The sequence below is a fragment of the Camelus dromedarius genome, chromosome 1, assembly GCF_036321535.1.
Source record: "Camelus dromedarius isolate mCamDro1 chromosome 1, mCamDro1.pat, whole genome shotgun sequence".
NCBI classification, from domain to species: Eukaryota; Metazoa; Chordata; class Mammalia; order Artiodactyla; family Camelidae; genus Camelus; species Camelus dromedarius.
Genome location: NC_087436.1, coordinates 46,921,089 through 46,993,177, shown reverse-complemented (window position 1 = coordinate 46,993,177; position 72,089 = coordinate 46,921,089). Strand labels below are relative to the sequence as shown.

The 72,089-nt window shown below is 40.0% G+C and overlaps 1 protein-coding gene across 1 annotated transcript; it reads right to left on the bottom strand.

The window, feature by feature from the left end:
• Positions 1–32,208: 32,208 nt before the first annotated feature.
• On the bottom strand, positions 32,209–32,442 carry LOC135322047 (cytochrome c oxidase subunit 6C-like). The gene has a single exon (XM_064489215.1). The coding sequence runs from the start codon at positions 32,440–32,442 to the stop codon at positions 32,209–32,211; it is 234 nt and encodes a 77-aa protein (XP_064345285.1).
• Between the last annotated feature and the right edge of the window lie 39,647 nt (positions 32,443–72,089).

Genomic DNA, 72,089 nt, shown 5'->3' with positions numbered 1-72,089 from the left:
CACTAGGGGCCTACTATGCACTTAGTGCTGGGGACATAAAGATAAATATCAGGTACAATTTCTTTCTTGAGAGGCCCTCAGCACAGAAAAGATCAGTATACCCCCTTTAGGTAATTCAAAGTAACAATAATGCTAAACCCTGAAGAAGTATGGAAGTTAAACAAAGGAGGTTGTCAACAGCACAAAGTGCACAAATCCAAGTGCTTGAAGACTGAAGAATACACATCCAAGCAATTCTTAGATACTGACGGGGTGTCCTACAGTTCAGCTCCATTCTGACACTATCTGCCTGGAGATAGCATCTGATTCCACAGGTTAAGGGCTCAGTTCCAAAAGACTGCCCTGCACTTCAGGTGCCAGTCACAAGTCCAGGTTGCTACCTATGCTTCTGACCGACTGGCTACAAGTCAGAGGTTCCCACCATCCCCTCCTTGGGTTTGATTAATTTGCTAGAGTGGCTCACAGAACTCAGATAAACATATTACTTACTAGATTACTGGTTTATTAAACAGGATATACGTAACTCAGGAACAGTCAGACAGAAGAGACAAACGGCAAGTTATGGGGAAGGGGTGTGGAGCTTGGCACTCTCTCTGAGCATGTCACTCGTCCTGAATCTCCACCTGTTCAACAACTCAGAAGCTCTTGTCCTTTGGGTTTTTATGGAGGCTTCATTACATAGTCATGATTGAGTAAATCAATGGTCATGGGTGACTGATCCAACCTCTAGCCCCTTTCACCTCCCCAGAGGTAGGTAGGTGGGACTGAAAGTTCCAACCTTCTAATTACTTGGTTGGTTCTCTTGGCAATCAGCACCCATCCTTAGGTGCAGTCCAAAAGTCACCTCATTAACATAGCCAAAGACACTTTTCTTGCCCTGTCCCTTAGGAAATTCCAAGGTTTTAGAAGCTCTGTGCCAGAAATGGAGATGAAGCCCTAATGTATATTTCTTATTATATATCACAATATCACTATTGATGCTAAACTCATCATTAGCCTGATCTATGACATGTGGTATTCTGCTTAAAATAAACTTGTTTTTATCTCAAAAAAATAGTGTCTATATTGGAATATAGATTCTATTAAAGCCATAAATGAATGAACTCGGTTCTTTTAAGTGCAACGAAACAGAATTCCATGCATAAAGGGAAGAAACCAGCCCAATGATTTCATATCCTCTGTTCTTTTCAAAAGTAATATCCAAACAACATTCAGACACAACCCGTGCTGTATTGACCCCTGTGCCTGAAGATAAGAATCTGCAGCTATCTGGGGAAAATCCCTGATCTCAGAGTGGGCACTGGTCTCTCAGCATTGGGGGTGGATGGCCGAGGGTTGACATGGCCCATAGCAGGGTCACTGAAGCTTGTCCAGAATGTCTTTCTTATAAATAGTAAAAGGTCTCTATTTTTGCCTCATGTTTGTGTATATTGTTAAATAATTACCACAATAAGTCTAGTTAATATCCATCATCATCCACTGTTACAAGAAATTTTTTCTTGTGATGAAAACTTAAGATCTACTCTCAAAGCAACTTTCAAATATACAGTATAGTATTATTAACTATAGTCACAGTGCTGTGCATTACATCCCCATCAGTTATTTATTTTATAGCTGGACATTTGTACTTTTTAACCCCTTTTACCCATAAACACCCTGTCCACCCACCTCCTCCTCTTGCAACCACCAATCTGTTCTGTTTGGAATTTTTTTTCTTGCTTTTGAGTTGTATAAGTTCTTTATATATTTTGGATTTTACCCCTTATCAGATACCCGATTTGCTGTGCAAAAGCTTTTTAGTTTGATGTAGTCTCACTTTTAAAATTTTTTTTCTTTTGTTGCCTTTGCTTTTGGTGTCAAATCCAAAAAAAAAAAAAAAAAAAAATCATTACCAAGACAAGTGTCAAGGAACTTATCACCTGTTTTCTTCTAGAAGTTTCCAATCTTTTAAAGTGCTTTTCAAAGAAGTAGCTGTGGGCCCACATTTTGAAAGCTACTTATAATTAACTTCCCTTTGCTTTACTTGGGACACAAAAAGACAAATTTCTCTCTAATCTGTTTATGGAGGGACACATAACAAAAAAGGAAGCAAATGGGATTTTAAAACCAAAATGGTTCTAACTACAGTTCCCTTCAATGCAGACAGAAAATGGCCACCTTTCTTGAGTACTGTGGTCACAATCTATTTGTTTCATTTGAGTCATATATAGGGAAAGCCATTCCATTTCCAGCTCAAATGTCTTGCCCAAATTGGAGGTTTTCCTGATCATCCTCTATAATACTAGATACTTAGGTTTGGAACAAGACAGGAGGGTCTGTCTGGCTTCTCCATTCCTATCCACTTGGTGCCACAAATGGAGTTTCTAGCCCAGCTGCTCCATCCAACAGCTATGCTGCTCCAGGTTTCTTACATCTGTGATGAAATCTGGGCCCATGTTTCCATGATTTTCACATCCTGCTTTCCTTGCCTGAAAATCCCCTTCCCTTCCCCCCAACCTGGCTACTACTATTTCTTTTTTCAGTTTTTAGCTCAGATACCAGCCACTACGGGAAGCTATCCTAGGGTCAGCCTTGGCTAGTATCTGTCTTTGCATTTATTATAGCAAGAATCCTGTTGTTGGTTTACTGATCTGAATCCTCCATGAGGCTAGAGCTGTTTGAGGACAGGTTGGCACCCAGCGCAGGGTATCACATGTGGTCAGTCAACCAGCATTCAATAAATACTTCCTGGGTTGCTCTGTAAATGATCAGGTGAGCAGGGATACCTCTTTTCCTGAGACAGGACTGAAGTGAGAGAGGCAGTGTGACAGTAGAGCTGATTGGGGAGGTTGGGGCAGACACGGAAGTTGTACTCGCTCACAGGCACCTGCTTTCTCAGTGAAGGAGGAGCTTAGGGCCCCTGCCGAGAGCAGGGAAGGCAGGAAGCTGGTAGGACCCTTAAGGAAAATAGGAAAGATTTGGACCAGCTGTTTTAGAGAACGGAAATGGAGTAGATGAGAAACCCTTGAGGGCCCAACTGAGGATGGAGCTCATAAATTTATAATGGAGACCAGCAACATGAATATGCAATTTTCTCCAGAGAGGCTTAGCAGACCTGAACTAGAAATAGACAAAATAATGCTAGCTTCTATTTATTCATGCCTTCTATGTGCCTGGACCTATGCTATATGGTTAAGATGCCCATTCTCTATTCCTTGTGACAAAGCCTGTAATGTAGGTATCATTATTTTCATCATATGGATGGAAAAACTGAGGCTTATGGGGGTTAATAACTTAATAAAGCCACACAGCTGGCATTTGGCAGAAGCAGATACAAACCACAGACTGGTTCTAAAGGCGAGGACCATGTCTGGGCTGTGTCATTCCACTGATCTTTCTATGGGTCCAGTTAGGTTGAGCTGAGCTGGGGTTGGTCACGGTGAAGGCAGTGAAAGGACAAGGGAGACTAGGAGGAAGGGTGCTGGGTAGCGTGCTGTTGGAATGACTAACTGTGGGCTCTAGGTAAGCTGGTATCTGAATCCAGGCATGTCTGGAGATCTCTAAGTGGTGGAAAACTAAAGGCGTCAGTGTTATCAAAGAATAGATTTTAAAATGGTAAAGGAATAGCAGGAGGGCATAGGTAGCAGGATGTGGTTTGTGCTTATGAGTTCAAAATGACCCAAGTCCAGGTGGTGATAAAGCTAAGGTGTGGCCATGGGAATGGACATGAGGGAACCAGAATGAAGGAGATGGTAGAAGTACAGACCCTTCTGTATTGTTTCTTGGAAGGTTAATGCCTGGCACAATTTAGATTTTCACTATTTACAGAATGTATGAATAAATAAAAGGATAAACACCAAGAGAAACCATGAAGTAGTGGGGCTTCTTTACTTGTGTGGTTTGCGAGCAAGTATCACTCTTCTGTAATCCCGGTATACCCATCATCTAATAAAACAGATGAAGAGAGGAAAGGGAAGTTTGCCATCTAAAATGATAACAAAGTGCTCCCTTGAAGCAACTGTCTGGTTTTGGAAAGTGGAGTAATAGAGGCTTAAATATTTAGAAGAGAGGCCTGTTTGATGGGGAGAGAAAAGAAAGTTCAGTGAAAGCAAAGTTATTGTTATTATGGGTGGGAATATGCTGATGCAGTTATGAAGTGAGGATCTTCTATTACTCTGTGCTTTGTTCCTGTGCGGTACATGAATTAACACCCATGAGGCCCTTCAGAAAAGATAGTGTGAAAAAAAAAAAAGAATTTCATTTTCGAAGGGAACATTTAGACGTAGTTTACAATCTTGAATTAAGCAGCTTTAAAAAAAACTTGTATTTTCCTATTTACTTATCACTTATGAAGCAACTGACAATTTCCCCTAGTTATTTTAAACAAGACTTATATTAAGAAGTTTAAATAAAATCATTAGGTTTTGGTTAAAAAAAAAAAGATAGTGTGAACGTTCTGTGTTTTGTGTGTTGTATCAGGGATCCAGGCTTGGTCAACACTTTCATGCTTTGGAACATGTAATCAAAGCATGGAGTCTTGTTTAAGCTAGGTCATGATTATCCTTCACAAACGGAATATGAAACAGAATCCTGATTCATGCATTAGTTTATTGTTTTCTTCTGCTGGTGTCTGATTGTTAGGTATAATATATATGCATGCCAAGTGATGAGAGATGAAACAGCTTGATGTAATATTGTTGTGTTTCCAAGAGCGAAGCCTCCAGGGTATTGGTAAACACACCGCTAAACAGAGCCTCACAATACACTTCTGTGTTTTATAGTTTCGTCAAAATCAAAGGAAATGTATTTACTTTGGAACAGATAATTGTGGGAAATTTCTATAGTGTCCCTGTGGCTTGTTTTTCATGGTAACCAGCATTCCCTTTGGTGTGTGAATAACGTTGTATAAGTAAGCAGCGTTGGACAAAGGACAAGATGTATTCCAGTCTTAATTGTAGTGTGGAGTTTTACCCTAGGTTTCTCACTTCTCTTGTCAGGAAATGGCTGTGGAAAGGTGCGTTACTATTCCACAGTTAACAGATTTAAGGTTCTTAGTTGAATATACTCTTGGTGAAATATAAGAAAAAAGCAATTTCTCAACCCTGAATTCTTAGATCATTAAAACTGAAAGACAACCCTGGCTGTCTGTATTTTGCTACTTTGTGATTTTTGTAATAGAGAGGGTAACTTCCCTGCATCTTGGCTGTTTGGCTCTGGCATTTTCTACGTACTTGCAAACAGCATTCAGTTCTTTTCTGCTTAACTGTGTGATGGTGAATATTCTTTTTAATGTAGTCTTAAGTCCTTCTACTTAAGAGTACACCCATAAAAGGAACACTCTAAGAAAGAAAATCTAGGAGCCAAGGATTTTTATCACTCTCCAAACCGTACTTTCCTCCCATTTTTCTTCTAAAATAATTAAACCTTAAATTAACACTTTTTTGTTTCAAATGACAGAAACACTAGATACTCTCAGATATTACCCTGCATAGCATGAAGTGTAAAACAAAAGGCAGAAATAGAAATAACCTTAATTGTCTAAACCTGGGGAGATCAGACAGAGGCCACACCCTCAGTTTTCTGAAGGCTCAGTTGATTCTTATACTATGATTGAATGTCATTATACTAATTATAAGGCATTTATATTGTGAAATTGGCAAGTATGGAGTTAACTGATTAAACTAATACAGATATGTCAAAACAGAAGTAATGCAATTCTTTACAAGGCAAGAATGCATTAGATTGTCAATAGAATACCAGTGAAAGGGAATCACAGTAAAGGCGTGGATAGAACCAGTAACATGAAAAAACCTTCTAAGACTGACAAAAACATACTGTTAATATTGAATTTTATTCCTCCATAGTTAGAAGGGTGTGTATCATGGTGCTTGATTGCAAGGACTAGAGATTATAGACATATCTTCATTCTAGATGCTTTCCCCAAATTTTTATTCCTGTTTTCAGATAATGGAAGAAACAGTTAAATTGATTCACTGCTATTCCTAGGAACTACTTTTACAAATAAAGATCACTGTATCAACCATATGACCCAGTATGATTCATTTCATCAAAATGGAAAAGTTATTTATTATAAATCAAGATGGTTCTATGAAGCACCATACATTGTCATCATGCTGTAAAAATTAGAGTATTTTAGGGAAGAGGAAAAAAGCCCACATGGTTTGTAATTTACATCCTGAAGTTTCTTCCTCTTTCAGAAAACAATTAAGAACATTTTTTTCCTTTTAAATCAACAATACACAACCGTGAGAAATGGGTGGTGTTTAATTCTTGTGAGAATTTCACTGAGAAGGCCTAAGTCTATTCTATTTTAACCTTGGTTTCAAGTGATTCCTCTAGGATCCTGTATTTTACTTGGTGATCTGTGTTAAAGCACTGTTATTAGAGCCACATGGCTGGAAGCCAGATTGCACAGACATAGGATATGAGTGGGTGGTCAGGAAGTGGGAATCAGTGAGCGTGTTTCTTTTAAGAAGTTGGCAGTGAAGAGAAGGAAAGAGAATGAACGGGAGCTGGAGGGGTAGTACGACAAGGGGATGCTCTTTGGGGTCAGGAAGAGAGATTTTAGCTTCTTGTAGGTATAGGCTGAGGGGGAAAGACCAGTGGAGAGGAGGAAAGGGAAGAATCAAGCGAGCTGACAATTGACGTGGGCACTCGAGGAGGATGAAGTGGGTAAGATCAAGGTCACAAGTATAGCAGTTAACTCTGGAGAGCAGGAAACCCTTCTCTGTGCTGGGAAAGGAGGAGGAGAGAATGCACGGGCATTTCAAGATGTTTTGAGGAAGAATGGGGGAAGTTGAAAGAGCTAGCCCATGGCCTCAGCTGAGGCAAAGTGGCAGGAGAATTTGAAGAAAGGGAATGATGTGAGATGGGTTTTGTAGAGAATGTGATTGGGTTTCAACGAATAAAAGTACTGTAGAGTAAGAAAAGGTGCCAGGTGAGATTGTATATATAAATTACAGTGATACCATTCCATTTAAAAATTATTTTTAATGTCTCCAGTTTGTACCTTGGGAGGAGAAAATGTAAATAGGGAGTTTGAAGACTTAGGTTAGGGATTCTTTTTTTTTTCTTTTTTTTGGTCCTTTTTGTTGTTGTTGTTGAAGTATAGTCAGTTTACAATGTTGTGTCAGTTTCTGGTGTACAGCACAATGCTTTAGTCATACATATACATACATTTATTCCTTTTCATATTCTTTTTCATTATAGGTTACTACAAGGTATTGAATATGGTTCCCTGTGCTGTACAGTATAAACTTTATTGTTTAGCTATCTTATATATGTTAGTGTCTGCAAATCTCAAACTCCCAATTTATCTCTTCCCACCCCCTTTCCCCTTGGTAACCATAAATTTGTTTTCTATGTCTGTGAGTCTGTTTCTGTCTTGTAAATAAGTTCATTTGTGTCTTTTTTTTTTTTTTTAGATTCCACATATAAGTGATACCATATGGTATTTTTCTTTCTTTTTCTGGCTTATTTCCCTTAGAATGATGATCTCTGGATCCATCCATGTTGCTGCAAGTAGCATTTTATTCTTTTTTATGACTGGGTAGTATTCCATTGTATAAATATACCACAATTTCTTTATCCAGTTACCTGTCAATGGACATTTATGTTGTTTCCATGTCTTGGCTATTGTAAATAGTGCTGCTATGAACATTAAGGTGCATGTATTTTTTTGAATGAGTTCCCTCTGGATATATGCCCGGGAGTGGGATTGCTGGATCAGATGGTAAGTCTATTTTTAGTTTTTGGAGAAATCTCCATACTGTTTTCCACCATGGCTACACCAAACTACATTCCCACCAACAGTGCAAGAGGGTTCCATTTTCTCCAAACTCTCTCCAGCATTTATCATTTATGAACTTTTTAGTGATGGCCATTTTGACTAGTGTGAGGTGATACTGCATTGTAGTTTTTTTTTATTTGCATTTCTCTGATAATTAGTGATATTGAGCATTTTTTCATGTACCTATTGGCTGTTTGTATGTCTTCATTGGAGAATTGCAACGTTTAGGTCTTCTGTCCATTTTGGGATTGGGTTGTTTGTTTTTTTGTTGTATGAGCTGTTTATTCTGGAAATTAAGCCCTTGTCAATCGCATCATTTGTAAATATTTTCTCCCATTCCATAGGTTGTCTCCTTGTTTTGTTTATGGTTTCCTTTGCTGTGCAAAAGCTTGTAAGTTTAATTAGGTCCCACTTGTTTATTTTTGCTTTTATTTCTATTGCCTGTGTAGGCTGCCCTAGGAGAACATTACTAAGATTTATGTCAGATAATGTTTTGCCAATGTTTTCTTGTAGGAGGTTTATAGTGTCTTGTCTTATGTTTAAGTCTTTAAGCCATTTTGAGTTTATTTTTGTGTATGGTGAGGGAGTGCTCTAAGTTCATTGATTTACGTTTGGCTGTCTAGTTTTCCCATAGGTTAGGGATTCTTAAAGTAAGTAAGACTTGAGAACATGGGCTGATAGAATTCATGGTATGGATAGAGGTTGTAGAAAGGTCTAAAAAGGACCAATGAGTTGTGAGAACAGGTAATGTCTTAGGAATTGAAGGAAAATGAGGGCAGAGAGCAGGTTAAGCAGAGATTAGAGGTGATCATTAAAGAAGGGAATTTAAGAGTTTAAGATCTTGCAGGTGAGCAATTCTAAATTATGAATAACCAGATCTAAAGTGAGGGTCTGTCTCTGGGCAGGGCAAGTAGGAGACTGGAGGGGATTGAGGACATGTAAGATACAGGGCTTGGAAGGGTTGACACCATCGACATTGAGTTGCCTACAGAGTTTGGGCTTTCACTGCACCAGTACTGATCTCTGTGATGGCACTGTTCTCTCATTATTACATGTCTGCCTCCGTATTAGACTGCTAATCCATACAGCCTGAATAAGGTCTTATTTACCTTTATATTCCTAGTACCTGATGCAGGGTTTCATACACTGGTTAATGGACCATAATTGTTAAGTACAGGAGTAAGAACAAAATTTGAACCAGGTATAATTTATGAAAAAACTAGGAGGTATAGGTGCATCAAAAAGGAAAAAGGTGATACACATGATGGCTTTGATTTCAGAGGTAAGCCGAGGTTGGGAGATGACTGAAGAACTAGGTTTGTGGTTAGAGTCTGCTCATCTCAAAGGTGATGGCTTGTAGAATGAGTGGTCACTATTAGAAAGGCTTGTAAGGGAAATGAGATCTTCAGGGACAAGCCAATATTGAAGAGAAAGGACAAAAGGGTGTGTGTTTATATTAAGACAGAGGTTCCGCAGGACACAGTGGAAGAGCCTAGTTGGGGTGCAGGGATTTATGATGTGGGGACTAAGCCAAACTGGAATGAGGATGGGCAAAGTGAGGACAGAGGGCAATAATTTCCATTTAGGGCAATATTCCAGTAATAGGAAGGAGAAGGGAAATTGGGAGGCAGGCTGAATATGCAATGGTGATACTGACAGAGTTTGCTGAAGTAATAATAGCTAATACTTCCTGAGGCCTTATGATGGGGTAGGTACTGTGCTACGGTAATGTTCCATGGTTCCATGAATTAACTCATTAAGCAATGTGAGATAAAGATATCATTTCTGTTTTCCAGAAGGCGAGGTCACCTCCTCAAGGTCGTACTGCTGGCTGGGAGCAGGCCTAGGAGTCACACCTCCAGAGCCTGTTCTCTACTCGTTCCAGATCCAGCCTCCTAAATAAACCCCCAATTTCCAACAAGTAGTGTTGCTTTTTCACAGACACTTCCCACATGCCACCCAGGGGTGAAAGTTCTAAGAACTCAGGAGATGTCAGGCCCTGTGTTCTTTTAGGGTAGTCCTCAGGAGAAGGACATCCATTTTTGTTTGGCCCGGGGTGGGTGATCTTCAAAGCTCCACGGCCTCGAACAGACCGCAAAGCTGGAGACAGTTGCAGAGTGTGTAGATTACTGATTTGGGTTTTTTTTTCTTTCTTAAGAAAAGCCTAGGTAATTATGGAAAATATTTAACTCTGACAGAAGAAAAGAATGCCTTGTTTAATAAGAGACTGAAAAAGACAAAGGCATTGATTAACTTCCATGAAGAGATTGTTGTGTGGGGTGTGTGTACATGCGTGCGTGCTGAAGGATGGGAGAATTAACAGTTGTGTGTGGAGGCACATTGTCCTGATAGCATGCAAGGCAGCTCTGAATGTTTCCCTATGGTCGCACAACTGTAGGAAGCACAGACCATATGTGCTTAAATTGTAAATGCAGCCACCTGCGTGACCCAAGGTGGAACAAACAGAAGACCTGCCCAGCTGAGCCAGAGCCAAAATGCTGACACAACAAATTGTGAGCAAATAAAATGGTGGTTGTTTTAAACAACTAAGTTTGGGGGTGGTTTTGTATACAATAAAGATAACCAATACAGTATATGATTTTATTTATATGAAGTTCAAAAACAGGCTAGTGTATGGTGATAGAGGTCAAAGTAGCAGTTATCTTTGGTGAAGACTGACTGGAAGGGGATATAAGGAGGACTTCTGGAAATATTTTATTTATTGAGCTGGTTGATGGTCACACAATTCATCAAATTGTATACTTGAGCACTTGAGATTGGTGCACCTTATTATATGCAAGTTATACCTTAGTTAAAACACACACAGAGTGCATATGATCCAGAATCTTTGCGAGATACAGGCACCACACTACGTGGGTGAGATCCAAGCTGGCATACAGGGACTGGTAGAGTCAGCAAAATACTAGACTGACAGTCAGACTGTTGAAGATGGAGGCCATTCACTTAAAATATACTTACTACTTACCTACTTTGGATCAAGCACTGTGCTTGAATAAAACGCAATACAACCTTGCAAAATTATATGTGCTAAGCCAGACCAATGTAGAGACAAAGGCCAGAACGAAATGCTATTATTTTACCATGACAAATGGGCAACTGAGGACATAAAATGTAATTAAAAACTGGATTATAAATCCCGTCATGGTCTTTGAAAGATAAGCTGAATAAGTACTACTTATTAAGGTTCAGATCCATCGATAGACCTACAGAACTGTGTGTCTTTCCTTTTGTATAACATAGACTGTATTTATGAGACTTGAAGGTACCATTAAATTTAGGAACTGCCAAAATAGAGGATGCTACCCTACTCTTGGTTAGATCGTATTTAATACTTTTGTCAGTGAGCTTGACATTACAGCATACCAAAGCAGAGAGGAGCTAAACAACTTAATTCATCCTTTATTTACTATAAATACAACATTAAGTTTCTAGAAAATATGTCACTACAATCAGCTTCTACCAGAGGTAGAATTGTTCTCAAATGAGCTGAATGAATGCTGAGAATGAAGCCAATATGGAGACAGCAGGACCACAAGGTAGACAGATGGGGTTCTGATGACATTGCTTGATCTAGCTGTACCTGAAGCATAAACACTTATCCTTTATTATTTATTTATTGTTGTAGCAGTCTGAGTCTGATTTTTTGTCACTTTGGAGGACCTAACCAATAGAATCAGCTGGGCTGCCCCTTCCACCTCCTGCCCCTCCTTGGCTACTAGCTAAACCCTTACTACCTCCTCTTAACAAAACTATCTGTGGTTATCTTCTTTCTTTCAGACAACTTTATACAGAATATAGGTGTGGGAGATGAAAGTAGAGGCCAAATGACTAAAAAAATGGCAACAGTGTCAGGATCTAGAGCTTTTCTTGTTTGAAAACATGAATTCCTACTGCCATCTTGGCAGTCACCCAAATGCTTGGGGCCAGCAGTGCCACAGTTGCTTACGTGTAGATATAGCCTTACTACACACACATATCAAAGATAAAGTGTGGGTAAGGTGAACAGTGAAAACCTTCTCTATTAACCTTTTAACCATTTAGTTAATTAACCTATTAACATTGTGAATTGTAACTATCTGTATTTTCTTTAATAATTAGAATGATCCCTATCAAGAGGTGTGCTTTAGTTTATTACATGTTGCTTGCATAATTATTACTTTATAGTAGACCATTATATATCTGATCTGCATATAGTTTAACTTAAGGAAAATTTATGTTGTTTACTAGGAGTGACAAGAGACAAATAAAGACATGGCCCCTGTCCTTAAGGAATTGATAATTTAGTCTGAGAGACAGACATATAAACTGTTTGTGGAAATCAGTCTGGACATGGTGTCAGTGTCATCTAGCAGTAATAGATACAGTCTGTTGTTTGAAAATATATGTAAATAAAAGTAGAGAGTTCAAAACTAGACAGGCCCGGAGAAGCTCACATACTGTATCACAACTTTTCTTGCCTGTCTCCCAGACTGGAAGGTGAGCCCCCAACATCTTACTCAGCTTGTTTTCCAGACCATTGCACAGTGCCTGGATTAAGAAGTGTTTTGCTGAATTGCATTAATTAGTAGCTGCATCCCTGGTTCATTTAACTCTATAAATATGTACCACATCCATCTCTCTTGACCGCTGGCTGCCTTTCCATAGCTCAGAGGAAACAAGTAGATTCCTATATCCTGTCTTTTGCTTTTAACATATACTGGGCATCCGGCCAAGCAATGGCCAGGTGGACAGGCAGACAGGAGCCTAGAAAGTTTATCCCAAAGGTCAAGGAAAGGTGGATGGCCTTCGGTTTAGCTAGGCATGAGAAACAAGGTGGGCCCTAATTTGACAAGTCAAGGGCCTGGGCAGGCAGCCAGGGCAGCTCTAGGAACAGAGTTGGAGGAGAGGATGGTGGGGAGGCAGGTGAATTGGTGATTAATTCTCATACAAGGCTTTAGCTCCGTCAAAAGCTTACTCCTTTTAGAGTAAGATCCAATCTTAGGCTATGGGAAATGCAGAGGGCTATGAGTGAAATTTTTTGACTGTACAGTGAATTTCCAAGGTGGTTCCCTAGCGGGACCTCACTCTATATTTTTCATACTGACAGCCGGATCTCATTCATGTGAACAAAGGATTATCCTTCACAATACTTCTATAAACAGGATTTTAATTAATGAATTCACAAGTAGCTATTTCCTGTTTGTGTGCATTAAACAAAGTTTGCTCATAAATTTTATTTTAAGCCTAAATCCAGTTACACAGCTGGGTGCAAAATATATATGCATGTGTTTTTACAGGAACACCCTCCCACCCCCACCCCCCCACACACGTGCACAGAGCTAGAGGGAAAATACCTCCAGATCTTTGAGTTACAATATGAAAATGTGGAGCAATACACAGAAACACTTTGAATCTTAACTTATGGAAATAAAAATAGGTTTCCTATCAGGAACACTTAGTCCACTTGGTTCACATGTGTGTTGTGGCTCTGGGTCAGACTGAGAAATTTGTAGGAAGTGTTTGACATTAACCCTTGGAATTTATAGTTCAAATCTCTGAACCTGATATTAAATCCCCTGAATCTGACTTTCACATTGTGCTGTGGTGGATTGGGTTTACCTTTCTGCCTTAAACAACTCAAAAAAGGGGGGGGAGGGCAGAAATAAGTGAAGCGATTGTGTTTAGTTATTTTAAAGTAAATGGTACAGGACAATGATCTCTGAGAGAAGGGAAACAAATGAAGTGAACCCTGTCAATGGCCCGGAGCATTGCCTGGTGAATGTTTCCAGCCTGTAGTGCAATCCTTCTGAGTTGAGAAGAAACACTTTGTAGCTTGAGGAAGCCAAGGTCACTAGAATTTGCAGGGCAGAGTACCAGTGAGTAGAGAGCTAGACAGAGAATGAGAGAGAGAGAGAAAGAATATGCTCTGGAGAAATGCAGAGGGTACCCTCAAATCTTTAGTTGAGCACTAATCAGTTCATGTATGTGAGGAAGATTCTGAGGCCAGAGAAAGAATCAGTGGGGAGAAGTAGGTAGAACGATCCCCGGAGCTCACACAGAGCAATGAATAGTTCATCTTCCCATCATTCAAAGTAGAAGGACCTCTTAACACGTAAGATATTCAGTAGAGTACTCAGAAAGATATTTCCTCAGTTGTGGGGTCAAGCTGTAAACTAAATGTTATTGTAGACCTGCCTAACAAACATTAAAAGCAAGCCTTGAAAGGATCAACCCATTTCTAAGTAGCTTAACTTCCCCAGAACAATGTTCAAGGATATTTAAAAGAATACAAAAACAAAGATCCATCACTCCACAATCAAAATTCACAATGTCTGGCATCTAATAAAAAATGAGTGGGCATGCAAACAAATGGGCAGAATATATAATATAATGAGGAGAAGAGTCAATCAGTAGACACAGACCCAGAAATGACATGGATCATAAGATTAATAGATAAGGATGTTAAAAAAGCTATTAGAGATATGCTCCACGTGTTCAAGAAGATAGAGGGGAGAATGAGCATGACAAAGTGAGATGTGGAAAGATAAAAGGGGCCCAAATCAAACTTCTAGAGATGAAAAACCAATGCTTCAGATAAAAAATACACCAGATGGGATTAATATGTTAAATGCTACAGAAGAAAAGATTAGTGAATTTGAAGGCACAGCAATATAAACTATCCAAAATGAAACACAGAAAGAAAAAAGATTACAAAAAAAAAAGAAGAAGAAGAAGAAAGAGGTAAAAAATATCAAAGCAGAGCATCAGTGAGCCTTGGGACAAAATTAAGTTAATCTATACCTATTAAAGATATTGAATTAGTAGTTAAAAAGCTTCCCACAAAGAAAACCCCAGGCCCAGGCAGCTTTGTGAATTCTACCAAACATTTAAGGAAAAAATAATACCAAATGTACACAAACAATTTGGCAATTTCTTAAAAAGTTAAACATATACCTGCCATACGCCCTGGTCATTTTACTTCTAGGTATTTAACCAAAAGAAGAGAAAAGCATATTTCTGCACGAATACTTGTACACAAATGTTCATAGCAGCTTTACTTATAACACCGGGAATAACCCATGGACTCATCAATAGGTAAATAGTTAAACAAATGGTATATCCAGATAATAGAATACTGCTACAAAAGAACAGAGTACTGACATACAGAACGACATGAATGATCTTAAAATCGCTATGCTTTAGGCTAGACAAAAAGGAATACGCATTGCCTGATTCCTTTCTAGATAAAATTCCAGAAAGTACAAACAAATCTGCAGTGAGAGAAGGCAGATCAGTGGTTGTCTGGGGGTGGGGATGCAGGGAGGGATGGATGACAAAGGGCCACAAGGAGATGTCTGTTCCTTGATTGTAGTGAAGGTTTTGTGGGTATATACATATGTCCAAGCTGGCTCCATCTTTGATGTGCCTGCACACAAACGGGCAAATTTTGCCACTGACCTGCTCAACTGATGGGCTTTCCCATTTACCAGGGTAGGTTTGGACCCAGATTGAATTCTGTGAAGTGTTCTGCTTGGTTTGTTGTGGTTCTTGGGACATTGGCAACTAGCAACGGCTCTGAGTTGGCCATCAGCCATGAAGAGGCTGTGACTGTCTTGGATTTGTGCCTTGGGCTTCTTCTAGAGAAGCTCTGTAAGACTGGCCTCCCGAAATCTGAATCCAGCTGTCATTACTGCAGATTTCTTTGGGAAAAATGAAATGGGCAGCAGCCCTTGAATTTTGGATAACTCTCTTTTTTTGGAACAAAAGTTTTCACTCAGTTAAAAATTAACTGCATAGAGATAGACAGAAACATTTTGCTATGCAACTTTCTAAAGTGAGTGTAAAATTTTGGAAATGTTTAAACATAGATGGATGTTAATGACCTCAAATTATCCTTAGAAGAAGTCAGCCTTAATCATAAGTGATCAGGAACAGCTAGAAAAGAGGTGACTGGTGAGTTAATTCCATTTAACTAATTCTTGTACTTCAGAGTGAAATAGACTTTATAGTAGGAGAACAAAGCAAAGACATCTAAGCAGTTGGATATAGACACATCAAAGACTGAAATTTTTGGAAATGTAGTGTCACTGGGACAAAAATTGAGTATGTGAACCTTCCAGTGGCTTGCCCATTAGAGCACTCAGCTGAGAATCGTTCAGCATGGTCCTCCTCAAAGGGTCAGCCCTCCTCAGAGAGAAGACTTTCCCTTCCCTCCTAAGCCTGGGTGCTTAGGTTTTGCTCTTCCACCTCTAAACCCAGTAAGTTTCTGTGATGCTGATGGATCCAAGGGGACATGCATGACACCAGGACCTTATCCTGTTGCTTTCCCAGAAAACTGTTAAGGACCACCATTAGGATCTTTTGTACCAAGCAGTTTTTCTGGCCTGCAACATCCTTCTATCAAAATCAGTATCTCTCCACAGAGGATTCTCCTCATTTTCCTCTCCGTGGGATGGACTTCCTGCCATTGCTGAGCTCCCAGCAAGAAACCTAAGACTCTTTTGTCTCTCTTCCAAAGAAAATTTGAATTATCTATCATTATCTAAGTGATTATGTATTTTTTCAAATGGAAATTTTGTTGAATTATAATTCCTAGGTTAGTGTTTGGAAAATAAAGTTGATTAAAATATTTTTTAAATAGAAAAAATACTTGAAAGTGTGAAATATAATCACCCGAGTCTCTAATGTAAATTTCTGGGGTTTGTTTTGGAAAAAAGAGTAACTTGGGGGGAAGAAAACCCAGGAAAATAACATCTGAGACAGTGCTTGGATTTAAGAAATGTAGATGATTACTCTTATTTTAACCACCTTTAAAACTAGTGTGTTAATTGGCCCTGCTCCTGGGGATGAAAAACTCTAAAATATTTGTAAATATGAAATCAGACTTTTTAAAAAAAATTTCACACTTTCAGTTAAAGTCAAAATGAGCTTTTAATGGGCAAATCCTCTTCCATCTTTCTTTCTGCAGCCTGTGATGGAGGGACCACTTCCTTCTTAAAACTTCTTCACTTCTCAAGTGAAAATTCCCATCATTCTGAAAGATTGAATCACTTCTGACTCTTCTTTCCCCACATAACCCTATATGCTATTCTGTGGTCTTTCCTTGGGAGATCTCATGATTTCTAACTCTCTAGCTGCAGCTCTAACCTTCATCTTAACTAAACATCTTCATTTTCAATTGCCTTTCAATATCTCTTACACTATGTCACCAGCACTTCAAACCCCAAAAGTACAAAATGTGCCTTCATTTCCAACTGTGTTCCTCTACTTGAATTTCCTAGTATTATTATCAACTTCCCAGTCATTCTGTCGGGAAGTACTGGTGCCTCCCTTTATTTCCCACATCCAGTTTTTTATCAAGAAATATTTTTAGTTTATATGCAAAGGTCTCTAAAATATCTTTCTTCATTCTCATGCCCACTGGCACTTGCATAATCCAGATTGTAATATTCCCTTACGGGATAAAGGACAGTACTCCCTACTTTTTGTGCTTGCCAACACACTTTCTTCTATTCAAGAAATCCTTTGCACTCAAGCTTGCATTTTCTTTTTAACTTTTAGCTTGGTTTTTGTAGCTCATTTATTTAGAAACTTTAATGACTCATTATTGTCTACAAAGTAAAGTCCAACTACTTTCCTAGTGTTTAAAGCCCTCCCCAATCTGACAAACCCTTCATTCATAGTTCATTCCCCAACTCCAACCTTTCATGGATGCCTGATGCATTTTCACTACTCAGTGCCTTTCCAGATATCGTCCCCTTTTCTTGTGTGGCCTCTTCCATAGCACCTGTTAAAACCCAAGCCATTTTCGAAATTGTGTGGAAATGCCCATTTTTGATGGTTAATTTAATCACCTTTTGCTTGCCATTGAGATAACCATTTGCTCGCTCATCTGTTCTAGCACTTATGCTGTACTTGGTGGAAGATATGTTTGGCTCTACAGCTGGCTCTGTATTCTTGGAAAGCAGAGACTGTCTTACACACCTTTGTAACTCTGGCAGTGCTTAGCATACTGCCTTGCATAGAAAAGCAAGTTCACTGTGCCACCCGTAGAAAGCACAGGTCACAAAGCAGAGGACGTCCCTGCTGTTTATCCTCTTGTCGTAAGGTGCTTGGACCCTTGGGTAAGTCTGTCTCAGATACATAGATAGGGAATTTGTGGATGCTTAGCGCACCAGGTTTTCTTTTAAGTGTGCGAATTCTGTCAATAAACATAGCAATATTATTAGTATGTAGATGAAAATGATAGTTGACAGCTCATTCATAGAGCCCAAGGAGCACTTAAAGTCCACCGTCTCCACTGACTCTCATGAGGAAGCAATGAGGCAGAGCACCCTCGTTTTCTAGATGGAGAGACTGGCGCTAACACACTGGGTTGCCCACATGGCAGGTACCAGAGGTGGGAACCACAGCCAGTGTAGGGCTCCTCTTTCCACACCTTTACGTTCCCTTTTGATTCCATAATACAGTATTTAGGATGATAAATTGTTTTGAAATCGTTTTCTTAAAATTCTCCTTTGAAGAGGAGAGTTTTGAGAGGCATTCCATGAATTCTAGAAGAATGGTAGTTTTCTAGGTTTTTCATTTTGTGAATCTATGTACTTTTGGCCACCCTAACACCATATTTCTAGATCCCTGTCTTGGGTGGTGATGTGTATTGTTTAACCAGTACACAAAGTCCCGTGTGGAGAAAGGACTTTTTGAACCGCAGGCTTCCAAGATTTGAGTTACTTACTGTCTTAACTTCTTGAGATTATCAGAGTTTACAGAAAAACCTTTTCTTCATAGATTCTGTTAAAGCTCAGCGCTTAGCTTTCTGAATTACTGAAGTCCTTAATTAAAATGTTTGGAACTGTTAGCAACATTTAAAATTTTGCATATTGTCAGCTGAAGAAACCTATGTACTTTTCACTGGGATTTTAAAATATGACAAGGAGAACATGCTTTGAAAATAGCATAGAGAAAACTTGTAGAATAGACTCGTCTGGTTGTTAGTGACAGAAACCCATCCCCATTACAGGCTTATGAAGTTGGAACGTCCAAGATTAGAGCAGCATTTAGTCACTGCGCAGACATGCAGATAGTGTCATCCATCGAGAGTCTGTCCTTCCCTATCTCTCAGCTTCGTGTTCTCCTGCGCTGGCCTCATTCCTGGTCTGGTTCTCTCCTTAAGATTAATGTGGCTACTGTCAACACCAGGCTTACCCTACCAGATTAGCACACTAACAGAAGGAGAGTATCTCTCTCATAACAGGCCCAGCAAAAGTCTTGGGAGTATATCTTATTGGTCCAGAGTGGGTCACATGCCCACCCCCAAATCATTTACTGTGGACAGCAGGATGGACTGCTCTGACTGGCCAGGTTTGGAGCATATGCCCATCTGTGGACTGAGGTTGGGGTCAACTTCAGTGTATCCTGATGGACTGTGAGAAGGGGAGAGGCGGTCTCCCAAGAGAAAATCAGGGAAATGGCAAAAAGGGAAATGGATCCTGAACAGGAAAAAACAACAAAAGAGTACAGTAACTTTTTAGTTACCAATTCCCATAATCTAAAATATGATAATTTAGCAAAGCCCTAAATTTTAATAGTGTTAATAGAGAAAATGTTATTTAAAAAATCAGTACCATAAGTAAATTTACAAACTTATTTTTAGCCTACAGAACAAGCTTTTAAAATAATGGTAATAAATTGTCTTTAGTCATTAAGACATTAATTAACTCATTCATTCTTGAAACTCCTTTTGAATGTTTAGCCAGACGTTGTGCTAAATCCTGCAGGTACAGATCCTTTAAGATTAGGTACAGGTTCTAGTTGGCATCAATCTCCCACATGTTAAAGCTGTTGAAGTAAGAGCTCTTACTTGGTAACTGGATAGAAATTTCAGTTGTGCCTTATACTGGAGGGTAGTGTAACTAAATTTTTTAAAAATGTATGTGGTAAAAAGTATTTTGTTAACTTAGCATTTTTAATTGATTCATCTTGGCCTTGCTTTTAGTTAAGCCAAATTAGTAATTTGACCAAATGGTGTATTTCTTAAGCTTCTTATGTCTCAGGAGTTCAAGATGACCATATAAAAAGGCAAAAATTCTTATATCATTTATGCTTCTTTCATGGTGATTAAGCTATGATAGGCGATCGCACCTCCTAGCATAACTGATCTTTTTGATGATCGATCTCTACTCTGTGGCGAGTCCTTTTATTTTTGAACCAGTTATGCCCAAACAAAGGCTGTCTTTCTTGTTTCAATTATAGTAAATACTCACATTATTTATTAGGGGAGGATTATGTAACATTTAAATGAAGGCCCCAATCCATAAAATACCTGTCACAGATGAAAAACATGTACGTGGGTAAGCATAATGCATTCATTTGTAGGCTATGGATCGGCTCTCCCTCAAGGAATGTTATAAATCCACGCGGTGTCCCTGGGCGACGGGGCTAGCCGCAGCATCTGAAGCTGTAGCAGCCAACGTGGCCCAGGAGCTCCCCGCTGGCTGCACATCTGAACAGCTTCAAAAGTACAAGTTTCCCCATCAAAGGTTTGGAATAAATTACACTAAAAAATTGGCTCCAGAAAGAGTTATTTTGGATAGGACAAGGTGAAGCTCTCATGAGGTGTGTTAAATGAATCCCTTCTGTGCTGTGGGTGTCTGCGGGATGGTTGGTGAGGGTGGTTAGAGGCTGTGGGGGAAGTGGGGGAATCTAACCCCACACACGCTTGGGCACAAATGCCAAATCTACTGACTGGACAAGGGTTTTGAACATTCAGTTTCTTAATAAACAGCTTTATGACTTAATATGAACATGTATCTTATGAAAGACTGATCTTTTTCCTGAGACTTTGTTTTCCAAAGAATGTCTTTTCCCGTCAGCAGAGTGCTGGAGCCAGCTAGTACCAGCTGACGAGAGCTGATTGTTAAGTCTGTAGGAATTTTGTGAGCGAGTTGTTACACACGGATGCTATTAAAAATTAAATTATATAAACTTACAATTTTATAAGGTATGTTAAAAACAGAGGTAGAAAATACCCCAGACTTACCACTTCCCCATTATTTTACTACTTTTCAATATGACTTCGACTCTTGAGGTCACTTTCATCTGTCACACTATACGGTGGACATGGCATGTAGTGGTGGGCACAGTGGACGCGTCATACAGGCTTGTGCTGCTGCGTTCTCTTTACAGCCCCACCTTCAGTGACATCACGGAGGGATTATTTACATCATGGAAACTGACTACAAATCAGGGTTTGATTTATCATTCTATTGATTACCTAGACCTAGGAAAGTGATGGAAAAGATGTGATTAATGCATATTAAATTCAGTCATGTGTCATGCCTGTAGCCATTACATTGTGAGTAGCCCCCAAATTGAAGAAATATTCTTCCAGTATTCAAACACTATTATCTAATTCAACAAAGAAGTTGCTTACATCATCAATGAACAAGTGTTATTCTGATATATGTCTTTGTTATTTATTACTCCTTAATACATATGAAAATATTAATTAGCCTACTGTGGGAATTACACCTGTGTGGTAATTGCAACCATAAGTTGTCTAAGAACACGAGAGTTAGATAAAAATCAAGGAAAGCATTCTGTAAGAAATCAATTGACTACACAGAATTTATAATAGAGATTTGTATATTTTACTTTTTTATAAATTGTAGCCACACATTCTTTATACTGGTAAAATTTATACTAAACTTATGCATACATTTTTTTTCCCTGGAGAGCTGATTGTTAAACTTTTTCTAGCATGCCACTGCCCACAAATAAAGTTGTTTCCTACTTCTGTTTGGAATTTTCCTCTGTTTTCCCAGAGCCAAAGTTTCTTCTGTGTTAGATCCTGCAGGAGGTGCTAGGGCACAAGTGAGGGACAAAGGTATCTGACCTGCTTGAGATGGCTCTCGGGACCCCCACAAAATGAACTACAGCTCTGCCAGAAGAGATGAAAAAACAGGCAGTCTTTCTAGCCATCCCTCTGCAGGCCTTAAGTGTGGATCTTATTCATCAGAAGACTACATAAAACTGTCTTCTTATTGCATTGTTTTTCTCTGTTACTCGGAACCATGGAGCCATATTCAATCTCCCAATACATGCTTCAGACCCTTTGCAGTTTGATGACCTCTTATCCCTCCTTTTTTGTGCATCCCACCCCCAGCTTAACAGTCTGGTATCTGCTGATGCCACCAGCTCTGGCCCACCTCATGTGAGCCGGGCTACTGCACCACTCCCCACTCCCACCACCCAGGGAGGGTAATCTCGAAGCCTGCTGGTGGGTAGTGATGATTTCAGAGGTAGGGGCTCTTTGGACCCCATTTTATCAGTGGCTTCTCCAGGGACAGTAACCCCAGGGACAATGGCAGGAAAGGAGAAACATGGTGGTGGCCACATGGTAGCTGACATGCTGGTTTGTGACCCATTTGAGGTGCCCTTTGGGTTAGTCTAAGTATCAGGGTGGACCTTGGTGTTTAGAGGGAAAATGGACAAGATTTTATACTTTCAGGGCATGTTCCAGCATTCACAGATGTTTCAAAATGGTCTCGCCGTGATAACAACTCCTGAACAGAGGCGAGATTGTCTGGGCCACTGGGAAAAGACCTGGAGTCCGGGGACCTTGTTCTACTCCCTGCTACTGATGAGCCCTTTGGCCTGAGACAGGTTATTTTACTTCCCTGGGACTTAGATTTCTATAAAATGATCCATGGTTTCCAGTAGTAAAGGTCTCTTCAAACTCTGTCATCCTATGACTCTCTGTCTCTTGTTCGACAGAGAAAATGAAGCACACATCTTTGGTCAAAAAGTCAAGGGTAGAGTCTCACATATTGGTCATATCAATTCTTTGATTTCTAGGCCTCAAATCTTTTATGGCAGTAGGCATAAATCATAAATAATTCCAGGCTACTACTCCCAGATTTCTTAGAAGGATCAGAGCACTGACATTCTTTGGCAGATGAAAAAAGAAATTCAATTATCTGGAATTTAAAGAAAAAAGAATATTCTCTCTTGTTGAAAATCTTTCTGAAGGGCAGTAGCAGTTTTTCTTGCTTTAGTAAGAACAGAGAACATAGCAGTATTTCTTCCATCATCACAGCTCTGTTCTGCTTCAGGATTAAGATTCTGAATACGAATGCATTCGGTATTGTATGCTCTGCCTGCAGAAGATTTAAGAGATTGGCCTGAGTATGTACTGTCTTAAGTGTACATGGAGATATTTTTATCAATCATATCTGTGGTTTCTGTGAGTCACTTCAAGTTTATATGTTTCTCATATAATTGGGATCACCAAAGATGTCTAAGCATTTGTTCCATTTCATTGAGTTCATTAAGGCTCTAGATGTTTAAAGAATTTAGAAGCATAAAACGTTTTGTACATGATCCTGGGTATTGGGGGCTTTTTGTGCGTTCTTAGGTAGGAAATGGAACTGACAATCATCATTCCCAAGCAGCCAACTACCGGACCAACCAAAGAAACCAAATCTCTCTCCCCGCCTCCACAGTTACATTCCTGTCAAATGCAAGACATTTCTTTTTCCGTCTAGTGTTGCTCTCTTGATACAGGCAAGTCCTGATTGTCTCTGTGTCGTTTGCTCATTTCATCAATTATCCGAATAACTTACTACTTCTCTTGCCTACCTGTTAGCACCTTTGTCCATAATGAGAAAAGGTGTCAAACTAGTTCACTTGGCTATACGTTAGCAGTTCTTGCATTAGTTTTAATAGAGAGAAGGTTGAAACGAATGGATAAAATGAAGACTTTGCATTATTCCTGAATTTCAGTTATTTTGTGTCGGCCCTAACCCATGTTTCTACAGGTATTTGAAAAGTTATTTTCACGTCTGTACTTTCAGATTTTTAAGATCACTTTGTTAAATGTCAGAGACCCAGCCTTGCGAGATGGTGGCAGGACTGTTAGTTTGCTCTGCCTCCTGGCTTCATTGTAGGTAATAAATCAATAGTAACTCTTTTGAGTCTTTCACCTTTTTTTTTTTTCTAAATAATTTTCACTGTGGAAAAGTTTAGATAGAAATATATCTCTCCATCTATATCATGTGTATTTTTTTTGTGAAAAGGGTAATGGAATACAGAATTGCCATACATGGGTTATTCCCGCTATGAATTAGTCTCTTTTATCTGTCTCTGACCAAAACAGATGTTGGCAGCCTTTCTATCCCAGCTCTCTAAGTCAGACTAAGACTATCAGTTCCGCTTAGGAAAGCTGTAGGGAAATGATTTAACTCTTTCAATAAACCCTTACTAGTTTTTCCCTTGGTTCCTTTTTATTATAAACTACAAACAAAATTAGAATGCATCTTTATGCAGCAATAAAAGAAAAATAGTAATATTAAAAATACATCAGTACAGCTCTAGAGGGAAGTGAATTTTTATTCAAGGACTTTCAAGAATTCTGACATTGGAAAGACGTCTTTGCTTGAGGAGGCAGCTAAATGTGTTTCCAACTTAGAGTCAAGTTCATTTGCATAGAATACCAAAAGAGCCTTTTTTTTTTTTTTAATTCAGAAAAACAAGTATCTATTAGTATGGCAGGATGCATCTTGCTAGGATTCTACTCTTTTCTGTAGAAACTGACAATTTAAAAAAGTCATTCTGTGATTGGTGCCACAGTAAAGCTCTTGTACCAGGATTCTGTGACAAAATGTAAATTAAAGGAATGTGAGAAATGGAGAGACTAGAAGGGAAAGAAAGGATCAAAGGGTGAGGAAGGAAGGGGAGATTATTAGAAAACAATGTTTGAAAAACACATAGCAGTCCAAGAATTCATCATGGAAGGAAACAATCTCTTTAGGTTTTAAGTTAAAAAATACTCTGTAAGTTACCAAATAAAGACATTAAACATTTTCCAGACCGTGCAAACGAAAGAGGAAAAAAAGAAAATGATTTCTTAGACTCTAGGTAGTTTCAAAGAATTGATCTCACTTAATTCTCACAATTATCCTATGCAGTGGGTAATTCTGTCATTACGCTTTCATAGAGTTCCCATGCCAGGGCAGCTGTGCGTTAGACTCCCAGGTCACTGGTTTTGTGGAATAATGCTTCTGTTGGCCCATTCCCTCCCCTCTAACCCTTCTAGGAATATTGGAAATACAGGGCAGGAAGAGCCTTGAGCTTTCTTGCCTGAACCCTTCCAACAAAGTCATCAAACTCTAAGCATAACTAAAGATGCAGTTAGTCACCATTCACCAGTAAATGGCATCAGGAAATTGGGATTCTCCAGACTGCTAAAGTAAAAGCTAAGATTTATTGACACACTTACCATACGCCAGGCGCTATGTTAAACCCTTCACATACATTACCTGATTTAATCCTTTCAGCAGCCTACAAGGTGGGTGCTATATATTTTTTCCTTCTTTTCAGAAACTGAGAGTATAGAGGTTGTTAGTCATCTGATATCACACAGCCAGTAAGTGGCAAAATCTGGCCTTTTTTATTCCAGAACTGGAATTCCTAACACTCTCATCTCAAAACTTAGCTCTGTTGGATGTTGTCCTTCGTTTCCCTCTCAGTCCCTCTCCCCTTCTCCAGGAACCTCAACACAGAACTCGGAGGTGGCTCTCCTCCACCACAGCCCCTGTCTCTAGCAGGTGTGCTGTGTGACATGAGAAACTTCACAGAGAAGCACTTCCTGCTTGTGGTAGGTGATGGCCAAACCGTGACTTGCTGATCGTGAAAGGGCCTCCAAACATCAGAGAAGTCATGGATGGCAGAAGAACACTGACTTGTCCAGGTCACACAGTGCTTCCTCCGCACCATCTAAACTGAAGGACTTGGGGGAGGGCGTAGCTTAGTAGTAAGAGTGCATGTTTAGCATGTACGAGGTCATGGGTTCGATCCTCAGTACCTCCATTAGATTAAAAATAAACAAACCTCATTGCCTCCTCCCCCAAAACAAAACAAAACAAAGACAAACAAACAAACAAGAAAACAAGTAAAATGAAGGACTTAACCAGAAACAGGAGAAGCACTTCTGATTCCCCTGGAGATGACGAGAAAGCAAAAAATTAGGTATCTTTAGATGAGGTGGTTGGTGACAGAGGGAGAGAGTAGTGAGTCTTCTAGGTTCTCGACTAAGAGTACATCACGTGCTTCTAAGAGTACAGAGGAGGCTGGATCAGTCTGTAAGGAGTTATGGCCACGTTAATTGTATGGTTAGCACCATGCTGGTGGCTCTGATCACTCTACAACGATGAGCAGTTATCACATGTTCATCACACAGATTATATTATATTTTGTATTGGACATGAAAATGGCCAAAAGTAATGAAATTCATTTCAGGATGGCCTCTAGAGTATTTTTGGCATATGAACACCATTTTAGCTGTGTCACAAAGGGCTTGGGATTGTGTATCAGGAGGTCATAATTAGAGAAACCAGAGGTAAATACAGGTACCTGAAGTGGGTGCTAATTAATCACAGGGACCTGGATTTGACTCAGGGTAGACTGATTTCTACCTGATTTCTAAAACAGATCAATTCAGCCTCTTCCCATCGTACTGAAAGGTCGGGCTGTTTCTCTGGCACGGCATGTTTTGAGCCTGCTACAGAGCTGTCGGTCAGCAAGACTCTCCTGCGGGGTGAGTCCTGCCCACTGTCCTTTGAGCAGGCCACGTGTCCAGCACAGCTGTGCTGGCCCTTCAGGCAATTTGGATAACATCTGTTCTGCCAGCACACTGACTAACTTCCATGCTGGGGACGTCATCACAGAGCATACTGTTGCACATTTGTCACTAGATTGTTCTTTGTGTGTAGTCCTCTCATATTCCCGTAGCTGACGACAAAGCGTCATGTGTGTACAGAACAGCCGCTTCCTGATGACGGTACTAAAATTCAAATTCTCATTGACATCATGGGGTTTTGTTTTCCTAGAATTCCTCCCTCTTCTTTCCACAAGTAAGCCCCTGTTCTATTCTAGGGGCTGGGGATACAGCAGTGAATGAGACAGGAGATTGCACTCTGGTGGGGGAGATGGACAATGAACAAAATAGTTTTCAAAGCAGACAAAATAGGGAATGTTTTAGAGAGCACTTGGAGCTTTACCTTAGAGGGCTGATTGGGGGTGGCCTCTCTGAGGAGCCAGTGAGCCTGGAATGAGCACTCGGAGCCGGCCAGGAGGAGACCTGGCAGTGCACTGGGGGCAAAGAGAAGAAATGCACAGTCCTGGGAGGAGAAGAGCCTGGCAGGTTCCTGGAACAGAAATGGGTGTGGACTCCGTGAATCTGGTGCAGAAGTAGGAAGTGAGACCAGAGAGGCAGGCAGGGCACAGATTATGTTGAACATCGGAGTCCCTGAGAAGGAGTTTAGATTTTGTTTTAAGTATCTTGAGAAACCACTGGCGACTTCTGAGTGGAGGGATAACGTGATGTGATGGCTATTTCAAGAAGAGCACCAAGGCTGTTGCTGTGTGAGGGGGACAAGGATGGGAACAGGGCGACTAGATGGAAGTGGTTCTGGTGAGATGACAACGGCTTGGACCAGGGTGACAGCAGTGGTCGGATTTGAGACTGAAGATACAAGATCCATAGTGAAGATACTGAGATGGGAAGAGTGAGGAGGCTCACTTTCAGAGGTGGGGGGAGGGTGGAAGCCAGAGCTTTGTTTTGGCCATGACAGTATTGAGATGTCTACGGTAGGCAAGAGGAGAATTGGCTTGGAAGTCACTTCTGTGTGCCAGAAATTAAATTCAAATTCCTTTAAAAATAGGAAGCTACCTCAGTTACAGTAAAAATAAAAATATTAAAAAATCTCGGTGGAGTCTAGAAAATAAAAACTTGGGAAATGGCACTTTTAGAAGAGGAGAGTGGTTACACTATGTTATTACAGTTTATTGTATGAACATACATTTACGTATGAGGCACATAAAATCTGTGCTATATAAGCACAGATTACAAAAAGTAAGTCCTAAGACCTGGGCTCAGAGAACTCACAGCCTAGTGGACAGCACGCGCGCACACACACACACACACACACACACACACAAACAGACATTTATTTGCGAGCTACTTCTCTGCCTTGTACTGGACGGAAGCTTTCCACTAAGTGTACATGTCATTTTCTTAGATGTCGAATGAGGAACAGATCCCGTGTCTAATCCTCCAGGTCACTAGAATCAGCCCCGGGGTCGGTGGGATGACATGCTGGAGGCAGTCTACTCTCGAATGCTCACATGGTGTGCTAGAGCGTGGGAAAGGTATGTGCCTGTACCAGGGACCAAAGGATCTCGCCAAGAGATCACAAACCTTTGCCTTGGGGCTGGGGAAGGCTTCACAGCAGAGGTGACACTTGAGATGCATCTGAAATGATGAGCATGAGTTTGTCAGTGGGCATGGGAAGAGTGGGAAGGTTGTTTCTACCAAAGGAGTTTCCAGACTGAGGGTGTGTCCTGGAGAAAGTCAGCCCAAAACATTTTTTTCATCTTTGAACACACTACCCAGCTGGACACATAGATCCAAGCGATCTTTACTAAGTCTGTTAAGCTACTCTTTTTACTTTCGAAATCTGCCACTGTCAGACTTCCAGTGTTTCATATATGCATTAAAAATCCCAGATCATTGTTATTTATCTGACTTGTGGGGACACAAAACATATTTTCATTCAAAGCTTTGATTGAAGAATATTCTTCACACCCTCCCATCTCCTATCATAGACGAGATTAATGAAAATGGTGTATAAGTGGATTACTGTAGCATAACTATAACCTATTTCCTTTTATGTAAAACTCCAAAATGATAATTATAGGTAATTACTACAGTGTAAACTTCAGTCTGTTCACCTTCTAACCTAAAGCAAGTTCATCTGGGAGTCACATACTGCAGATTGGTGCCTAGTTGCCTAGTTTTTAAACAGATGGGTGCTCTCCACACTTCTTTATCATTGCATTTGTAACAAAATACTTTTCAATCACTTCTTGGCTGCAGTTTGGAGTCACTGTCTCTTCCCATTACACCCCTTAATGCCAGTTTCTTCCTCTTCATTTTAATGACTCAGCACAGATGTTGGATTGAAGACTAGGAAAGAGATTACTAAAAACGGGGCTTTCCTAGTATTGATAGTAAAATATTTGCAAACCACTGCCCTGTTTATGTCACTTAGGCTGCCCCAGAATTCCTCCAGATATCTTGAAAATTGCACGGAGCAACATCATCACAGCCAACAAGGAGACAGGTTAGTTTGTAGGAAAGCACTGATCTTAGTCTAATTAGTCTCTAGAATTTCGTCAGTGCATGATAGATTGAATAGTAGTGGTTTCTCGGAGGCAGCAAATAATTTCTTTTCCTCTTCCCAGGTGAAAGGAAGATGAAAGTTGATTTTCTGCTGCCAACTTTAAGCATGCCTCCTGACCAGGATTGTGTAAAAATGTTTACTGAAAATATAAATGACTTTCCTTCAGCAAGTTACTCAAACTTTTCTGATTTCTCAAGCAGCTAAGTGAGGATATCTCTTTTATAGAGTTGGGGAGATTAAATTAGAGCACGTAGATGAAGAGTCAGGCAAACATCCTGGCACCATGAATGTACAGCACATGTTAATTATTGGCCTGATTCCTCTTACCCAGAAGCCTCAGTAGGGCTGTTTTTATATGATGCTTCTGATTCCAAAATTCCCAAGTTAAATGATCCGATCCTTACAAGACATTAATATCGCCAGTGACCCACTTGATCATTTACTTCTGTGATCTGAGTAACCTTGTGATGTTGTTTGGAATTGTGCTCATGTGGTCATCTTGTTATTTAAATGTCTGGACCAGTTTAATAGAAATTAGGTTAGGACATACAATCTTCAGGTTTATGCTCTGTTTGAAAATTCAGTAAATTCTTGGGAGACTCACAGAGTTCCTCTAGCTCAAGATTATGATGAATCTCTGAAATGGACGTGTTTCTATAGCCCCTTGCTTTCCTATAGTTATCTGTTTTGTCTGCAAAACTTGATGCAAGTAAGCCAAACTGAATTAAACATTTATTTCTCATTCTATTGCTATTTTAAATAAGGATTTATTTTTAAAAAGTACTTAATCAGTGATGCATCTTACACTAATAAGGAATCCTAAAGCTGGACATTGAGTGGGGTGACGATGTGTTTCTACTTGCCCAGGACAGGCTCAGTTTATGCCTGTTGTCCTGTTGTAGTTATTGAGAGCACCTATTTTAAACTCAAAGTGGTCCCAGTATGTACAGTGAGTCGTTTGCCCCGGTTTTAACAATAGGTGGACTGCCCTGCAGTGGTCCACAGTGTCCCATCACTAGCTATGCGGTCTCTCAGGAGCTCCAGCCTTGCAGCTGAATTAGAATGATTACATGGCATAGACCACTGAGGTTGCTCCCCAGTGGTCCACTATGAATAGTTGAATCCACAGATGTCAAGGATCTCCAGGATTTAAACACCCAAGGAGCCACATCTGTCCACCACTAAGCCCCCCATCTCGGATAGGATCCTGCAGTCTTTCAGCGGGCAGACCCCCACTTCGTTCAGAAGATTTCACCAGTGTTTGAGGTTACTTCCTATCACCAAGTTTTTATGGCATCAGATCCCAGCCCAGGTAGTTCTTTTTTCTGCCCACAAGCTGTATTGTGACTCGAGTGTGTTTCTTAAAGCAATGAATATGTAACTCATTAAATGCCTTCAAGGAAAGGGAGACATAAGGATCTAATTTTATTGACTGACATGGACAGCAGAGACACACAGAGCCTGCTCACAATCCTTTGTAAACTTTGGATTCAGAGACACTTCTTCACCCCCTCCTGCCGTAGAGAGAGACGCCATCACACATGTTTATTGACTGGCAGACGGCAGAGGTCTGTGGGCCATATGCATGCAAGGAGAACAACACGGACCTTGACAGGAGATGTTTCTTTTGAGCTCCATTTAGGAAAAATTTCTCTATCCAGGGCTGGTGTGGTCACATTGTTGATGCCAAATCAGCTGATGAGAAGAACGCAGTGGGCCATCCTGTGTACAGCTTACCCTCTGGAAAGGACTGTGTTCACACCAACTCAGAAATGCTGTCTCAAACAGCAACAAAAATTCCCGTTCCTGCTTAATAACACATTATGTTCTACGCAACATCTCACCTCAGTTTCATGCACTTTAATTTAATCCCCAAACTTCTTAATCTGGATGGGAATAGAGCAGGTGCTTATAGTTAATATAATACTAATGAAACAAGAACAACAGCAAACATGTGGCCCTTACTCTGTGCCAGATGCTGGGTGCTAGCCTCTTACATATAGTAACAAATATAATCCTCACAAAAATCTAGTGAGGTCGGCACTGTTACTGTTGTTATTTTACAGGCAAGGAAACTGAGGCTCAGAGTCTGGCTCCAGAGTCTGTGCCTACCCTTTCCTGCCCTGCCTCTCGTACTCCCACGGTGTTCTAGGAGGCAGTCAGGGAATCTCAGCTTGTAAGAAGCATCTCCTGTCAAGTTCAGTGTGGCTCCGCTTGCATGCATGAGGTCGACACTTCCTTGTCATCTGCCTGTCAATAACCATCCCTTTCCCTGAGGAATAGGGTCCCATCTCTGCCCTCAGCCTTCTCCTCTTAAGGCACAATATATCTAAATTCTTTTACTTCCTTCATTGTGAGGACTGCTTCCTAAACATTTAGTCATCTCGGTTGTCCCCTCCAAGTGCCCTGGAGCATGCTTCATCTGGACACACAGACCTGTCCCACATCAGCCTCACCGACTGCATGAAGGAGAAGAGGGTTTTCGTATGGTTTCAGGATAAACAGGGCAATAGAAACAGACTCAGTCCAAACCCCCAAAACCATAGCCATTTAACCAGGAGGGTAAGGCAACCATGAGCCTCTGATTCCTTTCTGTGACTAATGGGAGATAAGTCATTTAGTTTTCCATGAAGAGAGATCTATACTGATAAAGTTATAATCTACTTAAAAATCTTCCTTGGTCTCCCAGAAAGCTGTGCTGGTAAGAGACATGAATACATGTACCTTAAAGGAGATAAAGGAGAAGCCACACCATGGCTCCAGCCAGCTGGCACACTACTTTGAAACCTCTCCTCCTTTAGTCAATGTTGGAATATAATTGATGATTATTTTTTTTTTCTTGTTTCTTGTGGTATTGTGGTCTTTCTCCTTAGAGGATAGTCATCCTTTTAAGTGGGATCCAACAACCTTTCTCAAAGGTTGGAAGTAAAAACGGAGCCCAAACTACTTTCAAATGATATTTAATATCAGGTTGTCAGGGTTTTGGAATAGGAAGGTTTTTGCATTAGGAGGTTACTTGCTTGGTTACATTATTTGATTTTGTGAAAAAAGATTTTTCTTTAGTGTCCACAGTATTTGTTAATTATTTATCAAGAGAAACTATTCCTTTGCCCTGATATTCATAGTTCATAGTTTCATAGTTTAGGAACGCAGGTAAGTGACAAACTTCCATGGAGCTCACATTCCAAAATCACTCTGAAAGATACCAGCCTTCCTCATCTCTTCAGAACCTTTTATGGAATCATAATTTCTGTAGAAATCTGCATATACTTTCTTTCCTGGTTCAGCCACAGCAAATTTAGAGAGAGCTGCAGCTTGCAGGGATACAGCGAACGCTCCAATAATACAAAATTGTGGGCACTTGGCCAAAAGGCCTCGCATGGGAGGTTTCGTCAAAGAACTGGAAGTCATGGTACGTATTCTCCTTGACAGCTCAACAAGGCCCTTCCAGACTGATGGAGAAATGGACCTGATTTTTGTGAAAATTTTATGTCCATTCCTAGGATATTTTCAATAACCAACACACATGCACAATAGTTGCCCTCAACATACTAGTTTCTCTTTCGCCTGTAATGTGTTAAGTTATGCTGCAACATGGTTTAAAAATGCCATCTGGGTATATTCAGTTTCACAGTTTATGTTTGGTCTAGGTTGTCATTTGTGATGTAAACATGAACAAATGACAGCTTTCACCTTGCTCAGTTTGAAGGGGCTATCTCTGAAGACCTGCGTTTCTCAAGGTGAGACACGTGTCCCTTTGCTGGTTCACAGTGTGATATGAGGTGGTATACAATGAACTTTTTAAAAGCATTTTATTAGTTATATATTTACTTAACATGTATTGGAAGAACTATTTCTAACATGCCAAATCTGTTATTTCGTAGGTATTATTCTTTAAGATGAACTAAAGAGAAAAGGAACGGACTTAAAGGGAAAATTTTAGAGTAAATATAAATATGCCTATTGGCCAATGCAACAAAAATTTTGAGGGAGATATGTGTGTAAATGTGTAAAAGGCTGTGTCATAAATGTGTAAAGTTTAGGACACACCAACATAGGATACCTTGAGACCCAGGAGCTTTGTTTTCCTTGGTCTATTGGTGGTTGTAGATAAGTGCCAAGAATCTTACTGCTCTTGTTCTGGTATGTTCTAGATTTGTCTTTTAAACCTCAAAATTTCCTGCCCACCCCTGGCTCCTGTTCTGGCTCTTCCCTGTCCTTGGAATGCCCTTTCCAATCCTCTGCAGCTCTCCTGTTTCTCCATTGTTCAAGGCCCATTTCAGGTAATATTCTTCTGTGAAGCCATTCCCACCCATGCAGTCTCATAGCGTTTGCTTTTTCTGTTACCCTGTCTCGCACTGAACTCTCCCCTCCTTGGCCCCTGGGACAGAGCTTGCTAACCTGTGTGATATGCTGGGTGTTGAGTGGCCTTGGTTTGTATGGGATGATCAGTCTGGGGGAAGGCAAAGGCAAAACCAATTCAAGCAAGCTACAGATCAAAGTAGGCTGAGAATTTATTAGCTCTGCTCATAAATATTCTTCCAAGTTGACCTACTATCCATCAGGCCAGCCAAGAAAGCTCACATTCTCTCGTATTATAAATTACATCATCAATCACCTAGGAACAATACTGTTCATTTTCAGGTGGCTTGCTTCTTCATTAGTCAAAATCCTAATTTCATTAATTATTCTGAATTCTGGATTTCAAATTGTGAAGTCAAAGGATAGATGCATTTTTTAAATTTTGATGTTTTGCCAAGTTGTCCTTGAGGAAAGTTGCATAATTTATCTCTCACTACACACTTGCCGACATGCTTGCTTTAACTTTAGGTGTGCAGGTTAAAATAAGGGTATTTCATTGTTGTGTAAATCTGCTTTTTAAAAATTATAAGTCATGCTTATATTTTTAAATTATGAGTCATGTCTATAAAATTATAAGAAGCTTTTCATGTTTGTCCTTTGCTTATTTTTCTTTTTGCTTTTCTTACTTCTTCCTTCCCTACTTCTCTCCCTCTTTCTTTCCATCTTTCTTGCTTTTCTCTTTTCTTTTCTTTTTTTCCTACTGATTTATGAGATCCTTTTGTACCAAGCAGCATGTATTGGAAAAGTTTTACTCAAGTTTGTCTTTTTACTTTATTTGTAATGTTTTTTTCCTGCAGAATTTAAAAATTTTGAGACAAATTCAATAGGTCAATCTTTTTTTTCATTTATGGTTTCTGGGTTTTATGGTTTTCTTAAAAATAGCTTCCCCATAGAATTTTTTTTAATCTGCACATTTTGAAACTCAGATTTCTAATTTTCCAAAGGATGGCCTATATTTGTTCTGTCTCAGCGGCGCGCAGCGGCACCAGCAGCCCACGCAGCTCCCGGGCGCGGGGCGGGGCCTCTCCTGGCCTCCGGGCGGCCTCACGTCTCCCCCGCGCTTTCCTTCTGTGCAGCTTGGCTTTGGCTTCAGCTCCTGAGCCCTGACTCAGTCCTTACTTGTTTGGATGTCTCTTGGAACCCACTTATTGAGCCCGTAGGCCTCAGTCTGGTATGTTACTGTTTGTTGACTGAATGTATCAGAGGACCTGTATTCAACAGAGCGGCGTCTGGAACAAAGTAAAGTTCGGTACTATTTCCACCTCCAACTGCTGCATTGAAATACCTTTTCACAGTTCAAAATGGTTAAATAGTTGAGGCTACTGATGGTGAAGACAAAATCAATTTTTCAAATTCTATCAGGATACTATTAAAAAAAACCCTGAGAAATATATATTTAGCTACATTCTATTTTACAATATTTGAAAAGATTGAATTATGGGTAATTCCTTTTAAATAATGGCATTGTCTAGCTGGGATGTGTAGGATGCTTGAAGCTTGAACTGAAGCCTTTTGGGAGGAAACATAGTAAGAAACTCTGCTAGAGCTGTTTTGAAGTGTCCTCACACTCTGAGGAGCGACTCCCATGGGTTTCCTGTGCCAGCTCCTTGTGGTCAGGTCCCTTCTTGCCGAGTGCCATGTGACATCCATACCCGGTTGTATTTGTTTTTGTGGGATTTTTTTGTATTTATCACAAACAAATCAAGTCACTGATAAACTATTATAGACATACATTTTATTTCCCACTAAATTTGGTTCTTTTTGTTAAAAATTATTCCACTTTTTGTTAGGGGGAAAGGGGTCTTAGGCTTTTCAAACAAGTCTGGAGGTATCGTAATAAGCCACCAACCAGCAACGCCTCTGTTTTCCTTCAAGGTCATTCCAATCAAACCGTAAGACATGGGAATTATTTTATGAAGACCTCACTAGGAAATTCCACACCATGTTGAAAAACACTGAAACAGTGAATATTATCCACTGTAGGGAAATTGATATACTTAAACATTTTATGCTGTGTTTTAAACCCATAGTCTCTTGCTGTATCATCAAATGAAATGAAAAATACAAAGCAAAACAAAACAGAACTGGGTTTCATCATCTGAGATTGTTTTTCACGGGATTGGAACGTTTATTAAGTCTTGTGAAGTGATGTGCTGGAGCTGGACGGCACCCAGCTCAGGAATGACGAACATGTACATCTCTTCCCAACTCTGTTAAGTGACCTCATGTTGAGAGCTTGAAATTGGCTGTCATGGGAGTATTCACAGCATGGAAATTGGCAGGTACCAGACATCAGGGCTTTGGTTTCCAGAGAGCCATTTTACCAGCACACCACTGGTTTCTGTCTACATACATTTTACCAAAGGAGGTGAATAATAGGCTTTTTCTTGAATATTCACTTTCTCTGTCACTATTGGTGAATATCTAAGGGATTAAGTAACTGAAAAGTCAACAGTTTGGCTTTAAATTATAGAGTAAGTATCTAGTTCTTGGTTTAGCAAGTGTGACTTAGCAACAAATAAAATTTTAACTGAAAAAGAACGTAAACGTTTTGTAGGCCTGTATCCTATCCTATGAATAACCCCAAAACAAGATTGCCATTATTTTTTTCTGACCTGAAACTCTTCTCTCTTTTTACCAATTAGTAGCATCTCAATGTTCCCATGGCAACTCCAGTTCCACATGGTTTAGGACGGCAGGATTGTTGACTCCACACCCACCCTCCTTTCTGCTCTCAAGGGTGTGCACATGACCAGGCCTGGCCAAAGAGCGTGCTACATGCCCATGGCTGCAAGATTTGTGCAGGGGTGAGCATGTGACTAGTGCTGGCTAATGGGATTGCTGCTTCCCAATGACCCTAGCAATAGGTCGGGTGAGGACCTTGACCCAAGCCATAGTGATTTCCAGAAACTGCTGGTGCTATCAAGACAGAGGAAACTCCACTCCTATTGCGTGGTCGGTGGAGTGTGAGACTGAGGCTGAAGTTGCCATCTTTGCCACCATCTTAGTATGATGCCAACACAAAGGCAGGCAGAGCTGACTGATAGAGAGACTCCTAGTGATACCGTTTGAGCATCTTCTGTGCTGAATCTAGAATCACACTGAGCCAATGTATTTCCTTTTTGTTTAAGCCATTTTAATCAGTCTTTGCCACTTGTAATTGAGAGCTCTCACTGATAGAGTTCCTTTCTATAATAACTCTGAGTACTCAGCAGCTGACTCGTGAATATGTCTAGAGACAGGGTCCTCAATATTTTGTGAAGCAGTTCACTTCCCTTTTGATGATTCTGAATATTAAAAGACTATATTGATCCTGAAGTTATCTCCTTTCATCGGTCCTCTGTGTATTGTCAGTGGCAACACTTGTAAGTGTACCTCTTTATTGGCCTTCCTGCCCTTTACAAACCTTGAGTTAATTACCATGATTCTGCTGAATCTTCTCTAGCTTAGCATACTTAGCCTCCTCAAAGATCCTGCATGATTTTCGTCCTCCTAGTAACACTCTTCTGGGTGTACAACAGGAACTCAACGTCTTTTTTTAAAATGCGGCTCACTCATAGACCCAATATTTATCGCAAGGTTGAACGCAGTAGAGAGGGATTATTATCTTGTTCCACCTGCAGGACTGACTGAGCGTGAAATGCCTAAGGGGAAGATGTATGGTTAAGATTTGGTTTCCGTTTCTATTTTTATTTATACTTCTATTTCTGTTATTTCACCCCTCCAGGGTTTATTTTCTCTTTCCACCCCAGGGGCCCACTCACCTTCTGTCCCCTCCTCTCTCTGCCTCACCACTGTTGCCTCTGCCCCTGCTCTTCCTCCAACCCAAGCTGCTGCTTATTGTAACAAACAGTAATGAAAAAATTTGACTCGTATATTGAGTTGAAGTACAAAATAAGTGATGTTTAACGTGCTACCTCCCTTCGGGTGTGTATGTTTTTCCATAGACAAAGCCTTGTTTAATTTTGGTCAAACAACAAAAGTTGCAATTGTAGGGTTTTAGCTGTGGTTGAACCGTTGGGAAGGTGCTTTATTGAAATTATATCATGTTTCAGGCCCTTACTTTGCTCACAGTCTCTGCTGGCCTGAAATCTTCAGGGCCTTGCTTCCCAGCCTGTCCCACTGCCCCCTGTCATGTGGACAGCCTGCTCTTCTGAGCTTCGTGACCTCCAGCTGTGGTTTTGCCTTCTTAATCTTAAAGAAGTAAAATTCTTCTTATTTTCAACGGAAGACAGATTAGACAAAAACAAAGCAAAACAAAACAAAAACAAAAACTTGGAAGCTGGCACCATTTCTCCTGTGAAATGCACAAAGGTCCTCCTGTCACTGGGACAGAGGTGATGCCAATGTCCTGGATGGTGTCTGAGATAAGAATGAAGGTTACATATTTGACATCACAGTGCTTTTGAGATGACATATTTTGGCCATTTTAACCACTAAGTCCAACTCCATAGGTTTGATGGGTCAATCGGTCTATCTGATATCATCATTTAAATGACTAAAAATAGTAGATCAATGTCTTCCTTTTCATTTTAGACACATAGATTTCATCTGGCTTTAGCATTCTTTTGATATTGCTAAATAAGGGTTTTTGTTTTTGTTTTTTTTTTTGGTAGCTGTAATTGTACCCCCAGAGTTAGCCTAATTCCTGGCTCTTAAGAAATTTTTTGCAGTTGTTTGTTAAAATAACATGTAAATATAAATATTCAAAGCAAAATCACAAAGCTATTTAAAACTGCTCCTCAATAGTTCAGTTCTTTAGCAAGTTTAATGGAGTTTTTCTATAAGACCTATTTATGGAGGAAAGTTTATGATAATGTGGGTCCATCTGGTACTAAGTCCTAGGATGTTCATTTCTCAGAAGTCGCAGAAAGACCTCTTTATTATATGGCCTTTCCCTACGTCAGTGTGTATTGGAAGTAGGCCACCAGGCCAGCATTATAGTGACATCCCTGTGCATACACACATTAATTTCCTCAAGAAATAGATGATTTTCACCAGGCTGGCTCCTTCTCAAAAATCGAAACTTAATTTTCCTCTGGGTTAGTTTTCGTGTTAAGAATCCTTTCCAAATCACTTCCCAGTCTCTCTCCGTGAAACCACCGCTGGTTAATGGAAACCTAGGGCACCTGATGGAGTGGGGCACAATGGTAAGTCCCTTGGTCTGTTTTTTTCTTTGGATAAACAGGTCTTTTCTGAGGGCCCTGCTGGTGGTTTGATCCTTGGCAGTTACTCTCCTCAAAAACGTGTCTTACGAGAGCAAGCAGTTCTTCCGAGTAGAATGGGCACCTTTCAGAGTCCTTTCTGTTTGTTTAGTTTCTTGATTATATGAAGTACATTAAAACCAGTCCAAGGCCCATTAACATAATTTTCATGCATGTTAGTTCTGGCAAAACACACTAGGCAGGAACTGTATGATAAATGAGATAAATAATTTTGATGGAGCAGTGAAATAAAATAAACTTTGCTATTTAAGAAAACAAACCATGACTGGTGATGTGCATGGGGATCAGTTTGTGTTGGGGTGGCATTCTGAGGGTGGCTTCTCATCCTTAGAGTGTTCTGAGCAGAAAGAGCCGCTGTCTTAATTCTAATAAGGTATAGGTGCAGCTTTAAAATAAAATATTGGGAAGCCGATTGCCCTTTATTCAGGACTGGATCATCCGGGCTGTGGATGATGTGAGGGTCCTTGTACTTCCTCTCCTGGGCTGCCTTTTAGCACTTTGCCTAAAGAATTGGGCAAGGCAGACAGAGAAATGAAATATGTATCCATACTGAGACTTACTAACACCTTGGGGAAGAACTCATTGGAGGCTGAGTGGATTCTTTCTAACAAGTTTAATTTTACTTAGCAGTTTATAGGCTGTTGTATGAGCAGGCCCTGCAAAAAGTGTCTATCCGAGTTAGTAGTGGAATCAAGGCTGGTGGGGCCTGGGCCAAAATAGAGTCTCTGTGTGCCCCCAAATCATGGAAGGTAGAAAGAACCTCAGATGAGACCTTGAGTGTTTGGGCTTTTTTTTTTTTTTTTTTAAGAATTGTTTTAAATGGGCCCCTGGAAATAAGGTGAATGGCTTCACAGTGGGTTGATTGTTCCGACATCACCTGGGCTTTGCGTCATTGAGACCGCCCTCCTCCAGTGCAGAGCTGTGCTTCTTGATTCAGAGGAGGACACTCCCACACAGGTATGTGCGCCCTGGCAAAGATGGCAAAAATCACACTTGCGTAAGGTTTGGGTTTTCTTTTCACTCCTCAAAGACCGATCAGCTAGGAGAAGTTCAGGCAGTAAAGCAAGTAAAATTAATGAGATTATTGGGATGGTTGATGGATTTTAAATATCCTTGTGAAAGCTGCCTTCGTAACACTGTAAATAATTGTGAACTGGTTGTATACCATGTGTGACAGGAAGCCCTTGAGTTTCTGCTCGTAAACACATGGAGAAATATAGCACCGTATCTCTACCACCCACCACACGTTCTAGCCTGTCTGTAGATAAATGAGCCATATGGATCTTCTACCATACTAGAACCCTCATTATCTCAACAGTATGATGGTGACGATTGCCTTAAAGTTTGGTTTTAGAATGTTGGGGAAATGGTGGCAGCATGATTTGGGGGTCTTCCTAAATTCCCCACAAAGAGCACAGGGTGAATTGTATGCTATATGAGTTATATCTCAACAAAGCTGTTAAAGTGTGTGTGTGTGTGTGTGTGTGTGTGTGTGTGTGTGTTTATACATATGTATGAAAGCTCAGCATCCTAAACTGTAAGGGGAAAAAATGAGGACTAGAGCATAAAACCAAATGCCCATAAAATCCATGGGCAATATGTATGAAAAGCCAGGGAACAAGATAAACCAGTGAATCCTAAAATATGAGTCACAAGACCTGCACCTTCTGACATCTGTATAGGAGGAAACTGAGAGAAGCAGTGGGGCTGGATTTGATGAGTATGAGAACTGAAGAACCTCGAAACAGATGAAACTGGGAACTAAAGCTAGCCAGCTTGATAACAACAGCTGATCTCGTCAGGCGCTTGCCCACCCCAGTTGCTAGTGACACAAGGGTCCCGTGTTAAGGCTTAAGGTGCCTGGAGCAGTACAGCCCCCGTGAGCCCTGACACTGACCCTCCAGGGCTCTCTCCCAGCGCAGGGTCCCTCACTGAGGAGATGAAAGAAGGGGAAGGTCCAGATAAAAGTAGGTGGGTGGGGAAAACGCTAGGAAATCTTAGACACAAGCTGCTCTGTGTGTGTGTGTGTGTGTGTGTGTGTGTGTGTGTGTGTGTGTGTGTGTGTGTGTGTAATGGGCTTTATTTTTTAGAACAGTTTTAGATTTACAGAAAAATTGAGCAGATAGTACAGAGAGTTCCCAGATACTCCCCACCCAGCTTCCTCTATTAGAAACATCTTTAACACCATATGTTAGTATGGTAGAGTTACTATAATTAATGAACTGATACTAATATATTATTATTGCCTAAGTTATACTTTACTCAGATTTCCTTAGGTTTCACCTAAAATCCTCTTCCTGTTCTGACCCCATCCAGAATGCCACCTTACATTTAGTTATCTCATCTCCTTAGGCTCTTCTTGGTTATAACAGTGTCCCAGACTTTCCTTGTTTTTGATGAACTTGACAGTGTCAAGGAGTGTTGTCATACATACATTTTAAAACAATTTACAAAAACAACAGAGGAGCGGTCTCTGTGAAGTTAGAAAAGTTGTATGAACGAGAACTCTTCCTAAAAGTTCAGGAAAATAATTTTACAGAAAAATTGGCTACAGAAAATCATTGAGGTCAAATTCTATATACAAAGGTTACTATAAGCAAAAAAGAGAATGGGGAGCAGAATAATATCTCTACAGGCAATAAAACATACCAGAAAGACATAAGCAAAAAAAAAAAAAAAAGATAAAAATGATACTGTACTATTTCAAAACAAGCTAAATATTTGAAGAAAATTGTTCAAAGCCTGAAGGAACAACAAAACCAAAATCTGAAGGACTCAGAAATCAAAGAATTGGTGTCAAAAATAATTAAAAATAAAAGAAAAAGTGAAGATTAAATTGGAAGAAATTCAAGAGTAAATAAATATAAGAAATAATTCCTTAAGGGAAATAGAAGGTGAAAAGGAGAAAAATTTTTAAATGTCAAAAAAAATGAGGAAAGAAATTTAAAAAGACTCAAGACAATGAGACAGATATTTGAAGATAAGCAAAGAAAATTAAACATTCAGATAACAGGAATCCCTAAAAAAGAAAACCAATGGACAGGAATAAAACAAATACTAAAATTCCAGAAAATGTTTCTGAAATAGAGAAAAAAAAAAATGAAAGTACCCTTTCCTTCTTTTATTTTTTTAATTGAAGTATAGTTGATTTGCAATGTTGTGTTAGTTCTTGGTGTACAGCAAAGTGATTCAGTTATACATTTGTCTATATACATATATATTCTTTTTCAGATTCTTTTCCAGTAGTGTTTATGTCAAGATATTGAACATAGTTCCCTGTTCTATACAGTAGGACCTTGTTGTTTATCTATTTTACATATGGTAGTTTGCCTCTGCTAATCCCAAAGTCCTAGTTTATCCCTCCCACCCCTTTCCTTTTTAGTAATGTAAGTTTGTTTTCTAAGTCTGTGAGTCTGTGAAACTACATTTTAAAAAGCACACTGTGAATCTTAGAATATTGACCCAGAATGATCAACACCAAGAAAAATTCTTGTAAAATTACTGAACTTTGAAGAAAAAAAATCCTAGTCCTTTGTATATGTAGACAAAGAAAGCATATGATATATAAGGAAAATCCAGTTATCATCAGACTTTTCAACAGCAATGCTTTATGCCAGAAGAAAATGGTATACAATTTTTAAGACATTCAGGGAAAGAAAACGTGTGCCAAGATTTTATAGCTAGTAAAACTGAGTTTCAAGTAAAAACGGCATCAAAACTTGTAATCAGCATAGAAGAACTCAAGAAATAATGTTTTATGAACCTTGTAAAGATCCTTTTGACTTAGTTTTGTATTGGAAATATCAGTCTAAACTTGTGAGATACTGTGTTTTAAAAAACTTAAGATGCATATCTTGTGTGTGTACTTCCTAGCTCTGTTTGCTGAAAAGATCTAGAAACAATAACCAACTCAGAAAGAATGAATATACCTAGGGCCCAGATATGGTCTTGAAATATCATTCCCTGTAAAAGAAACCAGGATTGGAAAATGGCTGATCCCAAGTCTGGGACAGGAGACATACAAGATGAGCATGGAATGCCTTGTAATACTAGATAGCAAAGAAGCTATCAAATACTAGTAGGGTCACGTCTAATGGACTTGAAAACCAACTTGAAGACAAGGCTCCCACTGACCAATTTGAGCTTCAGAATAGATACGAATTGCAAAAGCTTGAAATCCATCAAATGTTTAAGTTTGTGTGTTCATAATTATATATATGGCTATACACGTATATATTCACACACATTTATGTATAGCAGTAGTTCATCACCTTCTGAAGATAACAGGGACCAATTCATTTCTTTAAAAACTGGATTGATAAAAGGGAAGAACTGAGCATTTATCTGCTTCTTCTTTATGAACTGTACCACTAGGTATCTCCTTATAAAATTATTAGAGCTAACAAATGAAAACAAAATGATAGAATTAGAATGCCACCATTTTGTAACTCCTAATGAGTGACTAGATCCAGGCATTGCATCAGTGGCTGCTAACATCAAAAACGAGTGAGCATCAGACATTATATGCCTCTTGATGGAAGAACACAACACCATCTGAGCTTTGCTAAGCTGAATCTGATCCAGTCTCTGGATCCAGCTGCCCATTTGCAGAAAATACCAAGGACCGAGGAAGGTAAGGAACTGTACAAAGGGTAGGCAATTAACAAAATCCAGCCTGTGGGAAACATTATTGTTAAACAGCCTAAGATTTTTTTTCAAAAAGATAAATTATAAGGGAAAAAAAAGGCATGGAGGATAACTGGTAGATTAAAAGAGACTGAAAATATATATAAGATTTTAAAGAATGGGCAAGATTAAATGACAGTGTCTCAGGATGGGCACTTGGGTGATAAAACCAAAAGAAATTATAAGGAAATGCTTGCTCTTAATCTCAGGATAGTAGTTATTTCTGTAGGAAGGGAAGGTGCTGTGATGGGCTGAGGTATGTGGAGGGGCTGCTGGGTGGCTAGCAGTTCTATTTTTTTGAACTGACTGTTGGTCACAGGCTGTTTACTTGATAATAATTCACTGTGCCATACTTTTGTGGGGTTTTTCTGTTATCTGTGTTTTATTTACTTTTATAAAGATGTTTTTTGAAAAGTTTTTTAAAAGGTGTTTTTATTTTTTTATTTTGTAAGTATATTTTTTATTGAAGTATAGTTGATTTACAGTGTTGTGTTAATTTCTCGTGTACAGCAAGTGATTCAGATATATATCTATATCTATCTATATATATATAGATATAGATATAGATATTCCTTTTCATATTCTTTTTCATTACAGGCTATTACAAGGTATTGAATATAGTTCCCTGTGCTCTACAGTAGGACCTTATTGTATATCTATTCTATATATAGTAGTTAGTATCTGCAAACCCAGAACCCTCAACTTACCCTCCCCCTACTTTTGCCCCTGGTAACCTAAGTTTGTTTTCTGTCTGTGAGTCTGTTTCTGTTTTGTAAATAAGTTAATTTGTGTCATTTTTTTAAGGTTCCACATAAAAGTGATGTCATATGGTATTTTTCTTTCTCTTTTTGGCTTACTTCACTTAGAATGACAATCTCCAGGTCCATCCATGTTGCTGCAGATGGCATTATTTTACTCTTTTTATGGCTGAGTAATATTCCATCATACCACAAATTCTTTATCCAGTCATCCGTTTTTGGACGTTTAGGTTGCTCCCATGTCTTGGCTATTGTATATAGTGCTGCTGTGAACATTGGAGTGCATGTATCTTTTTGAATTAGAGTTCTGTCTAGATATATGCCCAGGAATGGGATTGCTGGATCATATGGTGAGTCTATTTTTAGCTTTTTGAGGAATCTCCGTACTGTTTTCCATAATTCCTGCACCAAACTACATTCCCACCAGCAGTGTAGGAGGGTTCCCTTTTCTCCACACCCTCTCCAGCATTTATCGTTTGTGGACTTTTTAACGATGGCCATTCTGACTGGTGTGAGGTGGTACCTCGTTGTAGTTTTGATTTGCATTTCCTGATGATTAGAGATACTGGCCATGAGTATCTCTTCATTGGAGAAATGTTTGTTTAGGTCTTCTGGCCATTTTGGTATTGGTTTGTTTGTTTTTTGTTATTGAGTTATATGATCTGTTTGTATAAAAGGTGTTTTTTTAAAAATTGTTTGTGAGATTTGATCTACTTTGACATTATGATGAATGTACTCCCAGAAAAATGTGCCAACAACTGAATACTTCTTGCAGAGTCAGAGGGCTTATCTACAACTCCTGACACCCTGCACCCCCCCCCCCAGCGCCACCCAACAGGGAACCACGAACTCCACATGAAGAACTCTTGTTTAGAATGTTTTACTCAAAGGAAGGATAAGTTGAACTTAAAAAATTGCCATGAGCTGAAATGAACTCTTAGTTTCTACATAAGGGAGTTCTTAAATTGGAGTCTGTGGATGAACTTTGAGGAACCTGAGAACCCTGTGAAACAGGACATCATATTTTTGTGTGTATATATGAACATTTTTCTGGGAAAAGGGTACAGAGCTTTTATTGATGATCAGCAGTCTCTGACCTCAAATGGTCAGGAATCCTCAACAGCCCAGAGAAGCTGAGGAGGCTGTAAGGTCCCTCCGTGCTGCTGGTCCACTGTTGTGGGAGAGGATGCTTCCTTATGCCTTCAGCTAACCAGAGAGAAGACCCCATTCCCTAGACCCCAGTGGTCTTTTTTGTGTCCTTACCACCATGCTGCCCCGGTGGTAGGATTGGGCCATGAAAGCAGCAGAGGGTCCCTGAGCTCCCAGACAGTCTTTGCTTTTCAGTTAAGCCTATTTCTGGGCAAACAGAAGCATTTCCCTTTCCTTTCAATCTCAGAACAGTGAGTCTCTGGGGTTCCCAGATATGTCTCTACAGTAGCACCTCCGTGATCTTTGGCAGGTCTGCCACCACCTCTATCATCATTTCTTTAGTGTTTTCTTATTTAAATAAAGTGAAATTTAAAATATAATGCGTGTGGATTTAAAATCTGCCCTCCTCCCTTTTGTACTTGTTTACATAAAAAGGAAAAATGCCTGTGAAGTGGGTTTGTCATGCTAATTACATTTTCTTCCCTGGTGCGTTTCTCATGGTTGAGACCATTGTAAAGCTTGCTGCAGAATCACCTGGGTGGTGCTGACTCAGAAGCTCTTGGAGAGGCTGTGGGGTCTGCATTTTAATGAGCATCAAGGTGATTCTCACTCAGAGTAAAGCTTTGGAACAACTGCACCAGTAAAGTTTTCCTCCACGTACCACCTAAAGCAGCGTGCGTGCTACGCTTCGGGAAGCACTAGGTTTAGAGCTTAATGTGCATGGGTTTTGAAGAAAGAAGGCTTATGTTTGATTCCTGGCTCTGATATTTTCCAACTGTATGAAGGCAGCCAAATGACCTGTTTCCTCATCTGTAAAATGGGTATAAGAAAACTTCACAGGATTCTTGAAAGAACGGTGGGAGATCCTGTTTGATCTCTGGAGCTCTGGGCCCAGAGGACACACTTTGTGTCCTTTGTGTCCTTTGAGGCCCTCCCAGGCCTCTCTGTCTTCTGAGTTTTAATCTAGGCTCAGCATGGAATTATTACAAAACTTGAGGCAAATTGTTCAACTTATTTGAAGAGTTCTCTGTTTTTGATCTATTAAATAGTGATCATCTTTGATTTTATTTCCTGCAAATCCTCTAGGAAATTAAGGCCAAACAAGCCCTTAGTCATCTTGTAAACTGTTGACTGGTGAGAGCTGTATACCTTTGCTGGGAGCAACATGAACTTGGAATAAGCCCCCGCCCCACCTCCCTGTAGCTGCAGGAGAGCTCAGGCAGCAGCTTCTTCACGCCCACCTGCCTGCACCTGTACCTCACAGAGCTTATGCTGAAAAGAGCCATTTTCCCCTGCCTTTGACTACCTCTCACTCACTGTTTACCCTTCTGTCACTTGAACACACAAAGTTGTGTTACAACATTCTAAATGAATTGACCAATTATCTGGACACTTCAGATCGAGAAACACCAGACACTATAAACACATAGCTCTGTGGAGTGACTGAATTTTGGCAGGGGAGAGGGGAATCCAGAATAAATTTCTGCAAATCAGTAATGCTGAGAGCTTGAGGAACAAAGGGTTAAAATGTAAGTGAGAGTGGTGACATGTCACTCAAAGTTCATATGTTCACTTCCTGTCATGCAAGTGCCAAGCTTCCCTCATTCTGAATGAACTTAGTTCTTAGTGGTTTATAAGGGCAATAGTCAGTCATTTTAGGGAAGAAGAATTGCTGGCTACCTATTAGAAGCCTGGTCATATACCTATGGCTGTCTGCTTTTCATGAGGATGGAAATCATTTAGTTCTTGGGCCAAGCATAACATTCCTTTTATTACTCCTTTGAAGCGAAACTTAATTCTTTGTGTATATATTTTTTTAAAATACAGGACCTCAAAGAGGAAATCTCACATTAAGTGAAACATGAGCTGGTTAACTATTGATCATAATATGTAGGTGTCCAGATGAGGGCTTATGAATCCGGGCTGGGTGTATGGGTTGGTGGAAAAACCCTGCCTGAAATCTGTTACATCATTACTGATTTCAACGGAAGACTGAACTATGTTGATAAGAAGCAGAATTTAAAGGGTGCTCTTTTACTATAAAAGTGGTTTAGAATTTGTACTAGTTGATTCGTTTGCCATCTTTGGAGCTAAATTAAAATGTGCATAAATACTCATTTATAAACATTGAATGTTGTAAAGGTTCTCTTTCTGGATCACCTTCTTATTCTACTATTCAAATAAATAGTTCCTTTTTGCAAGGGAAAGACAAAAGAAACACCAGTAATGTGCCAAGAGCACAGTGAATTTAGAGTGTGATGAATCGACAGACTCAACCAGAACTGTCTGTTGCTCCTCTGGATGGAAATTTTAAACCTAAATATTTCTCAGCATAGAAATTAAGAAATGGAAGCATAATTCTAGTGGCATTGCAAATTCTAAAACAACCCAAAATATGAACAATCAGTTGTAAAGTGAATTTAGGCATAGACCATTAGATTCCTAGTTGGAATGCTGTGTTGTTCCTTTAGGGGTTTCTGTAAGCCATCTAGCTGACACACCACCCCTTTCCGCCAGTGATTATTCTAATCCCAAAGTTTGAGAGAACCTGCTGCGTGCTACTAGTTGGCTGTGGAAGAGTCTTTTCACTGGGCAGAGAGGACCTGGGTTGGAGAGCCACCGATCCTCAATTTAAATCACCAGCACATATCTGTTGATGTACTTTGCTTTTCCCCCTGACACTTCTCGTAATACCTAGGCTGGTTGGGATTTCCAAGGTGGTTGACACCTCAGGCTCCCTCATACCGCTACCTAAATGTTGGAGGTAGTTATAGAATACTGTTCAGGCTGGAGGGCTCTCATCATCCAAAATTCAACTGACTCTAAGCTGGAAGCAGTCACATACTTGTAACATCACCCAGGGGCTTGTTAACAATGTAGATTCTAAGACCTAACTTCCATGGATTCTGATTTATTAGATCTGGAAGCTCATGAGTCTGCATTTTAAACAAGCTCTCCAGATGATTCTGATACAAGTGACCTCTGGTCCGCTTTTTAGGAAGCGCTACTCTGAGGTGTCCCGTACGTGCTTGTCTTCAGACTGTTCTCTGCAGACACAGCTACACAGTATATGCTAGGCAGGAATAAAAAGGGGGAAATTTAAGAGCCCATTTACAAATGATTCCTTAAAATGCCTAAAAATATATAAGTACTTTCTTGAAAGGGGAAATTTAAGAGCCCATTTACAAATGATTTCTTAAAATGCCTAAAAATATATAAGTACTTTCTTGAAAGGGATAGGTTGGAGAACTAGCAAGAATTGCCACCAATTGCTGTTGTGTCCCCAATGAAAACAATCTAGAATTGTGAGAAATTATTTCCCATGTCCTTTGAGACCTCGTCTTTGGATATCTGCCCTTTCCCACCAGAACCCAAGCCTCTATTCCTAAAATATTCTATCCACGAAGTTCTGCCCAGTGCTCGACATCGTGGAGCACCGAACCACAGGCTGGTTTGGACGTCGTGCAGTATTTCAGAGAAAGGTGCTTCACCTCAAGTTGGAGCTCCACATATCTATCGTTGTGTTAATTCGAACAGGTGAAAGAAGGTTCCCCAAACTTTTGGTAACAGAATCTTCTCCCCTCCCCGCACCTTCTCAGAGTTCACTTGCTGTAGAGTTGATCTTGGGTGAATTTGCACATGGTCTGCTTGCCCTTGGAGTTGTGTTCAGAATCTCCCAGGACTGCTCTGGAACTAAACTCTTTCAGTAAATTAAAATAATAAACAGCTGTTAATCCAAGAGGACCTGGTCCTCTTTTGAAGTTTTTCTAGACTCTAAGTGGTAGAAAAGTGTGTGAAAGAAAGAAGGCAGTTCTAGGGAGATTCCTCACTAGACAAGGTAAGACACGGAAGGGAATGCTTGATGTTTTGCCAAGAGCCGTCTTTTAACTCTTTTTTTCCCCTGATCTTAGTGAAATAGGCTGTCCTATGAATCTAAAGACAGAAAGCTTTGCCAGTGGCTTTACAAGGAAGTTGTAATTGCTACATTTTTGTTAAACTGGTGTTTTTAACTTCCTGTTGAGGGAGCTTAAGAGGACAAAATTATTTTACAGCTAACATTTATATATATATATAATATATATATTTTATATATATGGTAGTGATCCTCAAACTTTAATGTGCATACAGATCTCTTGGAAATCTTGTTAATGTACAGATTTAGTAAATTGGAGGTGGGGCCAGAGATTCTGCAATATTTCCCACAAGTTCCCGAGTGCTGCCCAGGCTGCAGGTACGGGGAGCACACTGAGTAGTAAGAAGACAGGTGATAAAGAAATTGGTAGGGGTTTACGATTCTTGGATTTATAGCACTCCTTTCAGTTCTGAAGTGCAGTTCCCCTGGTTAAACAGAATAGAGCCCCTGTTTTAGTTTGACTAGCAAGCGTTCACGGTTGTGTTTTTTGTTCCATAACTCTTGAGGGGCACGACTGGTGTGAGCATTGTGATACGAGTAAATAACATCAAGATACACCTTCAGTTTGCTCCCTGGTGCAGTCAGTCTGTTGCCCTGAAGCAAAATGTCAAGCCGTCCAAGTTTTAATGGTCAAATGGACATTTTTCAACAGATTTCCTTGGCATTTGAAATGTGAATAAGAATGACAGAAGTAAGTGTGCCAAACGTACACTTCACAGAACTTGGGGTAAAGAATAGTATAGTTGTCGCTCTTCAAACGGTTGCCTTAACTGGATTCTCTTTGATCTCTGGGGTCTCAGAAAGAGCTTGACTCATCCAACTTTCTCACGACTAAAATAATGCCTGAAAAAAGCAAGTGATTTAAGTATTGTCATCACAGCTTTCTGCTCACCCCGCTTCTACATTGTGCATTACAGTGTAATCTCACAGGGCAGACCCCAGTGAGCAGAGAGCCTGTCTCCTAGCCAAGCTGTTAGCTCACAGGTAAATGGCACCTTCTCCAGGGGAGCTCCTCTGGTTTGCAGACCCTCCATACGCCTAATAAAGGGATTAGTGTTATTATGCCTTTAGAGGTTTAGTTCATCTTTGATTTGTGTTCAGATCTCTTCTCTCAGCAATTCAAAAGTGTCTTGTTTTGTTTTGAATGGAATTGCCCAAGCTAAACGAAAGAGTTAGAATTAGAAATGCTTCTGGGTGAGGTTTGGAGGAAACTTTTCTGAGACCTCCCTGCTTTTCTTACTTTGAGAGAAAAATGGGGGTGGGGAAAAGATCCACAGAAAAGTAACCAGATATCCAAGGAAATGGAAAATGAGTTCTTTAAGAAAAAGCTGACGGGGATGGAATTGTTTTACCTGTAAAAGTAAGGATTAAGGAGTCAGTTAATTCCCATTTTTAGAAATATGGAGGGTTATTACAGGGCAAAGGGATCCAGTTGTTCTCTGTCTTCACAAGGAAGATCTCTACACGTGTAGATTTGACAGATAACCTTTCTTAAGTGCTTTCCAGGGCTATCATTTCATTTCTTTTGAAAGTAAAACAGTGTAGATTTTAGATATGATAACTGAGTCTTTTTTTATGGCAAAACTTGTATGAAATCTGTATCCATTTATAGAATTGCTGGGTAATTTATATGAACTAATAGTGGTATTTGCTAATCTGTGCAAGTTAAATTTAGTTTCACCATCGTTAAACATGTAAACTGCTTACACACTAATCTACATTTCATAATTTATTCTGTCCTCTTTTGAAGTTCTTTATTAGCTGTGCACTCTACCGTAGGATCACCACTGAACCCCATGCTAATGGGTATAAATTATAGTGGTGCCAGCTTGTCTTACCTTTGTTACGTATGTGCCAACTGTTTCACAATGAACCTTTACTTTCCATTTTATGACTGGCTGTAAAAACTGTGCTTAGAGCCAGTGAATGGACATGGCGTATTATATCCACAATCTTGAAAGTCCCAACAAAAGCCAATTTCTTTTTTTACTCTCTAGGGATAGTTCATGGCATTTTCATGATATTCATCCTTTAGTCTCTTTTTCCCCTCTGTCTTTGCTCATTGTTTTCCAAAAGAAGACGGGAGGAAAAACAACAAAAAAGTAAGCTGGTCAGTGTCACTTCTGCATTCTGGTGGGAAATTGGTATTATTATAGAAACAGTGAGCTATGATTTAATTTAACATACAGTACTCTTATCCACTATTATTAGGGTTGAGAGTTAGTCATCTTTTAATTAGATGTCACAGAGGTCTAAAATTGGAATCAATCAGGTGAAGACCTAATAGGTTTTATAATTAACTTATCTGGTGGGAAACGTTGATATGATTCCCAGTTTACAACTTTACAGAAGTCATAAAGCATTATTTTGAGGTGGCGTTTAGAATTAGATAACTCCAAAACATATATGCACCTTTTAATGAGTGGAAAGAAAAATGAAACAAGAGCTTATAAACAGTTTCATTGGTGTATACATCTATCAGAGTTCATCAAATTGTACATCTGAAAGATGTGTAGTTTATTGTACAGGAATCATACCATAATAAATGTGTTAAAAAAAAAAAAAGACTAAATAAGGACAAAAATCCCCCTTCCCCTCGGGATGGTGGCGCTGGGATTAAAAAAAAAAGTATATTTGAGACACCTGAAGACACTTACAAAGAAAGCAGAAATGTTTAGAAAGGAAGGCCAAGAAAAGGCAATCCAAACAGTACCTGGAACTAATCAGGTGATAAGCAAATATGGTCAGCTTGTTTGGATGTGATGAAAGAGGCAAAATATGAGGGAAAAGGAGGGAAAAAACAACATTTAGGGGGGAAAGAAAAAAAGATTTCTTTTGTCTCCAGCAAATCAGGATGGTAGCATCTCCATTTGTTCTCAATGGAGCTAATTGAAAGAGCTCCCGGGAATATTTCCATACTGGCTCTTCTTGAAAGAATTGGGTTGGAAAAAAAAATCTTCAGAGTTCCAGGGGCTTTGTCACGTAAAGCACAGAACAGGTTTTCTGCACCAGCTTCCAAATTATAGCTCTAGCGGACCACATGAGCCAGGTTGATCTGGTTCAGACTTCCCTAGAGCTCGGAGTCTAATGGATCCTAAATGGGGATTCATGATTTCCTTGTAAGAGAGGCTTGCAAGCAAATAAAGGGTAATCTAGAGATGCCATACACACCTTTTTAATTGTAGAGCAAATGGAGAACCAGCTCAGCCAGTGGATTCTTGACAGTAATGCCCACTTTGTCTCCTCTTGTGTTCTCTTGCATGAGGCTTGAGTGGGAATCTTCTTTATGTTTAGTCCAGGGGGTTGGTTGACAAGGAGGTGGAAGGTGAAGGGCCATTTGTTCACTTCTGGTTAATGCCAACAGAGTAGCAAAGGGGAAAGTGTGTGCTCTCTCATTCAGGGAAACAAATCCTGCTATTTCACACTTAGGAGCCAGCCATGTGTCCTGAGGCCAATGGAAGAAAGCAGCAGAGCTGGGCCCTGGGGCCTCAGCCCAAACACCACAGAGAAAATCATTCGTGCTAATGTGTTTGACATCAGGAAGCACAGCTCACTGACTCTGAACTTGACATGGCCATTCCCAGTGGCTCTTAGAGAAGGGAAGTCCAAGAGAAAAGGAGAGGGCCAGCAATGTTAGGAGCCTCAGGGGGACACAAGGCAAAGGGTATGATAGTGTAATCCAAGACATGCTGAGATATAGACTCCCATATCCCAAAGGGAAGGGAAGGCTGTGCTCTTCAAGGGCTGCAAATAAAAGGCCCTTATGTTGGTATGCCCTTCTTTCTTGTGTACACCACTCCTTCCTGCCCAGCCAGAGAATTGTTTCAGAATCTTTCTCAAAGTAATGTTCCGGGGAGGCCCCACCAACTGGCTGAAACTGACCTCAGACCTATTTGACATCCTTGGTTTACGCTACAGGAGAGTAACATTTCTTCACTGGAGAAGGCGCTGTGGTGGATCCAGGGAGAAGAGGAACAGTAATGACTTATTTCTGAAATCTCGGCCCAGTGGCTTGGAAACATGGGTACAGCACAAGTTGGACTGTGGTTTTCTGTGGATAGATCATGTGCTGGATAAATGGATAGGTCATACCCTCCTCTTGCCTGTCTTACACACCAGAATTCCAAGTGCTCAGAACAGTTTTGACAGTGTAGTCAATGCTCTGTAAACGTTTGCTGAATGAATAAATAAATGAAGAAAAATGGCTACAGTTAAGTCTTAGTGCTTAAATCCCATTTTGTAATTATAGAGTTTGAGTTAGAATTTTTTTCCATTTTTATTTTTCTCCTCCATATTTTTAATTACAATATTCACACCTGCTACTATTTAATCTGTCAGTGCTGCTGAACTGCTAGTGAACAGATGCTGAGAGAAAACTTTGGAAATGTGATATGAAAGAAGACAATTCTATATATATGTGTGTATATATATATATATACTTTTTTTGAGGTACAGAAAACATCATACAAGTAATATGGGGATATTTTTCCACTAATAAAATGTATGGAATTCCGTGTCACCAATTCATGGTGTCCCATAAAGAGCATGATTTTCAGGTGTTCCATGACCTGAATATGTTTTAAGACCAACCTTCCCTGCCAACCCTACATTTTAGAACAATAGTACTTAAACCATAGCACTTCTCAGAATTACCTAGAGGGCTTGTTAAAACCCAGATGGCTGGGTCCCTCGCACCCTGAGGGTTTCTGATTCACTAGGTTTGCATTTCTCACAAGTTCCCAGATGATACTGTTTTGGTCTACAGACCACACTTTCAGAACCACTGATTTAGGGCAGAATTCCTTGAGATAAAGAAAGCTTTTATTGTCTTGGCTGCTCCTTCCTGAATATCCTCTGAAGGATGTTGGACATTATAAGAGCCACTGATACAGGTATCAGTGAGGTGTATACTGTTATTATCCCCATTTGAGGCAGAGAGAATCTGAATAGTACGTGGGAAGAGCCAGCAGTTGAACCTACGTGGTCTGGCTTCAGACTGTTAACTGACTTTGAAGAAAAGGGCTAACTGAGGTAGATCCTCCCAACCATGTGGTTTTGACTTGGGGCAAGAAAAGTAACTGAGAAGATTCCAAAGCTCTGTCTGATTGTTCAGAAGAGAAGCGAGCAGCAGGCTCTCTAGGCTGGGGTCGCTCTGGACCTGCTCCCTCGCTGCCTCACTGTCACTGCTTAAGGCAGAATGAAACCTTCCTTCCTCAGAGGGGAGAGCAAATGACTGGAAACAAACTGGATATTATTTGAAAAGTGATTGATAAAATAAGTGAACAAAGGCACATCCATTCAATGGAATAGAATACAGCTGCAAAAGAAAGAATAAGGAAACTCTTTGTGTACCAACATGTAAATAGCACCAACACGTATGGTTAAATTTTTCTAAAAGGAAAAAATAACACATTTGTGTTTGCTTACATGTGCATAAAGTATCCCTGAAGAACTCATAATAAAGCAATAATAGTCACCATCTAGATGCAAGAGCAACAGGTGACTGGGGACAGGAAAGGAGGGTGGCTTCTCCCTCTCTCTCTTTTTTTTTGGGGGGGGGGGCTTTTGAAAATTAAATAGTTAATGTTTAAAAGTTGGTGATAGATTTCCTGTGACTTTCCTTACTTGATTACCTGGAGAAACGTTTTCCCTTTGGGTTCATCCCCATCTACCCGCCCAGCACCTCACAGGTCCCTTCTGCTTGGCAGCTGGAAATCCACTCCTGCCTGATGGGCCCATGTTTAGGGTTTGTCTGGTATTAGCCTGTGAAACACAGTGAGGATGGTGTGTCTTCCAGCGACCTTGGGATTGTTTTTGCATTGTCTGTAAATGACTAAATGTAAATAATTTGGAAGGAAAAAACTTTATTTCTCTTAGGAAACAGAGGCTACTTTATTTTTTTTTTAACATTTTTTGTTGATTTATAATCATTTTACAATGTTGTGTCAAATTCCAGTGTTCAGCACAATTTTTCAGTTTTACATGAACATATATATATTCATTGTCACATTTTTTTCTCTGTGAGCTACCATAAGATCTTGTGTATATTTCCCTGTGCTATACAGTATAATCTTGTTTATCTATTCTACAATTCTGAAATCCCATCTATCCCTTCCCACCCTCCGCCCCCTTGGCAACCACAAGTTTGTATTCTATGTCTATGAGTCTAACAGAGGCTACTTTAATCATAATGGCATCACATTTATATAGCACTTTATAGTTTATAAAATCCTTTCACAGGCATTAGGCCATTTATACCTCACAACAGCTCTGAGAGGTAGCTATTATGGTCCCCATTTAATAGATGAGGAAACTGAGGCTCAAAGAGTTCCAGTAACTTGTCCAAGGTCAGAAAGCTATTAAATGTGAGAGCCAGGACTGCTACCCAAGTATTCTGACTCAAGTCTTCTGAATTCCACCCCCCTGCCTTTTTATAGTTGTAGAAAGAGAAAAATTAATATGCTTTTTTAAAAAAGAAAAAGACAGAAATATCCATAATCCCATGACTCCAACAAAACATTATTAAATTTACATACTATCTTCCAGGGTTTGTCCATGTGCCTACAACTATTATCTAGTTACAATCATAATATATGTGCAATTATGTATTCTATTTCTTCCCCCCACTTGGCGCTGCTATCCTGAAGCATTTTCCGAGTTGCAACATAATTTTCATGATTAGCAAATTAATAGCTTCGTATTTCTTCAAGACCTGTTCAAATGCAACCTGCTACTGCTTAACATGGATTCATTTGATTCATCCATTCACTCATTCATTCAATCAATAATTACTAAACCCCTGCTACGTGCCAGATCCCATGCCAAAGGCTCGGGACGTGTCAGTGATGGGCACACACCGGAGGGACACTGTGGTGCCTGAAGGTGAGGAAGCAGCAGGGCGGGAAGTAAGGCAAAGCTTCCTAGAGGAAGTACATGCTGAGACAGATAATCGTTGAAATTTTTAATAAAAAAGAATAACACTGCTGTAAACACCTTTGTGCTTATAATTTTTCTATTTTAAAAAGGTTTTTTTTCCTACACGAGGGAATTCCACTTTTGTGGCATAAGTACTTGTATTCCTCTGATGTGATACCAAAAATATATGAGTGTATGATTTCATTATGACCTCATCAACACTAAGTATTTTTATTGAAAAGCAGTGTTTGTTAATTTTACAGTTGGAAAATGGTGCCCCAATTGTTGCCTTGATTTGTATTTCTTTGATTAATAGTGATGTTAATATTTTTTCCCATAGTCTTGTTTATTAATTGTATTTCTTTTTGTAAGAATTGGCTGCATTTTGTCCTTTGCCTAATTATTTATTATCATCTTACTATTTTCTTGTCTGTATGGGAGAGCTCTTTATGTAATTTTATTTCAGTGTATTTTAACATTATTCAAAAATTGATTTGAACAGGTTTTTTGTATTGTCAAGATAATATAAAAATGACCATTTGCTATTTTTACTGAAATTATTTTTCTTAGTCTATTTGCCTTTTTATTTTAATATTTATAGTTTATCTTTTTAAAGGAAAGCTGTTTTTGCATAGGGAAACTTCATCTATTTTCAAACTTATTAAGTTATTATTCCTGTTGATATTTGATTCTTAGATCTTCTTTTGTACTAGTTTCTGTTTTTATTTTTTCTTTAATTCTTAACAGCATCTGGAATTCATTTGGGTTTTGTGTGAGGTATAGACTTAAGTTTATTTCTCTCCCCAAATTTCTAAAGAGACAGTACAACACCATTTATAAAAATATTTTCAATTTCCATATCATGTATTACGTTCTTATACATAACAGACTTCCTGTATAGATCCATTAGTGTGTATGTCTAGTTTTGTGTTAGAGCTAACACACTGTTCACATTTTTGCTTTCTACTATATTTTACTACTACTGTTTTTACAGATGAATTATATTTTAATTTTGCAGAATACTAGTAAAAATCTCATTGGGCTTTTGATTGGGATTGCATTAAATATATATATATATATATTGTGTGTGTGTGAAGAATCAGGCATCCTTTATAGATCTAATTTTTCTACTTAGAATAAGAACTATTTCTCCTTCTACCAAATCAATTAAATTATTTCTCAAAATATAAGTAGCACATATCACTTGCTAAATCTTTTTTATTTTTGGTAAATATTTGAGAAGGAATTAATTAAGCATTGTAATTGATATACAGAAATATTATCAATTTTTGCTTGTTTATCATGCACAGTAGAGATAAAAGATTATCTTTGAATGTAAATAGCTTTTTACTGAATTTCTTTGGCTTTTCTAAGTATATAGTCATATACCCTTTGCATGTAACTATATTTCAATCTCTTTCCGATCATAATGTCTGATTAAATAATTCTTCAGGTCACACATCTAAAGTGGTGAAGCTGGGACCCGCAGTAGTAGGGTCTTTTGGAGAGGAGAGCCCACATTCCCACTTCCTGTTCTGGTTCAGAGATGCTTCCTGGGAGGCAGGCCCCCAGGCAGGTCAGGGGTTCAGAGCCGTGCTATGCACTAACCCACTGAGTTACGCTGGGCAAGGTGCTTACTTCTCAGACCTTCATGGGATCAAACTTAGTTGATTTCTAAGAATTTGACCAGTTCTAAAATACTTTGAAATGGAATTACATTGAGAAAGTTATCTGGCAGGCATCAATTTGGGGCAGTTTTTAGATAAGAGAAATTGAGTGAGAATTGCCAGAGGAAGGAAGCATGTGAGGTTGAGAAGAGCGACGGTTATCGCTGAGTACAAAGAATCGCAATCTGTGTGCGTGCCCGGTGTTCCTTTTGTTACACTGCGTGCCAGGGCAAAACGCTCACTGCTGGTTTTGAGGTTCCTTGACATGAACCTTCTTAAAGAACATTCTTGTCTATATGGCTTGTTTGAAAAGGACACAAAGGCTGTGGTCATTGTGGTGGTGCTTTGTTCTATTGTAGTTTATTTCAGTGTTCACTGACCTACTGCTGGAGCTCTGAGTAATGAGCCCAGCCAGAGATAATGATGATAAAAAGGCAGAGAAGAGGGAACAAGCTAATGAGAGAAGAGGAAGAGATTTAAAAAACAGTAATTTATCAACATAGAAGTATTGGTATATAACACTGAAGTTAAGACATACATTGTGGAGCCAGGTTGCCTAAATTCTTTTTTCCCCATTTGTCTCGTTTTTTTAATTTATTTATTTATTTATTTATTTATTTATTTATTTATTTATATTGAAGTATAGTTGATTTACAATGTTGTGTTAGTTTCAGATACACAGCAAAATGATTCCGTTATGCATATATACATTCTTTTTCAGATTCTTTTCCATTATAGCTTATTACATGATATTGAATATAGTTCCCTGTGCTATACCTTGTAGATACATCTATTTTATACATAGCAGTGTGTTTCTGTTAATTCCAAACTCCTAATTTATCCCTCCTCACCTTTCCCCTTTGATAACCAATGTTTGTTTTCTAGATCTGTGAGTTTATTTCTGTTTTGTAAATAAGTTCATTTGTAACATTTTTTTAAGATTCCACATATAAGTGGTATCATATAATATTTATCTTTCTCTCTCTGACTTACTTCACTTAGTATGATAATCTCTGTGTCCATCCATGTTGCTATAAATGGCATTATCTCATTCTTTTTTATGGCTGAGTAGTATTCTATTGTGTGTGTGTGTGTGTGTGTGTGTATATATATACACACACACACATATATATATACACCATATATATATATACACTCTCTCTCTATACACACACACCCCACATCTTCTTTATCCATTCATCTGTCAGTGAACATTTAGGTTGCTTCCATGTCGTGACTTGTAAATCGCGCTGCTATGAACATTGGGATGCATATATCTTTTCAAATTAGAGTTTTCATCTTTTCCAGATATATGCCCAGGAACCTCCATACTGTTCTCCATAGTGGCTGCACCAACTTCCATTCCTACTAGCAGTGTAAGAGGGTTCCCTTTTCCCCACACTCTCCCAGCATTGTTATTTGTAGACTTTTTAATGGTGGCCATTCTGACTGGTGTGAGGTGATACTTCATTGTAGTTTTGATTTTCATTTCTCTAATAATTAGTAATGTTGAGCATCTTTTCATGTGCCTGTTGACTATCAGATTGCCTAAATTCTTATTCTGGCTTTGCCACTTATCAGGTATGTGATCTCTGTTCCTCAGTTTCCCTGACTTTAAAATGGGAGATGTTAATATAACTTACTTCATAGGATTGTTGTGAAGAGTAAATAAGTTAATAATGAAGAGAGCTTAGAAACTGTCCCTGGCATATAGTAAACTGTCAAATTTCACTACTGTAATTTTTTCTAAAAAACATTAAAAATATACAACAGATTAGCCACCTTTTTAAAAATGTTCCTGATGATTATCCTTCCCAACCTTATCAAATTATGTCTTTCTGAGGTGGCTGTTTGGGTGCCCCGCTCATGTAGAAGTTAAGTTAAGCATTTTACTGTTAGAATTCAAAGAACCGCATGCCCTGGGTTCTTTTGATATTTATGAGGCTTAATTTCAGTTTATGTTCCAACTTGCACATTACATTCTTTAGCTGATTTATTGCTGCTTGTAGTAGTACTATTTATAACATCCTCAGTTCTCTAAAGTTTTACATACCTCAGTTCATTCCAGCTCACAGGTAGGTGGGTGGTTAATAGCAGAATCTCTCATTTCTCAAGCAAAAAAACGCTAAAGGCATAATGATGAAGTGATGCCCAACAAATTGGTGGCAGGGTGGGTAATATGATGATGGGCTTGACTTACTACTTGGGCCCTTGTTCTCAGGCACCCTCAGAAACTAGCTCATTTCATTAATGAAGGTGCGTGAGGAACGCACAGGCTCTGGGGTCAAACAATTTTGGGTTCAGTTTCGACTCTCCCATTCACAAACCATGGGGGTCTTAGGAAAGGTTCTTGACTGTCCTCAGCTTAGGTGTTTTCCTCTGTGAATTGAGGTTGATCATTTTGTCTTCCCTATAGGTGTTTTCGGGGAAGGTAGAGGGGTTGGGGGATGGTGAGTCAACTCACACAGGAAATGAGCAGTAATTGTGGTCACTTGTATTCTTGGAATTCACCTCTTTCAGGATGCATATCTTGAGCTGATACCATTTTAAACAAGGTCTTTTGCTTGAATATTTGAGTCTAAACTTTTGTAAAGGGAACCATTAGTTTAGAACTTGGCTTCATTTTCAATTCCGTTCTTCAGGAGTATGTAGGGTTGCATGAACCTGGTCCTGTGCTAGGGGAGGAGGAAAAGGGGGACTGTGGAGGTATCCATGGCAAAGAATATGGTAGTTGGAGTTTCCCAAACGTTAGCACGTGAGAATCACCTGGAGTGTTTGTTTAAAAACACAGGTTCCTGGGCCCCGCCCCAGAGTTTCTGATCTGGTACATCCAGAGTGGGGCCTGAGTATTCGCATCACTAACAAATGCTTGGGGGAGGCTGATGCTGCTGGTCTGGACCCCACACTCTGAGAATCACTGGCTGTGTAATGGGCAGCCACGAAATCTCAGGGGCTTGAGACAGCAGAGGGTTACTTCTTACTACATACCCATCATGAACCAGAGGTTTTTGATAAACTATTACCTTTCTGTATGTTCAGTCTCCCCAAGAAGATGATAATCTCCTAAAGGGTGTGGGTCACCTTTTTAATTTGTGTCCTTCGCAGCATCCAATTCAGAGCTCAGCACATATTCAATACCCTATAAAGACTTGTTGAGCTTTATTGAGAAAGGAGGATCAACAGATTTCTCACCTTTCATTTCCTGCTACTTTTTAAATTTCTCCTTCCAGACGGATGTCTAAGGTCCTGTGGGCATTCAGCTGAGGTCTCCAAATGGGACTGATCCATTCTTATTATAAATGAAAATATAGCAATTAATACATATATAATGTGTGCATATTTAGACATACTTCATAGTTTTCAAACAAAAAAAATTCAGCCTTAAAGGGAGGTGAGAATTAGAGCAAGTAGTCTAGTTATGAGAGCTATCAGAGTTACTGTTATCAGATAGTAACTTTGACTCTGAGCTTCCTGGCAATAATAAGAAATGTGATGGATTACATAATTCTCTCCCACTCACCACTCATCCACTTACTTGATCTGCTACATCTTAGTCTGTCTCCTCTGCTTTCCACTTCCCTTTCTCTGCATGCTAGTCACCAACTTCTGCTTATGGTTTTCCTCAATTTCTTTCTCTAGCTTTAATAAGTTACTACTTCTAAAAAATTTTATTTTGTATTGAAGTGTAGCTGATTTACAATGTTAGTTTCAGATATACAGCAAAATGATTCAGTTATACATGTACATACATATATATGTACATATATTTTCAGATTCTTTTCCATTATAGCTTATTACAATAAATTTAATATAGTTCCTTGTGCTATGCAGTAGGTGCTTGTTGTTTATCTATTTTATCTATGATAGTGTGTATCTGTTAATACCAAACTCCTAATTTATCCCTCCTCCACTTTCCCCTTTGGTAACCACAGTTTGTTTTCTGTGTCTGTGAGTCTGTTTCTGGTTTGTAAATAAAACTTGTATCTTTTTTTAGATTCCACATATAAGTGATGTATATTTGTCTTTCTCTATATGCCTTACTTCACTTAATATGACAACCTCTAGGTCCAGTAAGTTAGTACTTTTTCTTTTTATTCTTTCTATACTGCGGGCACTCCTCTAACTTTAATTGGATTCTGAATGAGATATGTGTTCTCTCTGGCTTTGACCCCAAATGACCTCTACTAAACCACCCCTCAGAGAAGGGAGGACAGTCTCTGTCTTCTGTAGAGATGGATCTCAGGCATGCAGGCAGTGCTCAGTGTCAGAAAGGTCATTTGACAGGTAGCAAGACCTGTGGAACGGACAGACCTCTAGTTCCTGCAGGAGAGAATAACCAGAATGAAGCAAATGACAGATCCTTAAAGGAATAAAAGCTCGTGGCAAATAGGTTTCCTCTTGAGTGCAGTGGCTTCCTAGAGAAAAATCCTGAAGCCACTTCCAAGCTTGGCAGGAAAGGATGCTGTGATGAATCAGTGATGTCTGCTGACAGGGAGGTGGGGATGGAATGGCAGTGTGTGAGCCAGCTGTTTCCTAGTCCTGCACTTTGCAGAGGGCCGATTATCCAGAGTATATCTTAGGCCCAATAAGGGAAAAGCAAGAGTCAGTCAGAATTGGGTTATACATGAGGATTTGGTTTCAAAAACAAGAAAAAATCCTAGTTTCTAGGACCAGGTTAAAAAAGGACTAGACATGCATATTGTCTTAAGCCGTCTGAATATTGAGTTGAGACTAATTATATCCTGATTGTCTGGGGCTCTGGAGTGGGGCTGAGGCTATAGCTTGTAGTGTCCTAGCTCAAGCTCTGTGAAGGAAAGAGGTACCGTGGGGGAATTAGGCGATGTTGTTAGTGATCCTGTTGGCTAGTAGACACTTCGTAGTTTGCCACCCAGTGCCAGTTAAGGGTATTTTGGCTGCAAAAGAATGTCCCCTAAAGCCACTCTTAGGGTCCCCTCCAGCTGTACTGTGACCATGCAGAAGTTGTCCCACTCCTCTAATCATCAACGTCCCATGACTAGAAAAAGAACAGCTTTAAAACAGAAAAAGACAGAATCATTTGTTAATCTAATTCCTGGATGATTTTGATTCTTTTAGTGATTTACTAGTCAAGAGACCTAGGTTTTAGTTCTGGTTCTGCTGCTAACTAACTGGTCTTGGGCAAATCACTTAACTTTTCAGGGCCTTCGTTTTTTCATCTTTAAAATGAAAAACTTAGCTTGATCTCTCCCACCAGTTCATATCCATAAAATTTAATGAGCTTTGATTTAGCCTCTGCAAAGTGCCCAGTAAGTTTCATCCTTTTATCCACGTTTACTGAGCACCTTTCCTTGACTAGATACTAGGCTGGGCACTAGTAGTAGAGTCACACCCCCTGTCCTTTCCCAAGGAGCCAGCACTTTGATGGGAGATAAATGTGTAACCACATCGAGAGGGACACAGTTTAACAGCCAAGAGTATAGATCCCAGCTCAGACATTTCCTGTATTTATGACACTGGGCACGTTTCTTAACCTGTCTGGGCCTCAGAGCTCTCATCTTCAAATGGTATCCATCTTATATGGGTCTGAGAACTAAACGAGTTAATAAATAAACAGAAATCATTAGAACAGTTTCTGGGCAGTATAGACAAGTGAGTTCTTAGAGGGTGCTATCTGAGGGGGGTTCTCAGCTCTCATTTAAATCAGAGTAGCTCTCTTGAAAGGCTTTATAAATTAGGAATCTTTGTAATATTTCATTTGAAGAAAGGGTTAATAAGAGAATATTTTCTTAATTAAGATTATGTCTAATCCCAGACAGACTGGATCATATCTGGCTACAGTCTGTACCTATTAAAGAACCACTGTTAACTATAGAACTGTCCTGAAAGACAGAGGTAGATAATCATCATCTTGTTTGAGAATCACCCTGCTGAGCAGAGCATTGGAAAGCATTGTGCCCACTCCTTATTTATAAAAGGAAGGGACGGGGTGAAGTGACTCACCCAAGATCACAAAGCTTGTTAGGGGAAGACCCTGCTCTGCCCACTCAGTTTGGTTCTTTCTAAACTGCAGTGTCCCGGGGGGAGGTGCACTGAGGGAATACTTCGGGTCTGGTATGACATATCGACTTGACTTTTGATTTTTTATTGGTAAATATTTCTGAATGTTGTTTCTAAAAGATAAGGACTTATTTTTTAATAATCATAATACCATTATCACACCTAAAAGAACAGTTCACAATAATCCCTTAATGTCATAAAATAGTCAGTGTTCAAATTTTAGATGTTGATGCAGAGTTTAAAGTCAAGCTGAGCAAGTTTGTGTAACCTTTGAAATACGACCTTTCTGGGCCACAAGTTCCTCATCCGTGGTCTAGGGACGATTGCAGTATCATCAGGGTTGGTGTGAGTATCATGTTTGTAAAGTCCGAATGCAGCCCGTGCTCAACATTTAATGAACCACTGTTGAGACGGTGGGAGAACGAGTGGCTGGCACATGGTAGATACTTGATACATCTTAGCTGTTATTATGAAACAATTATAATACGGTATAATAAGTGTTGGGCCCACACAGAGGAGATGGTGCCGGGAGGGTCAGGGAAGAAAACACCTCCTAGAAGCGATGACAGATGGACAAGGCCAATAGGATGGGGAAGGGGTGCTCCAGATGGAGGCAGAAGTGAACTGAGGGGTGGACAAGCCACCAGCTCCAGGTGCCTTTCTGCAAAGGGTGCAAAAACACCCCTGGAAGAAAACTAGAAAGATGGTGCCATTTAACTGCAGTTCCCCCGTGTCACTCTTTGTGGAATTTTGTGAAGTGTAAAAATGTTTGACTCCTGTTCTGGACATATACCAAAGCTCTAGTTTTCAATTTGAACATATGACAAGAAAAAATATTATGCACACTCTCCACTGCTTTTAAGGAGGGTGGGTGTCGGTAATCAGAGAATCTTTCACTTGCTAATCACTAACAAGTTCCTCAGTCTCAGAATAAAGTATGCAGGTTTAGATAGAGAGTCTGGGACAAAGTTAAATTGCTTCTCATAGTAAGGAGGTATGGGAGGTCTACGAAGGGGAAGATGGAGGAAGAAAGCCTGTGTCCTGGAGGAGAAAGAGAGAGGAGACCCCATCCCCGAGGATGTGAGAACAGGGAGAAGCTCTTTAACTTATTTCTGCCTTAGACTCTTTGGGAGTCTAATGAAGCCAGTGACCCCTTCTCAGAATTTTTAGAGACATAAAATACATAGGATTAAAAAAAGAAAGCAATTATAATAGTGCTCAAAATATTTTTTAAAACCACAAATTTGTTTACCTGAGGGAGGGACAGGTAGAGCACAGGGGATTGGGGGCAATGAAACTACACTGTATGATATTGTAATGGTAGACGCATGTCATTATACATTTGTCAAATCCACAGAGTGTATAACACCAAGAGTGAATCCTAATGGAAACTATGGGCGTTGGATGGTCATGATGTGTCACTGTAGGTTCATCAATTCTGAAAAATGTACCACCTGGTGGGAGATGTTGATGGTGGGGGAGGCTGTATGTGTATATGTGGGGACAGGGTATATGAAAACTCTGTAATTTCTGTTCAGCTTTACTATGAACCTAAAAATGCTCTAAAAATAGCCTGTATGTATTTTTTAATTTTTTTAATGGAGGTACTGGGGATTGAACAGGACCTCGTGTATGCTAAGCATGTGTTCTATCACTGAGCTATACCTTCCCCTCAAAATAGTCTGTATATTTTTTAAACTACATGTGTGATATGGTGATATATATTCCCCACATCTCTGATAATCAGGAAAAGAGAGGTGCCCCTGCGGCAGCTGAAGCCGCGCTGTGAGAAGTTGTGGTGACTGAGGAGGAGGGAGTGCCACCTGGAGAACCTTCAAGCCTACTAGTTGGTCTTTCATGTTGGTTGCTGGAAAGATACTCTCCTTCACTGGTTACTAATAACAATTTGTAGTGTGTTTATGGTACTTTTGAACTTCAAAGGACTAGGCCAGTCTTATTAACTAATGATGTCTCAGTTCTGCCATTGCGTTGATTAGGGCAGGACTGCTTTCTTATAAATGTCTCTGATGAGTGTTTCTCCACTATTCCTGAGACCTTACTGAGGTGAATAAAAGGGAGATGTGCCCAAGGACTATAAACCATTGTTTTCCCAGAGGTTGTCTGCTATTCAAATAGAAAGACTACTCTTTAGGCTACTTATGTAACTGAATAGATGAATGAATCCATTTCTTCCTCACTGAGACCAGAATCTCTCTCAAGACAATATTCTTGGTAGCCATTACTAAACAAAAAAAGTAGGTTCTCCAGATGAAATATATTTGCCTGGACTATGCTTTTGATATAATATTGCTGTTACTTAACCTTTCATTGACCTCCATCCTACTGGATAAAGCCTAGACGTCTCATTAAAACATTCAAGGCTTCCCCTGAACTCATCCCAGCCCCATCTCTCCACCGCCATGATCTTCCTCAAAGCCAGCCTCTATACTCCACCTCCTCCCAAACACAGACTGATCTCTCACATACTGTTTGTTTTGCTCAGGTCAGTCCTTTTGCCTGGAAAGCTCTTGCCCTTGTTTTGTGTCATTCCTTGTACTCCAGACACGTATTTCTCACCGGTCAACCCTTCTTGAAGCCTTCCTAGTGGCATCACTCCCTTGTCTCACTTTGCCTTTGAGCTGTAGTTACTTATGTACCTTTGTGTTCTCAGGTAGATTGTGAGCCCCCGAAGAGCAGAGACCACATTTTCTAGTCCACTCTAGCACTAGTTCCATGCCATGCATGTAGAAGGCATTCAAAAAATGCCCATGTGAATGAATGGATTGTCCCCCATTATTCATCTTTGAATTTCTCAATGAACTGTGCTTATGACTCACAAAGACTAAGGGAGATCACTTCTGTGTGACTGAGCAATTTGTTACTCTATACATGTAAGTTCCTCCACAAGCTATCTATCCCTCACTCCCAGTTGCAACTTTCCCCAAACCCTGGTGTAATTTTCACATTGCCATGTCTTTATTAACTTGGACCTTCCTTCTGATATGTCCTTCCTCCTTATCTGTCTAGCAAACTCCTAGTCATCCTTCAAAGCCCAGATCAAATGTCTCCTGAACTCCATAGGCTTTCTCATCACACCAGGGCAGGATGAATTGCTCCCACATCTGCTCTTCATCAACACTTAAAACAATAACAGGTGCATAGTAGGTCCTCAATAACTAGTTGTTAAAACTGAACTACTTGCTTCTAACTCTTTGTTCATGATGCAGTCTCAGAGGGAAATCCACTGGTCAGCAACTCAGGCTTTCACATCAGTCTTGAAGCAGAGAGCCGTTGGTGAGTAAATAGGGTGTGAATAGGATTGAGGGGCTGATGCTCTTGAAGTGTTATTTCTCTGTGTATAGTGCTCTGTCTGCAAATGGTTAAAACAGGAAGGAAAGAAGGAAGGAAGGAAGCAAAGGGGGAGGGAGAAAGGAAGGAAAGGAGGAAGGGACTTGTGAGAATAAGAACCAAATTATTTAAGTCTGTAATGTGAGCACAGTTCAAGATATATGCCCTTACTGTTAAAGCTTAATGCCGGAATGTCATAGACCAAGCTCATAATTTAGTTTATGGCTGATCTTTATAGTAATAAAAAAAAATCTAGAAAGAAGCTGCCTGGCACCATTTGCTGAAGACGTTTTTTAATACTGTCAAATGATTCATAATTATAAAGGGTGAGTGTACCGTGTTTGCTCTGTAGTGGTTATGCTGAGACTCATTAAGCACTTTCTGCATCCAAGAGTCCTGTTTTATGTAAACAAGACCTCTGAGGAAGATATAGATGGGTAATAAAGATGAAAGGAAATGAAGTATATTAACGTGAGGACAAATTAATAACGGCCCTTCCATCCTCTACCAGGAAAATCGTCACTGTGGGATAACTGCACTTTTCAAGGCAAAAGGGGAACAAAAATCCAGACAAAACAACAGACGGAAGAAAGATGAAATCAGATAGGGTTCCAGGGTCAAACTGCTTTCTGAAGATAGTCTGCACTTTGGGAAACTGTTGTCTGTGTGCCCAGCCAGGTCTCTGATGGCACCGGCAGAGGCTTTTTACTTGGCCACAAATGAAACCATCTTCAGTGCCTTGTAATGGTCACTGGGGCAGGTAGAAGCTACGTTACGGATGGGGAGAGGAAGTAAGAGGGAGGTAGGAGAATGTGAGTGGTGAGATGGCAGGGAGATGAAAAAAAGAAAGGAAGAGAGAATCAACAGAATCACCATGTCATTTCTCTTCACATAAAATAGTGGGAGCCTGTGTGTTGTTGAGATTTGATTGAAATGAATGTAGCGTTGATGAAACAAAGCTGAGCTAACACAGGTGGAGCTGTTTTCATATCAGCAATTGACTGTCTGAATTCCTAGACAAGTAAGTCAGCTGAACTGTTTCTGATTGACCAGAGCCCATGCAGTTCACTGCAATGTGCAGCGTGTAACACAACAGAGCTACCTGGGGGGCCCCCAGATCCTACCTGGCTCAAGCTGACTTGTCCAAAGTTGGCAATAGGACAGCTCCAAAGGGCCTCCTCTGTGTCACTGAATTCCAGAAAGTGCCCCCCACCCCAAAGATGACCTGTTCTAATCTTCAGGCCTTGGTGCAGCCCTGGCCTAGGGTGACTTGCTGCCTACTGATCTTACAAAGAGTCTTCAGATTAGCACGGGCTGAAGAATGGCCCTGACCAGAGTCTGGAGCAGGACGAGGCCAGCCAGACACCGAGGGCCTAAACTTTACGGAGGCACCAGTCTCAGGGGCCCCACCCTGCACTTGCACAACCTTGAGAACAAGCACCTCCCTAAGTTTTGTACCCAGGAGCTCTGGAGAGAGATCAATGTTTTGTATTAGTTTTTAAAACCTCACAGCCCGGTCTCTCATTCAGCTTCATTGCTCTTCTCACGTCTGTGTACCTCAGCTGGAGTCTTTCTTTTTACTGGTTAAAGAAGCTGAAGACCAGAAACCATGCTAGGTATTTTACAGCATGTGGCGAGGGGGCCACCCTGCTTCAACATGTTGCTCAGAGAGGCTCGGACTAACACAGAGGCTGAGAACTGTTGGAGCCTTCCTGACTCACCCATGACCAGAGTGACGCCAGGGACTTAGGGCTCCATTCCGGGCCACCTTAGGAGGGCCCCAGGCTTGGTTTAATGTCACAGCCTTGAAGTTCTGAATAAGTTTTAACAAGGGGCCCTGCAATTTTATTTGCAGTGAGTCCCAGCTGGTCCTGGCTCCACTTAAAGAATAGATAAAAAAATATGTGGTGCGTCAGACCCTCCCCAACCCTGTAAAGCCCTCGCTGACCATTCTTGGAGTAGATATAATTCCTTAAAATAGCCTACACACCCCTGCTTCTTTGGGCTTCAGTGCACCTCTCTGGCCCTGTGTTGTAGCACATCTTTCCTACTATCCACACTCTGGCCTTATTGCAGTCCTCAACTGCACTGCATTCCTCTGGCTGCAGAGCCTTTGCACTGGCTGTTTCTTCTGCCTGGAATACCCTTTCTGAGCCCCACTCCCAACCCCAAATCTGGCCCCTACTGCTGGCTCTTCAGTTCTAAGCACAGACCTTAATTCCTCAGGGAAGCTTCCCTTGACCCACCAGGTTGGACTGAGCTTGTGGTACACGCTGCACGTTGCAGTGAACTGTGTGGGCCCTGGCCAATCAGAAACATTCTCACAGTTCTCTCCTTTAGCATCGATCACGACTTGTAATATAATCTATGTATGATCATCTGATGAATGTCTCTATTTCCATGTGATTCCATGTTAGGCAGGGAAGTTGAAGTTGTTTTGTTCATTCACTTTTGCAGGTTCAAGTCCTGGCACAGTGCCCTGTTCTTAGCAGGCACTCAGTAAAACAGCTGTGAAATCCTGTCTGGGGATGTGTGTTGAGGGAAGTGGGGAGAAGGTGGAGGTGGGAGTTGGGCTGGGGGGAGGCAGCCTCTGGAAGGAACTGGAGCAAAGCTGGGTGCCTTTTGGCTATGCCTTCCAGACTCACACAGCTGATGCCCCTGATCTGAAGCCAGCTCAGCTCCAGACTAGCCTTTGGTGAAGGCAGACGGTGAATGAACAAAGCTTAATCACACTGAATTCAATTCCCTGATGGTCAACCTTGCGATCTCAATAATTAGAGAAAAATATACTGTGTTAGGCATTTCTAATGAGCACAAGGGTTTTCAGTTTGCAGTGTGGTCTGTTAAGTATTTTAATAGTTTGGGTTTTCATCTCATCCCTTCCTCTTTTATTTAGTGATACACTTCCCTTTGGTGGTTTTATTCCCTTTGATAGACTTGTAAAAGCATTATTTTTTTCCTAACTCTCTAGTGTAGCTCATTTTGTCTCTTTGCTTCCTTTATCTTTTCTTTTGCAAGCCACTGGCAGTCATGTGCTCTTCTTTGATTTTCTTCTATGGTTCCACATTCCTGTATTGTAAATTTTTTACTTGTGATCTTTGAAATAGCCTCCACAAGGTCAAAGTGACTGCTACTCGTTTCTTTATTTGGAAAAAGAAAGTCAGGACTCTCTCTTGGCTGCAGGACACCCAACTTTTTTTCAGCGCCCCACTCCCATCCCCAACCCCAACATCTTATTCACTCAGGTCCTCTGTGCTCTTTGCTTTGCTTCCAGAAGATTGTGTTACTTTCCATTACTTCTCTCTGTGACAGAGACTCAGGACATGTTTTGGTTCTTTTGTTTTTTAATTCTTTTTTATTTTCTTACAAGAGAAAAAAGAAGAGAAATCATAACTTTTTTGAGCAACTAAAAAAAGAATTTTATCATCAAAATGTCAAGGCTTCTCCAAGAATCCATTTTCCATAAGCTTGCCACCCATCAGCTGTTAGTATCACTGAAATCCTCAGTGACAGTGACAAAGGACTGTTCTCTTTCCTCATCCCCACCAAGTCCCTGACACCTTCGGATAGCCAGGAATACGGGCAATGACATAACAAATCTGATGATTAATCTATTTTGATCCAGATCTTAGCTAAATGATAGGTAAATGATGGTTTAGGGAAAAATGAAAATTTAGTGGAAACACCTGATTTTGGATGACTTCGGATCTGGATAAAGGGTTGGGCCCATATTGGTCTAATTTGGAGTCCAAGGTATTTAGCCACTCCCCAAGGTGGTGAAATGCTTCTTTTTGCTTTCTCTGATATGATGTCGTTTGAGGAGGGGCCCAAAGGAAGTAAGGTTGGAGCCCTGCAGATGTCTTGGGGATAGAGTGTGCCAGGCAGACGGACCAGGGAGTTCTAAGGCCCTAGGATGGAATGCCCTTGATGTGGTCACGGAATTCGAGAGCAGTTCGACTGGAGAGGAGAGGCCGGTGAGAACGGTGCTAGGAAGTGATGTCAGGATGGAGCCTTGGGCCATGGTAAGGATTGCTGCGAGGATTATATGGATTGACTCACACGCACTGCTTGGTGCACAGTCAGTGCCCAGTGAAGTCGCTGTCATCATCTTCATCATCATCCCTCTGTGACTGTGTCCTGTTTGGTTTTATATTCTTTGCATCTAACACAAGCTTGGGTATATAATACACACTCAATACTAGTTTATTGAACTAAACATAGACATTCTTAGTTCTTTCATTGTTGTGTGTGTGGTTTTTGTTTTGTTTTAAAGTGCAGCAAACTGAAACCACTGCCTGCACTCGTTTCAGAGGTCAATAAGCTCTCGGAGAAGAACGAACCACACGTGTTTAACTGATCGTTTGTGCTGGGTTGTGCTGGAGGCTTGAGATGTGATCTACCACAAACTTGCCCCTATTTCTGTACAAGACCACCACCACTCTACATATTGTGTAGTCAGCGCCCCTCATGGAATTACTTTGTAATGCTCTTGTAGTCTGACTCCTGGGGCCTAACGTAGGACCTCTTCATGTTATTTTCCTTCACAAATTTAGTTGTCATTTTCAAATTCACCTTCATCAAACATTGTCTCTGATCTCTGCTCGGAGGATGTGCTAAGGCCGCCAGTTTCTTCAAAGAGAGGGACAGTCCTGTCCTAAGTGCTTCAAGAACCAGTCAACATCATATACTGTACACACTTATGTAGAAGGTGGCCCCCAATATAAGTTGATCTCATATTTTGGGCTGTTTTGAATATATAAACTTTTAAGCCATTTTTTTGGGCCAATTTGAATATATAAACGTTGGGGTTATAATTAAAACAGGCAATTTGCCTACTTATAATTTATTAATTTAGATGCATACGTATTTTAAATTACATGCATAAAATACTAATTTAGAAATATTGCTTTTTTTCACTTACACATTTCATGAAACAGCTTTATTCTGGTTCTTTGTGGGCAACTTTGACTTTAGTTTTGTTTTCTTCATAGAGTCATCT

Bases quoted from the DNA above. Each gene is read 5' to 3' on its own strand.
- LOC135322047 (XM_064489215.1), bottom strand. From the start codon at position 32,442: ATGACTTCCAGTTCTTTGACGAAACCTCCCATGCGAGGCCTTTTGGCC.